This window comes from Ranitomeya imitator, chromosome 6 (assembly GCF_032444005.1).
Source record: "Ranitomeya imitator isolate aRanImi1 chromosome 6, aRanImi1.pri, whole genome shotgun sequence".
Lineage (NCBI taxonomy): Eukaryota > Metazoa > Chordata > Amphibia > Anura > Dendrobatidae > Ranitomeya > Ranitomeya imitator.
In genome coordinates, this window is record NC_091287.1 from 72,612,982 (window position 1) to 72,685,070 (window position 72,089).

General features: G+C 43.1%; 1 protein-coding gene across 1 annotated transcript; it reads left to right on the forward strand.

Annotated features, from left to right (window-relative positions):
* The first annotated feature begins 32,985 nt into the window (after positions 1 to 32,985).
* CRYGN (crystallin gamma N) lies at positions 32,986 to 39,626 on the forward strand. The gene is made up of 4 exons (XM_069729764.1): positions 32,986 to 33,129; positions 36,086 to 36,334; positions 37,542 to 37,687; positions 39,397 to 39,626. The coding sequence occupies exons 1-4, from the start codon at positions 33,109 to 33,111 to the stop codon at positions 39,530 to 39,532; spliced, it is 552 nt and encodes a 183-aa protein (XP_069585865.1). The 5' UTR covers positions 32,986 to 33,108; the 3' UTR covers positions 39,533 to 39,626.
* Positions 39,627 to 72,089: the final 32,463 nt, after the last annotated feature.

Sequence of the window (72,089 nt, forward strand, 5' to 3'; positions counted from 1 at the left end):
CATAGGTTGGCTGTCTACCTTACTATACCTACGAAGACATAGGGGGCAACATTGGGAGAGGGGCGTCTCTAGGGTCCCGGAAGACTTCCAAGCCTTCCCGTCATATGGGTGGCGTCCTAGCCATAACATACCTGGGGGACGTTAGAAACTAGTAACATCTGGAACCAAAGAACGAAAGAGAGCTGTAGAGAACGAACGAACGAGAACAGCAGTTGTGAGGACTATTCCGAATGCTCAGCAAGGTAGGACTACAACACACAGGCACTAGTGGTAGGCAACGATTTCCATCTGCGAAGGAAACTCTGGATGTGCGCATCGGACCGGCCGGTCACTGAGAGCCCTGTTAAACGTACTCTGGATTGAGGATCCTGAAGCCTTCAGTAAAGAGGTAAAGAGACTGCAACCTTGTGTCCTCATTATTGACTGTACCTCGCACCATCGCCACCTACACCACTGGGAAGCCCTGGGGACAAACTTCACCTGTGGGAAGGTTTACCATCCGGCTGCCATTCCATCACCCCAGCGGACCCCATAGCAGCGTCGGTCACCCTGACCGAACACCACAGGTGGCGTCACGAACCACTGACAGACTGTTTCACCACTTTCATTGGACGCCCCTTAGCAGGGTAACGGACCTGGTCTAGCCACCGTGACAGCCTCAGAACCGAACCAGAGAGGCCCGGTACCGAAACGCGTGGCCCTGTGTCTGGGGGCGCTCACGATCAAAGTTTGAAAACCTCAGTTTTGGGAGGAGTGAAAGTAATCCAATCAGTCAATGTGGAAATTAAAAAACAGCAGTGGAGCAGACTTAGTTAATATGGCCATGTCCATGCTGGCTGCTATTCAGGACTACTGTGGGTAGCAGATACTTTCTACTCTGTGAAGTAACAGGATCTGACACAGTCTTTCTATTTTTTTTACCTATTTGCCTATTGTTGAACAACGATATATGTCCGAAGCTGCAGCTGCTATACCTGCCTGATGGTGGCACTGCAGAGCCCTGTGATAGTTTCTGTCCTAAAACAGTGCCAGGAAAAGTGGAGCAGTGACCCATAGTGACCAGGATTTCGGACGTGATGTGTACCTGCACTTAACATAATTATATATAGTAATTGGTATTGCTGTACCTGTAGCAACCTGAATGTGATGACACATATTCTTAGTTATGGCAGACGTATTATTCAGTAGGTCAAGGGACATGAGCCATTGTTCATATGAGCCTGATAATTGACTCTAGTTGTATATTGAATTGTTGTTTGTCGATTTGTTCAATGCCTTCTGATTACCTATTGTATCAGCTCCTGCACTTTATTATTCTACTAACCTTGGAGGACAAAGATGCAGGTTAATTGAACAATCAATGTTTAAGTTGTTGAATGCCTGCTGATTACCTATTGTATCAATCCCTGCAGCTTATTCTACAAACGTTGGAGAACAAAATATGCAGGTTAATTGAACACTTGAACAATGAGGGTATTTTGACAACAATGCACGTATGTAAGATGTGTCTGAGGGATGTGAACATGGATCTCTGTACAAGCAATGGCAGATTATGTTACTCAGTAACCTCTCCTCCTATACTTTACCAACTGCATGTGGTACATCTGGGAAGGAAGATGCAGGGATGAATTTTAACAGGTTTTATTCACAATACCTTGATGAGATGAAATAAGATATCAGAGAAAATAAAGGGATAAAGATGAGGTAGAATATGGAGGATGATGGTAGAGGTAACAGGAGAATCCTCTCTTCAGTCTTCATACACATTCTGACACGATGGCTCTGACCAGCAGAAAGGATGTGAGGAAGAAGATAGGAGGAGTTGCAGGGAGTGAGGCATTGTGGGAATTATATATTCAGAACATGAAAACATATAATAACAATAGCCAGTAGATGGTAGCAAAGTACAAGAAACACTGTTACCATAATATTTATGATAATATGATAATAAATTACGTAAACCATATAACATTAGGCAAATGTCTCTGTAATGGCTGAAAGCCTTTGCAGATGATTAGCTGAGCAACACATAGGGATTACCTCCTCCCACCTCCCCCCAATCCTGTGGAAGAATGCTATGAATAAGAGCTGCAGAATATAAAAGGGGATCTGCCTCTGTTTCCAGTGAGACTGTACAGGACAGCAGCCAAGGAACCATGGCACCAACTGGTGGAATACAGATCTGCTCCACTGCCCATCACTGAACCCTCTGACCCTTGTTGGGACAATCAGGTCACCTGGCCACTTACCTCAATGTATTGTGTCAGCTTCCTGAGCTTGCTGCTACCTACTCACTGTGGGTGCTTAACAAAAGCGGGGTGCTACTGGTTGGGGTAGTTGGCCCTAGAAGCCTCAAAATCACAGATATTCTGGAATATCTGGCTAGAGGAAGGATAAGACTCTGTCATTTGCACCATTGTGTATATTTGCTGGGACTGTACAATATGTTACTGACTGTTAGTGATCCAATAAAGTATTACCACACTGTGTTACCCTCACCCTGCATTGTCTGAGTAGTATTCTGCCCACGGGAAAGGAGTGCGGGCCTTCAGTGGTATGAGCCCTGATCCATGTTGTCTTTCTAAAGCTTCACTCTGAACTATAAAATGTACACCTTATATTTCTCTTGTGCCCTCTCCCTCAAACCGCACATCCAAGCTCTCGCCACCTCCTGTCGCCTCCAGCTCAAAAATATTTCCAGAATCCGTCCTTTCCTCAACCCTTACTCCACCAAAATGCTTGTGCATGTCCTAATCATCTCCCGCCTTGACTACTGCAACATCTTCCGTTGTGGCCTACCTTCTAACACTCTCGCACCCCTCCAGTCCGTCCTTAACTCTGCTGCCGAACTAATTAATATATCTCCTCGCTACACTCCTGCTTCCTCTCTTTGCAAATCCCTTCACTGGCTCCCAATTTTCCAGCATATCCAGTTTAAACTACTAACACTGATCTACAAAGCCATCCATAACCTTTCTCCTTTGTATATTTTCAAACTAATCTCTCAATATCTTCCCTCACATAATTTCCGGTCCTCCCAACACCTCCTTCTCTCCTCCATGCTTATTCGCTCCTCACCCAATCGCCTCCAAGACTTCTCCTGCATATCCCCCATCCTCTGGAATTTTGTGCCCCAACACGTCCGGTTATCCACCACATTTGGATCCTTCAAAAGAAACCTGAAAACCCACCTCTTCAAGAAAGCTTACAACCTGTAATGACCATTCGGCCACTTCAACACAATCGGAGCTACTGCAACCCCCGACCTACTGTCTCCTTCCCCATAATCCTGTAGAATGTAAGCCTGCAAGGGCAGGGTCCTCTTCCCTCTGTACCGGTCTGTCATTGTTAGTTTGTTTACTGAAAGTGATATTTGTATTTTGATGTAACCCCTTCTCATGTACAGCTCTATGGAATTAGTGGAGCTGTATAAAGAAATAATAATAATAATACTGATTAAAATAATACCTTGGTTGATGAAATCCGTCTTGTGGTTGTTGTTTAATCTTTATTTGTAGTTTTCAGTTAATGAGACTCTCATGCTTTGGGGTGGTCTGTGGGGGGTCTTTCTGTGGTGCTCTGCTTACATATGCATGTTTATGGGCCTATGAGAGGTCATTGATCCCACCACAGGCCGCCCCGGAGCACGAGAATCTCATTAACTGAAAACTGCAAATTAAGCTTAAACAAAGACCACAAGACGGATTTCATCAACCAAGGTTTCATTAATGTGTTTTATTTTTTCACATAACAATTCTCTTTAAACAGTAAAATGTGTAATCATCCAGAATCCAAAACAGTATGCACCACCGATCTTGGAGGGCAAGTTCGTCTTCAGCTCCATACTCTCCAAACCGATATATTTTATGGCCGTGACTTTTCTCATCACACTAGAACACAGACAACCCTATCAATGGACCGACAACTCAAACAACCGTATAAAGGGAGGAAGTGAGGGAGGGAAGTTCAGTCAGCAGGTACTGGTAAAGAGGCAGAACAAACAAATATTTATTTATTATAGGACAGTGCCAAAATAAAAAATAACAAGGGGGGGAGGGGATAGCAAACAGCAAGATAAATTCCCTACACATGTCAGCTAGATCAGCATCACAGCGCCATTATGGCCATGACTTTACTTTATAGTGATTAATCCTGCTGATAGGTTCACTTTAAGGATAGGACATGGCTCTTTTCACATCTGTTTTTTTACAGACTGCTGGTATGCAAAAAGTTACAGACTCAAGATTTCTCCGATTTGCAGACCAAATCACATTTCAGTGAATAGGTCTGTAATTTAAATATCCAGACTAGACAGCTAAAAAATTTATTGGAGGGCCCTATGGATCTGGAGGTCCATTAAGGGGCCCTAATAAAATAGTGGGTATTGTTGGAGCCTTGAACCACCCTTGCATCCCTTCCATATGGACAGTATTATTCTATGAATTCTCTTTGTTTTCTAACAGGTGAAATATATTCCATTATACATCAATTTTTTGCAGACAATCGACCTACAAATCAAAATTGAGACAGGTCCGATTTTCATTCAATTTGTAGATAAAGATTCCCTATTGAGGTCTATGAGTCAGTTAAAAAAATGGACAGAACAACGATGTTGCTTCTACTTCCAGAGCCTAAAGGTAGGGGAACCACACTGAAGAGAAAAACTGATACAATTACCAAAATTGAATGAAAATTAGAAAGAAAACCAACTGATTAAAACCTGACATATGAACGGGGCTTTAGGCCTTAATCAGATGTCCGTCTCCTTTCGTGTATGCAATCAAATGTCCAATTTTGGTCAGTTTTTACCATCAGAGTTTCATGAGTTTTTCTCGTATGCAAAATAAATACTTAGAATAAAAAGTTATGATAGCAGTGTTTAAATCAGACAGCACACTGATGGCAATGTGTACTGTCAGTGGACCCATAGACTTGATTGGAGAATTTTGATCCACGACTAGGTTAAAAAATGGACACCATACGGTTATCAAAAAAATAAAACATGTGAATTGCCACACAGATTATATTGGGCATGTGTTGCATCTCTGAAAAATACTGATATGACACAAACATGAAAAACAGACGTCTGAATGAGGTGATATGTTTACACATTATTAAATCTATTTCAGATTTGCCAATTAGTCCATGGCAGAAGCTTCCAGATAATGGGAACCCTCTCAAAATAGGGTTAATCTGCAAGTTAATAGCATTACAATGCTGTTCCTGACTGAAAGTGCAGCTGCAAGAAGAAAATGAAGTTATTTCCTCCCAGGAGCCAACTTTCATTCACCTGCTTCGTGCACATGCCTCATAACGAAAAAAACAGAGACTCCCAGGAGAAATAAAGTTCATCTTGCAAGCAGCATTGGAACGCTGTTAGCCTGCAGATTTACCATATAGCTGCAGGTAAATAGCATTTTCCGAGGTTACAGGTTCCCCTTAACCCTTGGATTTCTGCAGCAGAGCTACAGCTTCATGTGTTATGGAATCTCATTCGATGTTTCACACAGAATCCGCCTCAATAAGTTACTGTACTTGGCGCATTCGTTTTCCTGTGACACAAAAAGATATCACATGCTTCAAATCAAACTCCATGCAGGTTCTCCATTTTTTTCATGGAAAATTGATAATCTTGTCTATTAGGCCAGTGTTATAGTACAGTGCTGAATATCTGCAGCAAATATGGAAAGTATGCATGTATCCAACGAATGCACATTTCTTTTTGAAATTATTAGAATCCTGATTTCACACAGTCTTATATATGAGAAACACTCACCCCGGTTTTTGGCTTTATACTTCTTCATCTAACTGCATTGACCTCCATATCATTCATTCCCTATGGGATTGCTGTGTACTCATATTGTGCATTTATGCATGTAGTAGGGCTTAAGGGAATTACTGTCCTTGCTACACATCAAATCTGTAGATGTGCTCACTAATTGGACTTGGATTAGGGCAATTTTAAAATATAATAATGATTACTTTCCAGGTTTCTGGAGAAAAGAGCAATGCCAGTCATTCAAGGGTTAATTCTTTGGAATACTGAGAGGGACTTTCTAGCCAATGAAGTATCAGAAATAAACACCTATTATAACTACGGCAACTGTGCTGATGTCATAAACACATACATCTATGATTTAAAAAAATATTCCAGAAGCACAGGTCATTCAGCCGTATGATGAGCCGTATTTGATGTCTCTGGAGACCTGGAGCTTCATCACTCCACAATGGGAGGAATGGGACATGGCCTAGCCAGCCAGATCAGCTATACCACCTAGCAAGCCAGATCAGCCTTACCGTCTAGCCAGCCAGATCAGCCATACCGCCTAGCCAGCCAGATCAGCCATACCGCCCAGCCAGCCAGATCAGCCATACCACCTAGCCAGCCAGATTAAATTAACCCTAGCGATCAATGGGGTGACAGATGTTGCAGCCAGATCTCCCTCACGTCCAGTACTAGCTGCCTTCACCGTTTTGTGTACGGCCTGGAGAAGTCGCATTAGACTTCTCCATTTGTTGCTCGCACAGGGCACCTGCTTTGACCTTCTCTATTAATGTCTGTTTTCTGCTGATGTAATGTGTAACCTGTGTGACTATGTGATGCCGCTGCTATCATATCTATAGTGGATGTGTATTATGTCTTATTGTAAATATGATACAATGTACAAATTCTGATATAATTTGCTGTTTCATGTTGGCATTAACCTTCTAAGTCCAAAGGAAGGACAGTCCTATAGCCATGGTTCCCTAGAGGTTTCCTCCACAGGGGGTTTTTCCTCTCATGAGTGCTGAAGGATGATTTTTCATGAGTCGGAGGATTGCCAATTTCAGTGTCTTTTTTTTTTTTTTAGCAATTGGCGGATTCTAGATTTCAGACACTGAATGAAATAATAATAATATGATTTGTAATAAAATTTGGTCTATTTAACATCCAATAAATGTGTTTTGTGGGTCTCTTTCATAACCTCGGGTTGATGAGATTTACTTTGGAGTCAGGATCCAGCATCTATGATAAAGCCATGAAGCCAGATATGGAGTCGGACATTTTTAATCCTGTGCGGGAAGACAGGACGGAGCAGAGATGACAAAGTGTTACTGCACAATTATCACAAGTTTACACTCTTCCTTAAAACTAGTTTTTTCCTGCTGTTGATTTATTCATGGAGACTGTGTACCGGGATGGACAAAGAACATGGCCAGACAGTTTGTCAAGGAACAATTCTTCACTGAAATGGTTTCAACACAATCTTATATTTCTATATAACAACCAATCCACCGGTCATTGTACAACACACACCCTCAAAGATATAAAATGAGGAAAAGGTGTTTAAATTGTATTTTTTAAAGGATTCTTAATTAATAATTAATTTTAAAAAATTGTTTTAAAAATTCAAGCTACAGCACCAAGAAAAAGGAGTGTGACAACACCAAAATATTTTATGTTAGGATGGTAATACTTTCTGCAAAAATATATATGGTCATACAGTAATATACATAATGTTACATTCAAAATGCCAAATATAACCATAGAGTGCATTTGGTCTCTGTCACAGTATATACATATGATAAATTGCTTAGTGCAAAAAAATATCCACAGTGTGGAACATGCATAGACTGAAGCAGAGACACAAAAATCACATTAACAGAATTGACATGTTAATCAATATTAAGGCAGTAAAGAAAAGATAGTCTGTAAGGAAGGCATGTAATGCTGAACCAAAGAGAAGATAAGTAACCTCAAGGAGCTCTAAATAAATACTCACAAAGTGACTAGTGCAGTGATATTCAGGTGCCACCAACTCCTATCCCGATAGCGCTCTTTCGCCTACGTGCTTCTTCCAAGGGACTTCCTCTAGATGTCTGGATTTGTCCAAAAGTGAGGAGACCAAAGCCAGCAATGATTGACCACAGGGATTGTGTGACATAACAATGTTACGCAATCCCCGGAAGAGCCAATGCTGACAACGCTGTAACTGCTCCCTGCCGCGGAGGTGGGTATAGGTGTTATTATTTTACAAGGGGAAACATGGGGATTGAGAAGGGGGTTAAACGTGCTTTTGAGCTATATAATTAGTGGGTGACTAATCAGGGGGTAATGATTTGCCTAGAATATTCCTCCTTCTCGATGAGAAAGCACAACCTTGTGGGAGTGGGTGATAATGTTTGGACCAAGCAGCAGGTGGAAAGATAGCTTGACCAAAGACTGGGAGCTCAATAATGCCTCAAGGAAGGAAGTGCAATGCCAGGGTTAAGTGTTATGGACCTAGTGGTTAGGAGCACCCGGAACGACCTGATGGTTAAACTAACACAGGACAAGCTCTGGGAAGTGGGAGCTCTGCTGACCGCAACCCCTAATCCTATCACACACATTAGAAATAGCCGTGGAGCGTACCTAACTCTGCCTAGACGCCTCTTCACAGCCTAAGAGCTAACTAGCCCTAGAGATAGAAAATAAAGCCTACCTTGCCTCAGAGAAATTCCCCAAAGGAAAAGGCAGCCCCCACATATATTGACTGTGAGTTAAGATGAAAGTCACAAACACAGAAATGAAACAGGTTTCAGCAAAGGAGGCCAGACTTACTAAACAGACTGAGGATAGGAAAGGTATCTTTGCGGTCAGCACAAAAACTACAAAAAGACCACGCAGAGTGTGCAAAAAGACCCCCGCACCGACTCACGGTGCGGAGGTGCCACTCTGCATCCCAGAGCTTCCAGCTAGCAAGGCAAAATCATGATAGCAAGCTGGACAAGAAAACAATGAACAAATAATTTAACTAGCAGGGACTTAGCTTCTGCTGGAGTAGACAGGTCACCAGAAAGATCCACGAACGAACTGAACCAGTACAAGAACATTGACAGCTAGCATGGAGTAACGATCTGAGTGGAGTTAAATAGAGCAGCCAGCCAAAGAATAAACTAAGTCACCTGTGGAAGGAACCTCAGAACCAGCAGCTCCACTCACAGCCACCAGAGGGAGTCCATGGACAGAACTCGCCGAAGTACCATTCATGACCACAGGATGGAGTTCGATAACAGAATTCACAACAGTTAAGTGTGGTGTTCAGAGATTACAGCATAGAGCCAATCAGGAACTCAGGGTGAAGACAATCAGGAACTCAGGGTAGAGAGACAATTAGGAACAAAACAGGTACTAGTGTCTGGGTTAGCAAGGAACTGTCCAGCGAGCTAAATAGCTCAGAAGGAAAAGACGCCACCTGGTACACAAGAGCTGCAGGGTTTGAGTCATGACACGGCCTCTTATATTGTCCACACTGCCAGTCCCTCATAATGTCCCCACAGCCAGCCCATCATAATGTGCCTACAGCCCACCTCTCTTATGTCCCCACAGCCAGCCCCACTTATGTCCACACAGCCAGACCCTCATAATATCCACACAGCCAGTTCCTCATAATGTCCACACAGCCAGTTTCTCATAATGTTCACACAGCAAACCATTCATAATGTTCCCAAAATCAGCCCCTCAATGTCCACACAGCCACACAAAAAGCCCTTCATATCTTCCCCACAGCTAGCCCCTCATAATGTCCACACAGCCAGCCCCTCATAATGTCCCCAGAGCCTGCCACTCTTATGACCTCACAGCCAGCTCCTGTTATGTCTACACAGGCAACCCCTCTTATGATCCCATAGCCAGACACTCTTATGTGCACACAGCCAGCCCCTCAATGTCCACACAGCCTGCCCCTCACAATGTCACCACAGCCTGCCCCTCACAATGTCACCACAGCCAGTCCCTCTTATGTCCACACAGACAGTCTCTGGAATGTCCCTACGGCCAGCCCCTTGTAAATCCCGAAAAACAGCACCTCTAATGACCCTACAGGCAGCTTCACATAATGTCTTACAGCCAGCCACCCATAATGTCACTACAGCCAGCCCTCAATGTCTTCACAGCCAGCCTCTTAATGTCCACACAGCCAGACCCTCAACGTACACATTGTGATAGCTCCTATTTATTGCAAAGTAAAATAAGAAAAGTTAAAAAAAGGCTTATACTCACCTAATTCAGGCACCCCACCCATTGCAGCCTCTGTCTCGCCTCTTGTCTGGTGCAGCAGTGGGCATTGGATGGCGAGGTTTACATAACCTCATCTCCATCCTGCTATATATGGCTACTATCACCTTCCTGTTATACATGGCCCCATCCCCATCCTGGTAGACATGGCCCCATCCACCATCCTCTATACATGGCCATCATCCCCATCCTGGTATACATGGCCCCCCATCCTGGTATACATGGCCCTCAGTCCCATTCTGGTTTATATGGCCACCATCCTCATCCTGCTATACATGGCCACCATCTCCGTCCTGGTATACATGGGCACCATCCCCATCCTGGTATACATGGCCCCCCATCCCCAGCCTGGTATATATGACCTCCCATCCCTGTCCTGGTATACATGGCCACCATCCCCATCCTAGTATACATGGCCACCATCCCCATCCTGGTATACATGGTCACCATCCCCATCCTGGTATACATGGCCACCATCTCAATCCTGGTATACTCGGGCACCATACCCATCCTGGTATACCTGGCCCTCCATCCCCAGCCTGGTATATATGACCTCCCATCCCCATCGTGGTATACATGGCCACCATCCCCATCCTAGTATACATGGCCATCATCTCCATCCTGGTATACATTAGCACCATCCCCATCCTGGTATACATGGCCCCCCATCCCCAGCTGGTATATATGACCTCCCATCCCCATCCTGGTATACATGGCCACCATCCCCATCCTGGTATACATGGTCACCATCCCCATCCTGGTATACATGGCCCCCATCCACCATCCTGGTATACATGGCCCCCATCCTGCTATATACGGCCACCATCCACCATCCTGGTGTACATGGCTCCTTTATCCCCATCCTGGTATACATGACCCTCCTATCTTTGTATACAATTAAACAATTCTACTTACCTTTCCTCCGCTCCCTCGCAGCGGCATCATATTCTTGTCACTGTCATGCGCCCTCACATGCTGAGGTCAGCTGCAGAAATACTACAGTAATTGCTCCCAATGCACGGGATTGTGGTCTTAGAGAGCAGTGAATGTTCATTTTCTTTAATAGCGGGCACAGTGTTATCCGCAGCTGCCTGCTGTCTGCAGCAACTAGGTGATCATGTGTGTCTGCTATTAAAGACAATGAATATTCACTGCTCTCCACTCCCATGGGCATTCATTCTCTTTAATAGCAGGAGAAAGGGCTTTCTTCTTTGCAGGCCAAACATTATCAACTCGCGGGCCAGATTTGGCGCACAGGCCAGAGTTTGACACATGTGGTATATAGCGTTTTGCATACAGGTAATACCATGATCACCAGTGACAATATACACAGGTGCTCTGTTTATAGTGTATAGTGTACAGGTGATACAGTGACCACCAGTGACATTATACCCAGGAGCTCTGTATATAGTGTCAGTGTACAGGTAATACAGTGATCACCAGTAACATTATACACAGGAGCTATGTATATAGTGTCATTGTACAGTAATACAGTGATCACCAGTGACATTATACCCAGGAGCACTGTATATAGTGGTATATAGTGTCAGTGTACAGGTAATACAAGGATAACCAGTGACTTTATACACAAAAGCTCTGTATATAGTGTCAGTGCACAGGTAATACAGGGATCACCATTGACATTATACACATGAGCTCTGCATATAGTGTCAGTGACAGGTAATACAGTGATCACCAGTGACATTATACACATGAGCTATGTATATAGTGTCAGTGTACAGGTAATACAGTGCTCACCGGTGACATTATACACAGGAGCTATGTATATAGTGTCAGTGTACAGGTAACACAGAGATCACCAGTGACATTATACACAGGAGCTATGTATATAATGTCAGTGTACAGGTAACACAGAGATCACCAGTGACATTATACACATGAGCTATGTATATAGTGTAAGTGTACAGGTAATACAGGGATCACTAGTGACATTATACACAGGAGCTCTGTTTATAGTGTATAGTGTACAGGTAATACAGTGATCACCAGTGACATTATACACATGAGTTCTGTATATAGTGTCAGTGTACAGATAATACAGAGATCACTAGTGACATTATACACCGAAGCTCTGTGTATAGTGTCAGTGTACAGTTAATGCAGAGATCACCAGTGACATTATACACAGGAGCTCTGTATAAAGTGTCAGTGTACAGATAATACAGAGATCACCAGTGACATTATACCCAGGAGTTCTGTATATAGTGTCAGTGTACAGATAATACAGTGATCACCAGTGACATTATACACAGGAGTTCTGTATATAGTTTCAGTGTACAGATAATACAGAGATCACTAGTGACATTATACACAGAAGCTCTGTATATAGTGTCAGTGTACAGGTAATGCAGAGATCACCAGTGACATTATACACAGGAGCTCTGTTTATAGTGTATAGTGTACAGATAATATAGTGATCACCAGTGACATTATACACAGGAGCTCTATATATAGTGTGCCATTTGCTGTTCTCCATCCCCCAGTCTCAATTCATCATCATTTGCTGTACCCCATCCCCCAGTCCCAATTCATAATCATTTGCTGTACCCCACCTCCAATCTCAAGTCATTGCGCAAGCGTGAGAACTGCTTGGAGATTGAGATGATGTCGGGAGCAGGGAAAGGAAGGAATTATAAAGCAATGGGCGTGGATAATTTGAAAAGGTATATGGGGCAATCATTAAAGTATAAAAAGTGATTTTTTTAGATAAATACTGGGACGTTTTCCTTGATATAAACATGTTAGTGATGCAATGTGCATCACTAACTATACATTGGGGGGGCAGTTTAATACCAAAAAAGGAAGTGACCCTTTAAGTTGAGGGTGCCAACAATTTTGTCTGGTCCATTTTTTAGGGTTTGGTGTGAAATTATGTTTAAAGGGAACCTGTCACCCCGTTTTTTGAGATTGAGCTATAAATACTGTTAAATAGGGCCTGCGCTGTGTGTTCCTATAGTGTATGTAGTGTACCCCGATTCCCTATGTATGCTGAGAAATAACTTACCAAAGTCGCCGTTTTCGCCTGTCAATCAGGCTGGTCAGGTCGGGAGGGCGTGGTGACATCGGTGGTTCTTCCTCAGCTTTACGTTGGTGGCGTAGTGGTGTAGTGGTGAAGACACAGCGCGCGATCTGCGCTGTAATCCCTTGCATCGGTGGGGGCGGCCATGTTCCTGGGGCCGCGCGTGCGCAGATCGAGTGCTCTGCTGCACGGGGCTTCAGGAAAATGGCTGCGGGATGCCGCGCGTGCGCATTAGAGATCGTGGCGGCCATTTTCCCAAAGCCGAGATGCAAACTCGGCTTTGGGAAAATGGCCGCCGCGATCTCTAAGGCGCACGCGCGGCATCCCGCGGCCATTTTCCTGAAGCCCCGTGCAGCAGAGCACTCGATCTGCGCACGCGCGGCCCCAGGAAGATGGCCGCCCCCACCGATGCAAGGGATTACAGCGCAGATCGCGCGCTGTGTCTTCACCACTACACCACTACGCCACCAACGTAAAGCTGAGGAAGAACCACCGATGTCACCCCGCCCTCCCGACCTGACCAGCCTGATTGACAGGCGAAAACGGCGACTTTGGTAAGTTATTTCTCAGCATACATAGGGAATCGGGGTACACTACATACACTATAGGAACACACAGCGCAGGCCCTATTTAACAGTATTTATAGCTCAATCTCAAAAAACGGGGTGACAGGTTCCCTTTAACTTGCCTTTTTTTCCTCTGCTTTTTTGTGTTGTTTCAATACACACAAAGGAAATAATCGTGTATAACAAAACATGTGTAATTGTAATAATTTTCTGGGAGACATACTTCATTTTCTGGAACAATATTAAGGGTGCCAGCATTTTCGGCCATGACTGTATATGTTAATCTTTTACATGGTAGATGCTGAAATTGTAATTCCATACATATATTTTAGTAACTTTACAGTAAACCTAAAGGAAAGAATGAACATTATAATTTATTATAGCAAACACATTGCTGTGTGTATTGTTCATTTATATAACAATTGTGCTATAGATTGCCATTATATGTCTGGTTTATTTAACCCCTTAGTAACAGAGCCAAATTTTTTAAATCTGACCAGTGTCACTTTATGTGGTAATAACTCTGCAACGCTTCAACAAATCCCAGTGATTTTGAGATTGTTTTTCGTGACACATTATACTTTATGATAATGGTAAATTTAGGTCAATATGTTTTGTGTTTATTTATAAAAAATATCAAAAATTTGAGAAAAATGTTAAAAAATTAGCAATTTTTAAACTTTGAATGATTATCCCTTTAATCCAGATAGTCATAATATAGCAAACCATTAATAAATAACATTCCCCACATGTCTGCTTTACATCAACACCATTTGTAAAATGTTATTTTATTTTTTTAGCATTTTAGGAGGATTAAAAATGTAGCAGCAATTTCTCATTTTTTCAAGGAAATTTACAAAAAATTTTTTTTTCAGGGACTTATCCATGTTTGAAGTGACTTTAGGAGTCTCGTATATTGGGAAACCCCCAAACGTGATACCATTTTAAAAACAGCACCTGCTGACATATTGAAAACTGCAGTCAGATAGTTTATTAACTCTTTAGGTGCTTTACAGGAATTAATAATAATAATAATAATAATTTTTATTTATATAGCGTCAACAAATTCCGCAGCACTTTACAATAAGCAGGGACATGTACAGACAATAAATTCAGTACAAGTTAAGACAATTTAAACAGTGACATTAGGGGTGAGGTCCCTGCTCGCAAGCTTACAATCTACAAGGAAATGGGGGGACACAATAGGTGAAAAGTGCTTGTTATTTCAGGTCTGGCAATTATAATAAATAGGGATTTTCATATAAAGCTGCATGATCTGGTCATCAGCCCGTGTGTTTAAGTGCAATAGTCAAGTATCAAGTGCAGTTATCATGTGCATGGAGGGTGTGGAGACAGATGAGTAGTAGGGTGCAGATTCACATGCAGATAATATTTGGAAGGAGGGAACAGGACAAAGTTTAGTTTACTGAGTAGTTGATTTGGTAGGCTTGTTTGAAGAGATGGGTTTTTAAAGCGCGCTTGAATAGGTCGGGGCTAGGTATCAGTCTGATCGTCTGGGGAAGTGCATTCCAGAGAGCTGGCGCAGCACGAGAGAAGTCTTGGAGACGGAGGTGCGAGGTTTGGATTACGGGGGATGTTAGTCTTAGGTCATTTGTAGAACGGATGGCACGTGTAGGGCGATAGACGGAGATGAGAGAGGAGATATAAGGCAGTGCAGAACTGTGGAGAGCTTTGTGGGTGAGAGAGATGAGTTTATACTGGACCCTGTAGCGAATGGGTAGCCAGTGTAATGACTGGCACAAGATGGAGGCATCGGTGAAGCGGCTGGACAGAAATATGACCCTGGCTGCCGCATTTAAGATGGATTGGAGAGGAGAAAGTTTGGAAAGAGGGAGACCGATCAGAAGAGAGTTGCAGTAGTCCAGACGAGAATGAATAAGAGCGACAGTAAGAGTCTTAGCAGTTTCAAAGGTGAGAAAAGGTCGGATTCTGGAGATGTTTTTAAGATGCAGGTGACAGGAGCGAGTGAGTGATTGGATATAGGGAGTAAAGGAAAGTTCGGTGTCGAATATGACCCCAAGACAGCGGGCATGCTGCTTGGGAGTTATGGTTGAACCCTCCAGGGTAATTTCGATGTTAGGTAGAGTGAGGTTAGTAGAGGGGAGAAACACAAGTAGTTCAGTTTTGGAGAGATTTAGTTTCAGATAGAGGGAGGACATGATGTTAGAGACAGCAGACAGACAATCCTTGGTATTTTGAATTAGGGTAGGGGTGATGTCGGGGGAAGAAGTGTATAATTGGGTGTCGTCAGCATAGAGATGGTACTGGAACCCAAATCTGCTGATTGTTTGTCCAATAGGGGCAGTGTATAGAGAGAAGAGGAGGGGGCTCAGGACTGAGCCCTGCGGAACCCTGATAGTAAGGGGACGAGGAGAGGAAGAGGAGCCAGCAAAAGATACAGTGAAGGAGCGGTCAGAGAGGTAGGAAGAGAACCAGGAGAGGGCTGTGTCCTTGAGGCCTATAGAGCGGAGCATAGTGAGAAGGAGCTAGTGATCCACAGTGTCCAATGCGGCAGAGAGATCCAGGAGAATCAGCAGAGAGCAATGACCTTTGGATTTAGCTGTGCTGTTATTAGATCATTAGAGACTTTAGTGAGGGCAGTTTCAGTGGAGTGTAAAGAGCGGAAACCAGATTGTAAGGGGTCGAGAAGAGAGTTATCCGAGAGATAGCGGATTAGACGGGAGTGGACCAAGCGTTCCAGGAGTTTAGAGATGAAGGAAAGGTTAGAGACAGGTCTGTAGTTAGCCGTGCAGTTCTGGTCCAGGGATGGCTTTTTAAGTAAAGGGGTAATGATGGCATGTTTAAATGAGGAGGGAAAGATGCCCGAGGAAAGAGAGAGGTTAAATATTTTAGTCAGGTGAGTGGTGACCACTGGTGAGAGAGACTGCAGGAGATGTGAAGGAATGGGGTCACTGTTGCAGGTTGTAGGCCGAGCAGAAGTGAGGAGCTTGGAAACTTCTTCTTCTGAAACAGGCTCAAAGATGTCTAATGAGCTTGAGGTGCGGCAGGGAAGGGGATCCAGGCACTGAGGAGATTGGGCTGAGATATCCTGATGGATGTGGTTGATTTTTTCTAGGAAATAAGTGGCCAGATCCTCACCACTGAGATTGGAGATGGGGGCCTGTACTTTAGGTTTCAGTAGGGAGTTTAAGGTTTCAAAAAGTCGTTTTGGGTTGTTGGATAGTGAGGTGATGAGGATGGTGAAGTAGGATTGTTTGGCCAGATGAAAAGCAGAGTTATAGGTTTTGAGCATGAACTTATAGTGGATGAAGTCTTCTGCTAAGAGAGATTTTCTCCACTGCCGCTCTGCACACCTTGAGCAGCGCGAATTAATGCAAAGTGGCATGATAGGAATGAAAATGTGTATTTTTACCACCTAAATGACTCCATCTTCTGAACAGATTACTACAGCCGTCAGACTCTAAGGCCACTATTTGGTCATGAATTGCCATGGCAAACATCAGGACAACACAATCAAGATCTGAGGGCACTAATTGGGATAAAGAGGAAGCCCCCACACTCTGTTAACCATTTATAATGATGTAGTCACTATTGGAAGCAGCATCTAAGGGGTTAAACAGAGTTGGACGGTGCAAACACTGATCGTGGCTGATGCAGCAAGTTGTCAGCTATAGTGTACAGCCGACAGCTGCTGGATTGTCACCTGTATGGGGAGACTATTCTCTTATATCTCAGGTCAGTTAAAAGACATATTAGCTGTCATTAAGGGGTTAAATAATGATAATAATGATGATTATGATAATTATTATAATTGCAACTAAAATCACTGATCCTCATTACCGGATAGTTCACTTTTATGTCAGCTCGGTGCACATCTCTTGATAACCTGAAGGTGTCAGCAGAGTGCAATGTAACAAACTAAAATCGCCGGCTTGCCCGTGTCAATCATTTCCTGATACCAGCAGTTTTATTTACTTTGTAAAAGTGCGAATTTGTCATGGGGTGAGTTTTTGATGTCAGTATTGTGTTTTGACATTATTTGCGCATAATTTATCAAATTGTCATAGGATGTTTGATAATGTGACACATCTTTAAAGGGACAGATTCGCCTTAAACAAAACAATTTGGGGTACCAAAGATTTTCCGCTTTTTACACTACCCTCTTATTTGCCTAATTTTCCCCATATTTAAAATAAACAAATCAAGTGACACATAATAGCAAATAATAACATACCAAGAGGTTATGAGAAAGTACTACAGTATGCCCCTCAAGAATCCTAAATATTAGAAATGGAGGATGGGATTCATCATAGCTAGCTGTGCTACACTGTTTCCGTAGCTCCTGTTTAATTTTTATGGTAGCGTTCAGTTATTTCCAGTGGTCATATTAAGAATGAATGGAGCGGCAGCGCACATGATCGACCACCACTCCAGTGCTATAGGAATCCTCCGAGACCCGGATCTCAGGATCACTGGGGCCCCGCCAGTCGGATCCCTAGTGATTGGAAGTTTTAAACTTTAAGCAATGAAGCCCCTGGTGAATAAATTCACCACTTGTTAATTTGATTGTGTGGCCTGGTCTTTCCACATTTTCCCTGAGTGGGAACCATATCATACCAATGGGCCTTTTTATCTTGATCATCTTTAAAAGTAACCTGTGAGGTCCCCTATGCCCTCCAACCCAGCAGCTTTCAGATAGTCATGACTAAATTCCCTGCATAACCAGCCCTGTATAATGTTATTCAGTTTAATTAATGTTTAAATAAAGCATTTATAACCTCCCCTTTTCCTATGCTACTTAGGGCTTCAGCTAATCGATGTGGCATTCATTTCCCCCACTAGTCAGCCGTCCCTTTGGGTATGATAACTGTTATGAACAGGTAATTCAGAACCACAATGGACCTTGAAGTTCAGAGCACACAAGGTGACCTGACATTTACCAAAAACATAGGACGAGCTCTGAGACGTGGAAACTCTGCTGACCGCAATCCCTAATCCTAACACACCACACTAGAGGTAGCCGTGGATTGCGCCTAACGCTCCCTATGCAACTCGGCACAGCCTGAGAAACTAACTAGCCCTGAAGATAGAAAAATAAGCCTACCTTGCCTCAGAGAAATTCCCCAAAGGAAAAGGCAGCCCCCCACATATAATGACTGTGAGTAAAGATGAAATACAAACACAGAGATGAAATAGATTTAGCAAAGTGAGGCCCGACTTACTGAATAGACCGAGGATAGGAAAGATAGCTTTGCGGTCAACACAAAAACCTACAAACAACCACGCAGAGGGGCAAAAAGACCCTCCGCACCAACTAACGGTACGGAGGTGCTCCCTCTGCGTCTCAGAGCTTCCAGCAAGCAAGAAAAACCAATATAGCAAGCTGGACAGAAAATATAGCAAACAAAATAACACAAGCAGAACTTAGCTTATGCAGGATAGAGAGGCCACAGGAACGATCCAGGAGGAAGCAAGACCAATACTAGAACATTGACTGGAGGCCAGGATCAAAGCACCAGGTGGAGTTAAATAGAGCAGCACCTAATGACTTAACCTCATCACCTGAGGAAGGAAACTCAGAAGCCGCAGTACCACTCTCATCCACCAAAGGAAGCTTATAGACAGAACCAGCCGCAGTACCACTCACGACCACAGGAGGGAGCTTGGCCACAGAATTCACAACAGTACCCCCCCTTGAGGAGGGGTCACCGAACCCTCACCAGAGCCCCCAGGCCGACCAGGATGAGCCACATGAAAGGCACGAACCAGATCGGCAGCATGGACATCAGAGGCAAAGACCCAGGAATTATCTTCCTGACCATAACCTTTCCACTTAACCAGATACTGGAGTTTCCGTCTCGAAACACGAGAGTCCAAAATCTTCTCCACAATATACTCCAATTCCCCTTCAACCAAAACCGGAGCAGGAGGATCAATAGATGGAACCACAGGTGCCACGTATCTCCGCAACAATGAGCTATGGAACACGTTATGGATGGAAAAAGAAGCCGGAAGAGTCAAACGAAAAGACACAGGATTAAGAACCTCAGAAATCCTATATGGACCAATGAAATGAGGCTTAAATTTAGGAGAGGAAACCTTCATAGGAATATAACGAGATGACAACCAAACCAAATCCCCAACACGAAGTCGGGGACCCACACAGCGCCTGCGGTTAGCGAAACGTTGAGCCTTCTCCTGGGACAAAGTCAGATTGTCCACTACATGAGTCCAAATCTGCTGCAACCTATCCACCACAGTATCCACACCAGGACAGTCCGAAGACTCAACCTGCCCTGAAGAGAAACGAGGGTGGAACCCAGAATTGCAGAAAAACGGCGAAACCAAAGTAGCCGAGCTGGCCCGATTATTAAGGGCGAACTCAGCCAAAGGTAAAAAGGACACCCAATCATCCTGATCAGCAGAAACAAAACATCTCAGATATGTTTCCAAGGTCTGATTGGTTCGTTCAGTCTGGCCATTTGTCTGAGGATGGAAAGCCGAGGAAAAAGACAAATCAATGCCCATCCTAGCACAAAAGGCTCGCGAAAACCTCGAAACAAACTGGGAACCTCTGTCAGAAACGATGTTCTCCGGAATGCCATGTAAACGAACCACATGCTGAAAAAACAATGGCACCAAATCAGAGGAGGAAGGCAATTTAGACAAGGGCACCAAATGGACCATCTTAGAGAAGCGATCACAAACCACCCAAATGACCGACATTCTTTGAGAGACGGGGAGATCCGAAATAAAATCCATAGAGATATGCGTCCAAGGCCTCTTCGGGACCGGCAAGGGCAAAAGAAACCCACTGGCACGAGAACAGCAGGGCTTAGCCCGAGCACAAATCCCACAGGACTGCACAAAAGAACGCACATCCCGCGACAGAGACGGCCACCAAAAGGATCTAGCCACCAAATCTCTAGTACCAAAGATTCCAGGATGACCAGCCAACACCGAACAATGAACCTCAGAGATAACTTTATTCATCCACCTATCAGGGACAAACAGTTTCTCCGCTGGGCAACGGTCAGGTCTATTAGCCTGAAATTTTTGCAGCACCCGCCGCAAATCAGGGGAGATGGCAGACAAAATTACCCCCTCTTTGAGAATACCCGCCGGCTCAGACAAACCCGGAGAATCGGGCACAAAACTCCTAGACAGGGCATCCGCCTTCACATTTTTAGAGCCCGGAAGGTACGAAACCACAAAGTCAAAACGGGAGAAAAACAGCGACCAACGAGCCTGTCTAGGATTCAACCGTTTGGCAGACTCGAGATAAGTCAAGTTTTTGTGATCAGTCAAGACCACCACGCGATGCTTAGCTCCTTCAAGCCAATGACGCCACTCCTCGAATGCCCACTTCATGGCTAGCAACTCTCGATTGCCAACATCATAATTTCGCTCAGCAGGCGAAAATTTTCTGGAAAAGAAGGTGCATGGTTTCATCACTGAGCAATCAGAACTTCTCTGCGACAAAACAGCCCCTGCTCCAATTTCGGAAGCATCAACCTCGACCTGGAACGGAAGCGAAACATCTGGTTGGCACAACACAGGGGCAGAAGAAAAACGACGCTTCAACTCCTGAAAAGCTTCCACAGAAGCAGAAGACCAATTGACCACATCAGCACCCTTCTTGGTTAAATCAGTCAACGGTTTAGCAATGCTAGAAAAATTAGCGATGAAGCGACGATAAAAATTAGCAAAGCCCAGGAACTTCTGCAGACTCTTCAGAGATGTTGGCTGAGTCCAATCATAAATGGCCTGAACTTTAACAGGGTCCATCTCGATAGTAGAAGGAGAAAAAATGAACCCCAAAAATGAAATCTTCTGAACACCAAAGAGACACTTTGACCCCTTCACAAACAAAGAATTAGCACGCAGGACCTGGAACACCATTCTGACCTGCTTCACATGAGACTCCCAATCATCCGAGAAGACCAAAATATCATCCAAGTATACAATCAGGAATTTATCCAGGTACTCTCGGAAGATGTCATGCATAAAGGACTGAAATACTGATGGAGCATTAGAAAGTCCGAATGGCATAACCAGGTACTCAAAATGGCCTTCGGGCGTATTAAATGCTGTTTTCCATTCATCGCCCCGTTTGATACGCACAAGATTATACGCACCACGAAGATCTATCTTGGTGAACCAACTAGCCCCCTTAATCCGAGCAAACAAATCAGACAGCAGCAGCAAGGGGTACTGAAATTTGACCGTAATTTTATTTAGAAGGCGGTAATCAATACAAGGTCTCAGCGAACCATCCTTCTTGGCCACAAAAAAGAAACCCGCTTCCAATGGCGACGATGACGGGCGAATATGACCCTTCTCCAAAGACTCCTTCATGTAACTCCGCATAGCGGCGTGCTCAGGTACAGATAAATTAAACAGTCGACCCTTAGGAAACTTACTACCAGGAATCAAATCGATAGCACAATCACAATCCCTATGCGGAGGTAGGGCATTGGACTTGGGCTCATCGAATACATCCCGGTAATCAGACAAGAACTCTGGGACCTCAGAAGGGGTGGATGATGAGATAGACAGAAATGGAACATCACCATGTACCCCCTGACAACCCCAGCTGGACACAGACATTGATTTCCAATCTAATACTGGGTTATGGACTTGTAGCCATGGCAACCCCAACACGACCACATCATGCAGATTATGCAACACCAGAAAGCGAATATCCTCCTGGTGCGCAGGAGCCATGCACATGGTCAGCTGGGTCCAATACTGAGGCTTATTCTTGGCCAAAGGCGTAGCATCAATTCCTCTCAATGGAATAGGACACTGCAAGGGCTCCAAGACAAACCCACAGCGCCTAGCAAACTCCAAGTCCATCAAATTCAGGGCAGCGCCTGAATCCACAAATGCCATGACAGAATAGGAAGACAAAGAGCAGATCAAAGTAACGGACAAAAGAAATTTCGACTGTACCGTACCAATGGTGGCAGACCTAGCGAACTGCTTAGTGCGCTTAGGACAATCGGAGATAGCATGAGTGGAATCACCACAGTAGAAACACAGCCCATTCTGACGTCTGTGTTCCTGCCTTTCAGCTCTGGTCAAAGTCCTATCGCGCTGCATAGGCTCAGGTTTATGCGCAGATAATACCGCCAAATGGTGCACAGATTTACGCTCGCGCAAGCGTCGACCGATCTGAATGGCCAAAGACATAGACTCATTCAGACCAGCAGGCATATGAAATCCCACCATGACATCCTTAAGGGCTTCAGAGAGACCCTTTCTGAAAATAGCTGCCAGCGCACATTCATTCCATTGAGTGAGCACGGACCACTTTCTAAACTTCTGACAATAAATCTCTATCTCATCCTGACCCTGACACAGAGCCAGCAAATTTTTCTCTGCCTGATCCACTGAATTAGGTTCGTCGTACAGCAATCCGAGCGCCAGAAAAAACGCATCAATATTACATAATGCAGGATCTCCTGGCGCAAGGGAAAATGCCCAGTCTTGAGGGTCGCCACGTAATAAAGAAATAATGATTTTAACTTGTTGAACTGGGTCACCAGAGGAGCGGGGTTTCAAAGCCAGAAACAGTTTACAATTATTTTTAAAATTCAAAATCTTAGCTCTATCTCCAGAAAATAACTCAGGAATAGGAATTTTAGGTTCTAACATAGGATTCTGAACCACTAAATCTTGAATGTTCTGTACTCTTATAGTGAGATTATCCATCAAAGAGGACAGACCCTGAATGTCCATGTCCACACCTGTGTTCTGAACCACCCTGATGTAAAGGGGAAAAGAAAGACAGAACACAGTGCAAAGAAAAAAAAATGGTCTCAGAACTTCTCTTTTCCTCTTTTCCCTCTATTGAGAAGCATTAGTACTTTGGGCCTCCAGTACTGTTATGAACAGGTAATTCAGAACCACAATGGACCTTGAAGTTCAGAGCACACAAGGTGACCTGACATTTACCAAAAACATAGGACGAGCTCTGAGACGTGGAAACTCTGCTGACCGCAATCCCTAATCCTAACACACCACACTAGAGGTAGCCGTGGATTGCGCCTAACGCTCCCTATGCAACTCGGCACAGCCTGAGAAACTAACTAGCCCTGAAGATAGAAAAATAAGCCTACCTTGCCTCAGAGAAATTCCCCAAAGGAAAAGGCAGCCCCCCACATATAATGACTGTGAGTAAAGATGAAATACAAACACAGAGATGAAATAGATTTAGCAAAGTGGGGCCCGACTTACTGAATACACCGAGGATAGGAAAGATAGCTTTGCGGTCAACACAAAAACCTACAAACAACCACGCAGAGGGGCAAAAAGACCCTCTGCACCGACTAACGGTACGGAGGTGCTCCCTCTGCGTCTCAGAGCTTCCAGCAAGCAAGAAAAACCAATATAGCAAGCTGGACAGAAAATATAGCAAACAAAAATAACACAAGCAGAACTTAGCTTATGCAGGATAGAGAGGCCACAGGAACGATCCAGGAGGAAGCAAGACCAATACTAGAACATTGACCGGAGGCAAGGATCAAAGCACCAGGTGGAGTTAAATAGAGCAGCACCTAACGACTTAATCTCATCACCTGAGGAAGGAAACTCAGAAGCCGCAGTACCACTCTCATCCACCAAAGGAAGCTTATAGACAGAACCAGCCGCAGTACCACTCACGACCACAGGAGGGAGCTTGGCCACAGAATTCACAACAGATAACATAATTTGCACAAACTGGAGTCATAGCCAGCTCATGCAAATCTTGCGCATGCACGCCACTCATTTAGGCAGCGTCATTGCGCCTCTGTAGCTCTGACGGCTCTTCTGAACTTCCGGTCATGGCAGTGCGCCTCTGAAGCTGGGAAGCGTACACCCGGCCACAGAGGCGCAGTGATGCTGCTGAAATGAGCGGTGCGCATGCGCGAGATTTGTATGAGATGGCAATGGCGCCGACTTGTGCACATTATGCTCGGGCGTGATAAAATGGAAACAGGGCCGACAAGTCCAGGGCAACAAACGCCCCATTGACTAGTCAAAGCCATTGTTAGCATAGGAAATGGAACCTTATACATGTTTTTTAAAAACATTAATTAAACATTATACAGGGCTGGTTAGGCAGGGAATTTAGTCATATGTTTGTGAATGTTGCTGGGTTGGTGGGCATGAGGGACCTGACAGGTTTCCTTCCAGGGCACACCTCACCACCCATGCAAACCCTAAAATGTGTATTGAGAAGTTTATTTGCTATTCTCATTTTTCTTCTCTTTTCCTTAATCAGATATCAAACCTGGAAATGTATTGAGCAAAAAAAAAAAGAATCGAAAACACAACATACTATATAGAAAACGGGCTCCCAGTTGTCAGCTGGAGGTTATCTTCAGGATTATACTGATATGGAGAGTGAGTGAAGTAACGCCATGCCAGGATATTACAATATGCTCATACCAAGAGTAAGATCAGATGTCGCAGAATTGCAACACAGCCCTGATGGTGATAATACAACCCACATTGACAATAAACACTGGAAGCAATTAAGTAAATATCCTCAGATTTAGGACTTTCTGCTATCATAATCTCCTGCAGGCATTGCTCTAAGGAGGCTGCTAACAGTGAGTTTCTGCAGAAATCAAAACAGATCATTCATGAAGGTCAATGTTTCTTCACTCGTCTTTACTCATGTCCGGTGCAAGACATTTATTAAGGAATTTTACAATTTAATGGTTTTAGCTTATTTCTTTTTTTATAATGGGGTAAAATGTTCATGTATTCAGTCTACTGGACCGCCATGAGTGCAGAGTTGCTGGGGTCTGAGCCCCGGGACTGGCACCAATCATGAGAATGTCAGCCATTTATTACCTCTCCTGCGTTATGCTAAATAAGTGAGGAGCGAACTTTGTAAAAGTTGAGCTACCTGGTCACTGCAGGAGAAATTTAGTTTCACCTCCTATTCAACTATACGAATTCAAGATCATGTTATATTCAGAGGTGCTTAAAAGTTTGTGAACTCCTCAGAATTTTCCAGATTTTTGCACACATTTAACCCAAGCTGCAATAAATTTTCACACAAGTCCGAAACAAGGATAAAGAGAACCAAATCAAACAAATGAGTCAAAATTATTGAACTTTAAAAAAAAAAATATATATATATATTATTGAAGAAAATGACCCGTTATTATGTGAGTAGCAACAGTGTGTGAAGCTGTAGAATTAACTGATAATCTCAATGTGAAATAGAGTTTGGTGTTTTAAATCAATGGGATGACAAACAGGTGTGAGTGGACGACATGTTTATTCTAACGAGCAGGAATCGATCAAAGTCTCATGTTCACAGCGCATGTTTCTGGAAGCATTATTGCAAGAACAAAGGAGATTTCTGATTTCAGAAGAAAAGATGTTGACGGCTTTGTCCAGTCTCTGTGTGTCTACAGACTTCTGAATTCTTACATCCTGCTCATGCTATTAGGATTAGCCAGTGTTGCCGACGAGAACGATTTGCATTCTTCTGGCCACATTCTGACTACACGTGCTCGGCCACACACAATTTACCTGTATTGAGCAAGGCCGAGCACGTCTAGTCAGCACTTGACCGCATGTATGCAAATACAGCACGTGACTGCCCGCTCTCACCAGAAACCCTGGAAAATCCTTATAGCGTGCAGCGCAGATGCTGTGAGGATTCAGAAGTCTGCAGTTGCATAGAGTGACAGCAGACTTTCATAGGCAAGCTCAGCTCAAGAGACAGGAGAGCATGTGGACAGCGCAGAGTAGATCCAGTGAATAGAAAGTCACAGTCCAAATGTTTAATTAAGCTACTGCCTAGTTCCAAGCAGTACGGTGATACCTATATGGTTCGCATGCCTAATGATGGTTGGTAACAGCAACTTTAAGCATCTCCTCACCATTGTTAAGCACATAGTGGGAGCTGTAGGTTAATGCCATACAATTGTATTTGGGGCTGACCTGAAACTACAATTAATTGCTGTACTAATTTTAGCAATGTATTCATGTACTGATAGAAGTTCTGGTGATGTATTGCTGTATTGACATTGATTCTGATCATGTTTTTCTGTACTGATTGTGGTTCTGGTGATGTATTACTGCACTGACATTGGTTCTTGTGATGTATTACTGCATTGGCTGAGATTCTGGTGATGTTTCCATGCACTGACAGTGGTTCTGGTGATGTATTACTGTATTGACAATGGTTCTGGTGTTGTTTTACTGTACTGATGGTGGTTGTGGTGAGGGTTCACTGTACATACAGTGTTTCTGGTGATTTATTACTGTACTGACAGTGGTTCTGGTGATGTGGTCATGTATATGTTTTAATCTTTAATTTATGAGACTCGATACTAAAACATTTTAAGATCAGTGTGCTGGACTAAACTACAACTGTCTGATTGTCTGTCAGCTGAAAAAGAAATTGAAATCTGGCATATGTTATCTACAATAGCTCTCGCTAAGCTTTAAAAAAAAAAATAAACTAAGAGATCTTAAAAACAAGTAAGTACAAAGAAAACCTTATCTGTGGTCAATGTATAAGGAAATGACTAACATTTTCTGACCCTGAGTCACCATGAAACATTTATTTTGATGGTAATTTTATTTTCAGACATCCAGTATTGCCAATAAAAAAGTGGCCACACATGATAACTGTCCATCATATGCACTGAACAGCCATAACAGTAAAACCACCTACCTTTTTTTAAGGGTCCATATTGGAAACATTATAATTCTGACCTGTTGAGGAATAGACATGTTCAATGTGTCAGCAAGATGTTACCAGATCCTTTAAAAGGTTATTACCAAAATCACAATATTGTCTCATAATAATGTACACATACTGTATATTTATTAATTTGCGCCAATATAAACCATTTTTAAATCTTCTTATTTTGCACATGTAAGGATATGGACCATGTTTCTCTCTTGAAGAAACAAGTCTATTATTGTAAAATGTTAGGTGATGCATTGTGAACTGTGATGTATACACCATGTTCCAAATTATTATGCAAATAATATTTATCTCGGATTTTCCTAAATGGTCGGTGCAAATGACAGTCAGTCTAATAAAAGTCATCACCCATTAGAGTATACATCGAATTTTATTGCAGAAACCTCCCAATGATAACAGTATAATATCCAAAATGAATAAAAACTCAAAATGCACTGTTCCAAATTATTAGGCATAGTAGAATTTCTAAACATTTGATATGTAACTAAAAGAGCCACCTTGTGCAGCACAAATGCTGCATTCTGACAATGTGGCTCTTTTAGTTATGATGCCTGCACACGCTGAAATAATCACTTATAAAATGTGCCCCCTCTAACCCCGAAATGCTCCCGGAGGCGGGTCTTTCCTTGCTAATCAGACACAGCACAGCCGTCACTCCAGGCGCTAAGGAGGCGGCGCCCGGCGTGCACAGGCCCGGAGTGACGGCTGTGCTGCGTCTGATTAGCAAGGAAAGACCCGCCTCCAGGAACATTTCAGGGTAAGAGGGGGCACATTTTATAAGTGATTATTTCAGCGTGTGCCGCCATCATAACTAAAAGAGCCACCTTGTCAGAAAGCAGCATTTGTGCTGCACAAAGTGGCTCTTTTAGTTACAAACGCCTGAGGGGGGTGACAGGTTCCCTTTAAAGAACTGAAAATGTTCATTTGTTGAATTTGCTGCATTAGGAGGTCACATTCACTGAACAAAAAAGCTATTTAACTCCAAAAGATCCTAACATGCCACGTTACATGTTAACATAGGAGCCCTTCTTTGATATCACCTTCACAATTCTTGCATCCATTGATCTTGTGAGTTTTTGGAGAGTTTCTGCTTGTATTTCTTTGCATGAAGTCAGAATAACCTCCCAGAGCTGCTGTTTTGATGTGAACTGCCTCCGACCCTCATAGATCTTTTGCTTGATGATACTCCAAAGGTTCTCTGTATGGTTGAGGTCAGGGGAAGATGGTGGCCGCACAATGAGTTTATCTCCTTTTATGCCCATAGCAGCCAATGACTCAGAGGTATTCTTTGCAGCATGAGATGGTGCATTGTCATGCATGAAGATGATTTTCCTCCTGAAGGCACGTTTCTGCTTTTTATACCATGGAAGAAAGTTGTCAGTCAAAAACTCTATATACTTTGCAGAGGACATTTTCACACCTTCAGGAACCTTAACCCCTTTCTGCCAGCTGACGGAATAGTACGTCAGCTGGCAGATCCCCCGCTTTGAGGTGGGCTCCGGCGGTGAGCCCACCTCAAAGCTGCAACATGTCAGCTGTTTTGTACAGCTGACATGTGCGCGCAATGAGCGCGAGCGGAATCGCGATCCGCTCGCGCCCATTAACTAGTTTAATGCCGCCATCAAGCGCTGACAGTGGCATTTAATTAGCGCTCCCGGCCACGTGGCTGGAAGTGCTCGCACCGCTGACCCCCGTCACATGATCGGGGGTCAGCGGTGCATTGCCATAACAACCAGAGACCTCTACCGTTGTTGATGGCCGATTGCTTTGATCGCCACCCTGTGGTCGGCGTTCAAAGTACACCTCTGCTTCATAGAGGTGATCTGTACTTCACCTCTATGTAGCAGACCCGATCGTGTAGTGCATGCTTCTAGCCTCCTATGGAGGCTATTGAAGCATGCCAAAATTTAAAAAAAAAGTGTTTAAAAATATAAAAAAAATTAAAAATATATAAAAGTTCAAATCACCCCCCTTTCGCCCCAATCAAAATAAAACAATAAAAAAAATCAAAAATACACATATTTGGTATCGCCGCATTCAGAATCTCCCGATCTATCAATATAAACAAAGGATTAACCTGATCGCTAAATGACGTAGCGAAAAAAAAATCAAAATGCCAACATTACGTTTTTTTGGTCGCCGCAACATTGCATTAAAATGCAATAACGGGCGATCAAAAGAACGTATCTGCACCAAAATGGTATCATTGAAAACGTCAGCTCGGCACGCAAAAAATAAGCCCTCACCTGACCCCAGATCACGAAAATTGGAGACGCTACAGGTATCAGAAAATCGCGCAATTTTTATTTATTTATTTTTTTAGCAAACTTTGGAATTTTTTGTCACCACTTACATAAAAAATAACCTAGACATGTTAGGTGTCTATGAACTCGAAATGACCTGGAGAATCATAATAGCAGGTCAGTTTTAGCATTTGGTGAACCTAGCAAAAAAGCCAAACAAAAAACAAGTGTGATATTGCACTTTTTTTGCAATTTCATCACACTTGGAATTTTTTTCCCGTTTTCTGTTACACGGCATGGTAAAACCAATGATGTCGTTCAAAAGTACATCTCGTCCCGCAAAAAATAAGCCCTTACATGGCCAATTGGCCATATTGACGGAAAAATAAAAAAGTTATGGCTCTGGGAAGGAGGGGAGCGAAAAACGAAAACGAAAAAACGGAAAAAGCTCCGGGGTGAAGGGGTTAAAAGGGCCCTACCAGCTGTTTCACCATGATTCCGGCCCAAAACATGACTCCTCCACTTCCTTGCTGGCGTTGCAGCCTTGTTGGGACTTGGTTGCCATCCACCAACCATCCACTACTCCACCCATCTGGACCATCCAGGGTTGCTCGACACTCATCAGTAAACAAGACTATTTGAAAATTAGTCTTCAAGTATGTCTGGGCCCCCTGCAACCGTTTCTGCTTGTGAACACTGTTTAGGGGTGGCCGAATAGTAGGTTTATGAACCACAGCAAGCTTTTGAAGGATCCTACATCTTGAGGTTCGAGGGACTCCGGAGGCACCAGCAGCTTCAAATATCTGTTTGCTGGTTTGTAATGGCTTTTTAGCAGCTGCTCTCTTAATCCAATGAACTTGCCTGGCAGAAACCTTCCTCATTATACCTTTATCAGCATGAACACGTCTGTGCTCAGATTCAGCCACAAATCTCTTAACAGAACGATGATCACGCTTAAGTTTTCGGGAAATATCTAATGTTTTCATCCCTTGACCAAGGCATTGCACTATATGATGCTTTTCGGCAGCAGAGATATCCATTTTCTTTCCCACGTTACTTGAAAACTGTGGCCTGCTTAATAATGTGGAACATCATTTTTAAGTAGTTTTCTTTTAATTAGAATCACCTGGAAAACTAAGTATCACATGTGTTTAAGATTGATTTTAGTGATCCATTGAGCCCTGAGACACAATACCATCCACGAGTTTATTTGAAAAACAAAACAATTAAATCTTTATGACACTTAAATCCAAATTGTATAATAATTTGTAACACGATGTAGTTTGACTTGTGATGTGTGTTAGCAATACTGATAGTGTATGTAGTTTTACAATAGGAATAGTAAGAGCTAATGTTTGGGACTAGCCCAGAGTGAGAGGTGCTGGGTTGCTTGGAAAGTGACAGTTTCCTGTCATAGGGTCAGATAAGGCCTTGAGTGCATAGCAAGTGAACCCAAAGGTGCAAGGTGAGCAGTGCCATATTCTGGGCTGTCCCTAACCGAAGTATAGGTATAACGAGACAGAGTGACCTTCTGGAGAGTGCTTTATCATGTGGGTATATTCTCTATTTTCATTGGCAATAAGTATTTATTACAATTGACACACTGAATCTATTCTATTTGATATTATGAACCATTAGTCCACTTCACACAGTTGTAATCTACCTCAATAATCCTATAGTTAGTGTTTCTGAGATCATTTACTGTACCTTTTTTTATACAGTACCTTTATTTGTTTATATATTGTGTCTAGTGGCTATTTTGAATTATCCTGCAACACTTCTTTTCCTGCTCGTGGTACTAGTTTTGTCACCTGCCTCTTTTCTATTGTGTTTTTTTTTATTGTATATTATTATTGTGTTTGAGAACTTTTTAGAGTAATTCTAATAAAATTTCTAATATTTTTAGCTCCAGTGTCCATTTCTTGTTTTGGTTCTTCTGTATACGTATATTACATACCAAGTTTCCGTTCAGTAAAAAGTTTATTTTTGAATGGTGGTCTCCTCATTGAACTATGAAACATCTGGTTTTGGCAAACCAGCAACGTCCATTACATGCGGCCTGTTTGGGAGGAGCGCCCCCACAGCACAAGTTCACACACATAGCCAAGACCCCACTTTCATATAGCATGCTGGGGCGTGACAAACAAAAGCCTCACTCATGGCTTCCTCCCAGTGCCACGTTACAAACCCACCATCCCAGTCTTAGGATGACTTTTCAGGGTCTAGTTATCCTCCATAATAAAACAAGCCCAAACTGAAAAATACAATTCCAGACTTCTCCACCATGCTCACAACCACAGTGGGGGAGCCTACTGAGGAGAAATATATCTCACTAATACGTATAGGACACTCCCACAATTGATTTCATAGAAAAAAAAACGGAGTACATATCCATAATAATATTACAAATTTATTAATTACAGAAATACAACAATCAACAATATCTTTACAATTATATTCCGCAAAAAGTTATTGCAAGCAAAGAGAAAGTGAAGGTAGCACAGATCAAAAACACAACGTGGAAAAACATGATGCCATTAATATCATTATAAAGTGCATAGTGCAACAAGTAAACATGCATAAGACCAGGGTATATAGGGACTGTATGGATAAATAGGGTCCATGTGGTAAGATCACTGAGCCCTGTACACAGGCTCCGAACGATCGCTATGTTAGCAGACAGAAAACGCCGTGGCCCCAACGCACGTTTCGCATCAGCTTCGGCTGTGACATCGCAGCGGATGAGTTTTGCAGGGTGGCTTTTGAGGTGAATGTGTCTCCGCCCGTGTGTACTAACAAAGTGGGCCTTTGCGCGTGGCGTGAGTGTGGCTATGGGTAGTGGGTGGGGCTATGTGGAGTGGGCATGGCTTGATACATACACATACATACAGTACACTCAGCTTTATATATATAGATTTATTACATTTTACATCTTATCAAAAATGAAGCACAGAATTGATAAAGTTGACACTGCAACATTAAAATTTCTATTTTTATGCTTTTTTCCCCATAATATTTTTCTTACAATTGGCTTTATAGTAATGTGCACAATAAATGTTGCACTGGCAGCAGGTCATGAACTTGGATTCCTGTTTCTGTGCCTCATTCCCAGGATTTTTTAGTAAGTTCATGTGTATTTCTATAAGTTATTCGCAGCATATGATAAACTTCTCTAAAGCTCCCGTGTTACACACTGAGCAGTTCTTCACTACATGCTTTATGCTCTATACATAAAAGGTGCAGTGAAACAGCCATTCTCATCAGCCAAATTCCTGCAGAGCAAATCTTTTGTCTGCATGTCTACAATATGTTGAAAGTCTGGGATCAGCAGTGTTAGATAGAGGGGATTGTGTCTACCAAGCAAAAATGTTAAACCTTCTATAGTTGCTGTATTGTTCTATGGGGCTCGCGATCTCAGCCTCTGTCTGAACTGTCATATATATTGGAGTGTCCAATTTTTCTGCCTGTCACATTTGTTGGCTCCTGTGTTCGTTTGGACACTGTCCAGTGGAAAGATGTCTCAGTATTCTGGAAAAGTAAGTAAACGGTTTAAGTTCTGCTATACACGGGTATATAAGTACAGGCACACGTACCCACATATATACACACAACAAGTATATAAGTACAAGCACACGTACACACACACATATACACACATATACAAACAACGAGTATATAAGTACAGGCACACGTACCCACATATATACACACAACAAGTATATAAGTACAGGCACATGTACACACACATATACACACATATACAAATAATGAGTATATAAGTACAGGCACACGTACACACACATATACACACATATACAAATAATGAGTATATAAGTACAGGCACACGTACACACACATATACACACATATACAAATAATGAGTATATAAGTACAGGCACACGTACACACACATATACACACATATACAAATAATGAGTATATAAGTACAGGCACACGTACACACACATATACACACATATACAAATAATGAGCATATAAGTACAGGCACATGTACACACACATATACACACATATACAAATAATGAGTATATAAGTACAGGCACACGTACACACACATATACACACATATACAAATAATGAGCATATAAGTACAGGCACATGTACACACACATATACACACATATACAAATAATGAGTATATAAGTACAGGCACACGTACACACACATATACACACATATACAAATAATGAGCATATAAGTACAGGCACATGTACACACACATATACACACATATACAAATAATGAGTATATAAGTACAGGCACACGTACACACACATATACACACATATACAAACATATACAAACACATTGACATAACTGCTATCAGGCAGACTTTACTAATAAGTCCTACTACTACTATTACTTAGCCAGTAGTTTATGGTTAGGTTGATAAAGCGGTAAAATGTAACATTTGGTGGAATAAAACCAAGATGCAAATTTTACAATTAGACAATTGTTGCTTGCCATATCACTTACTATGCTTTACAGGGAGGAATATATATCTGTGTAAATGGCATGTTGTATCATCCTTTTTTTTTTTTTTAGAAAAGCTACTTCAATACAGACTATATATATATATATATATATATATATATATATATATATATATATATATATATATAATGATTATATGTACAGAATACTATAGCTATATATAAAAAAGAAAATAATAATTGTATGGATGTATATTATAAATACTATAACTATATATACTATATACGGTAAATACAGTCAGTTTCATGCTCATCATTTTTTATGTATCACTACCATAAACGATATTGGAGAGGAAAGTCAATGAGAGCCTATCACATTGCAAACAATGAAAGATAGGATTCTGCCTGCAGCCAGCATGTATGCTTGCATATACTTCTAAGTATTAATGTCAGTATGCTGGCGCCGTGAGATGTAAGAATAATAAGAAACTTTCAGGATCATCGAGAAAGTCTCATTAGCTCCAATGCAAATGCTCCAAAAGGGCCCCCAACTATCAAAGGTCTTGAATAATATTGGTCCTTTCGTATGGTCTAATGAAACTTTTTGGGTATCCTAGGCTGTGGGAGAGGAAAGTCAATGAAAGCCTATAACATTGTAAACATCCCTAGATCTGTACACTCAGATACATCTAGGTATGTGTATATATATATACTTTACAGGAAATATTTGTTTTATTGATGTATGACATGTGAGAACATTGATTGACACTTGTAGGAAGATAGCCGTGTGCCTGCAACCAGCGTGCATGCCCGGATACACTTCTAAGTATTAATATCAGTATGTTTGCACTGCGAGAGGTAAGAGAAAGAGACTTTCAGGATCATAGAGAACATACAAATTCCATGCTGTCGTGAGTAAAATATAAACTAAAAAATGATAGTGTTGCCCCCTCAAAAATAGGCTGAGATCTCATCTCCCGAGATCTTGGTGCAGAGTTCTCCATCTGCGCATGCGCTGCCCCCTGGCAGCCATTTTTCCAGAGTACACCACATAGTAAACCATGTAAGTGCCGGGGATCTATTCTTTCACAAAATGTCAGCAGACCCCCTCACCACCGAACATCGGCAGCGGCGCACATCCAAACACCCCCTCATCCCAGCCTGCAGCAACGCTCCACTCTTGCCTCCTCCAGCATCCAACCTGGGACTCCGCTTCACCGCAGCCACCACCCCCGGTAAGCAATAGGACTCATGGATTATAAGAAGCAACACAATTTTATTAATAAAAAGTTTTTTTCCTATTTTTCTCCTCAAAATTTGTGGTGCATCTTACAATCCACAAAATAAGGTATATTGTATATGCTTTACAATATAAAAATACTAATCGAGAAAACATCAACCACTGAGATCCATACTATGATGTGGGAAGTTCCTAAGTCACTAGCTCTTGCTTCTCTTCGTCTACTTCCTTTGGTCATTCATACAACATGCATTACTCAGCAAACATTTCTCGGAATAGATGTCTTTATCCTTGATTTAAGGTTTATTTTACCATTGGTAATATGAGTTGTAACTGGAATTGTTTTTTATGCTTTGATGATGTTGTCCCAGGGGCTATTATGAAATATATATCAACACAAATGACTATATGACTAATAATGACCATTTTCTAAGACATTAAGTCTATTGAAATGTTGAAATACTCCTCCTAATGTCTTGGGGAGCTTCCCAACATGAGCTCATGCGCAATGATGGAGGTAGATATTAGTAATGCATTATCATTTTTTAAGATCTGAGTATATACGTTGATACATATTTAGGTTTGGGTCATTTCTTTGGTAAATCCTTCAGAGACATTAAACATTTTTATTTGACAGAAGCATCTGCAAGTCATTTCCTACAAAACAAATCTTCTTTGTTCACAGATTCGTTTTATATACCAATCGCATATATTACATTTCCACGAGACGAGGAGTCAGTGCCACCTATTTTATACTTGGCCGTATATGTAAGGAGATTTCCTCTCTTTTTGTGTTAGATCATTTTCTATGAGGGAAAATGTTTCACGGGAAGGAAACTGGAGGTCTTTGGAGACTGCGATAACTTTCAAGACAGGGGATTCATGAATCGTGTCAATTCCATCCGCGTAGAAAGTGGAGCCTGGATCTGTTATGACCATCCTGACTTTAAAGGACAGCAGTATATTCTGGAACGAGGAGAATATCCAGACTTCCATCGCTGGAATGGGCATAATGATCACATGGGATCCAGCAGACCCGTCAGAATGGTTTGTTACCTTATTTTTACTATTTACTGTCCATAGTCCAAGTCATATTCATCAGATAAGTAGTTCATATAGAGAAGTTATAAAGGGGATTAGTCATAAAAAAACCTCCCCAGTGTTCAACTGATCACTGTGGGTTCAGCAATGGAAATCCTAGATTTTCACCATACAAGTGAATGGCTGCCATGTAGTGAGTGTTCCCTGTCCATCCGAGTGGGGACTGCTCTTACTTGGAAGGTTTCTGCTCTAAGTCATACATCCCGAGTGAAGGAATCCCTTTTCCATACCCATATGTAGTATGTCTCAATAAGGCGTAAGACTTTACAGACACATTGGAAAATGACAATGAATCATTATGATTATCGGAGGTACATGTCCACAATTCTGATAAGTAGACATCAGCTGCATTCACTATGAACTCTGAGATTATAATAATGGTCAAAATAAGCTGTATATATTCCTTCAGCTTAAAAAAAATCACGGATACCTTAATGTGCCCTATTTTATGAGCTGTCCTGGAATTTCTGGACGGTTGGTAACCCAGATGTAAGGGTATGTGCACATCTGCATTAGGAATTACATTTTCGTGTTTTATCGTAGGGACAGAAGAATGGATATCATGCAATGGATGAATCCATCACATGTGGGCCTGTAGAAGTGCCAGACAGAATATCATTAAGATATCATGTGATCCACTGAATTTCCATCATGGCGGTCAACATTTTACTGGAAAAACATAGTAGAATACTGTTATCCCATCCACTAAAAGTGATTGGATCTACGATTGAGCCGCCGACAAATGTGGTAACAGATCCTAGTCCGACACTTGTATTGTGTTACTCACAGTGACCAATATTAATGACATTTATCTATGGCGGATAAATGTGGATGATGATAGCTGCAACTCATCCAGTTAGTTTAGTTTATTTGAAAATCATAATAATTGATGGCTACTAACTTGACAATTTTGAGAGGGTCTTCAGATAACCTTCCATCTACTGATGTAATGTTCAATATTAGTTATGAAAGATACGTCACGTCTATACCACACTGTACGGTTACACGTGTTTTTCTTAGATGAGGTCATGAAGCCATGAAATAGCTCACCAGAAACATTATATTTTAAAACTATATAACAAAGAAGGTTCTGCTGCGTTGGATAAAAGCTCTGCTGTATTTGCTCCTTCAGACTTTTCTCTGTATTTTGTAGCATGGAGAACATTACAGACTGGAGCTGTTTGAGGGAGGTAACTTCACTGGTCAATGCATGGAGTTCTGTGAGGATTGTCCTTTCCTCCAAGGACGGGGATGGAACAAGAACTGTGTAAATGCCATTAAGGTCTATGGAGATGGAGCGTGAGTATCACATTAAGAGGAGCGTAATGTAGACATCAGAGTCCTCCTAGAATGGAAGAAACATAAATGATGCAGAGAGCACAGTTGTGCTTCAACTATGTGCTTATTATGGAGTGTAAAATACACAATGCACAAGTTGCACCAATCACTGGGGAACACAATTTTTTAGGAGTTAGGTCAGACAACTATTCTTAACTAATTTTTGGATGCTGAATCCAGAAATGATCTCAGTTTTTCTCTATCACATCAAGTTTTTGAACTATAGGATTTTTGTCTTCTCAAAAATATGTAAACTACTGTACCTAAAAAGTGTTGTTTTTTTTAAATAGTACAAATAGGCATTTACGACGAGAGGAAGAAGGAGCAGACATGATCTGAAACAAAGGAAATATGTACATATGTAAATAAAACACTGAGATGGAAAGTTACAAGCTTTGAAAACTAACAAAGAAAAAAATCATAAAAGATATATAAATTACAACTAAGCGCCCAATGTAAAGAGAAAAGCTGTCACAAATCCTATTTATTCCTACTATGATACATTTTTTGTGTAAAGATATTGATAATTATGACGTATTGGGAGCTGCACACACCTCTCACCACACTGTCTCAGTTGAGACTACTCTTACAAGTTGCCACGTAGCTCTATATGAGTTGAATTGTAATCAGATAACAAGTCTTATTACAGATATCAGTGCAATTGTGCTTCTCTGGCAGGTAAGTTGTGGAGGAAAAACTTGACGTGCTAGAAAAAAACTGACTACATTTTTGGAATCAGCATGCCAATTTTAGTATAAATCAGCTCAAAAACCTAACTCAACAGAACATTTTTTTCAAATTGTTCATCAGTGTAATATGTCTACCCCTGTGCATGCATGGATACAGCAGGTTTTGTCCTGAATTTATTTTTTTTTCATGGAGTCCCACGAAGTGAAGAAATATGCCTTTGGCCTTTAGTAAAGAGTCAAAAGACCCCATATATGTCAAGTTAGAAATTAGAAAATGTCTTTGTGATAACTTGTTAATCAATGGGGTCCGACCACTGCTGCCCATACCAATCGGCAGAACAGGTGACCTTTATCCCCATTAGAATGAAGTGTAAGCTCCATTCTACATTCAATTGGTGCTGCCAAGTGCTGCACTCGACTTCCTCTCGGCAGCCCCATAGAGAATGAATGGAGCCTCGGTCGGGTGTCTGACCTGACTCATCATTTCGTAATGGGGATAAAAATTTTGATCTGTGCGGGTCCCAACCATAGGATGCCCAACCAGCAGCAAGCTATAATCTACCTGTTAATAGCATATACCTTATTTCAGTGGACAACACCTTTAAATTTTGCTTTGGGGTCCTATGGTTTATGTGTCCGTGACTCCCTGTGACTGCCATGCTTGCATTTGCTATAGAATTATTGGATGCCATTCTTGAGGGCAATGTTATTACAAAATCTGGTTACTAAATTACTAGATTGGCTATTGATCTACAGATTTATTCTGACAGCCATATTTAATGTCAGGAAGGGAATTTATTGGCTTTTGCCCCATGGTTTTTTTTTTTTGCCTACCTGGGGATCAACATTACAGGAGGGTAAGCTAAACTGAATTAAGTGGACAAACTTTTTCAGATATACAAACTACGGTACCATAAGTTTCTGCATGAGCAAATTTAATTAGTGCAAGTTAATATGTATTTTTTTATATGTATATTTTAGCTGGGTACTCTATGAAGAACCCAACTATCGTGGACGTATGTACATTGTGGAGAGAGGAGACTTCCGCACATTCAATGAATGGCAGGCCCAGAGTGCGAATATCCAGTCAATCAGACGGGTCGTAAACTACTTCTAAGTGCTGAATTTCAGCTCAGTGAAAGGGACAATCGAACTCTTAATAACATTTACCTCTTCTTTATGAAACATGCTCAATAAATTCCTAAATTGTGTGCGTGTGTCATCTTCATGATTTATTTCCTTTGAATTAATATGTTCTCTGCAGGATGTGTCGTTAGTAGTGATGAGCGAGTATACTCATTGCTCGGGTTATCCAGAGCACGCTCGGGTGATCTCCGAGTATTTGTTAGCGCTCGGAGGTTTAGTTTTTGTGCACGCAGCTGCATGATTTACAGCTGCTAGACAGGCTGAATACATGTGAGGAATGCCTGTTTGTTAGGGAACCCCCACATGTATTCAGCCTCTCTAGCAGCTGTAAATCATGCATCTGCGTGTCGACAAAAACTAAATCTCCGAGCACTAACAAATACTTGGAGACCACCCGAGCGTGCTCGGGGAGACCCGAGCAACAATGCTATTCGCTCATCACTAGTCGCCAGCAGATTTTGACGGTGGAAGGTGCGATATTTGCACATTTCCAGGATCGTCTTGTCGATTCTGAAGTGTTTCATGATGACTCACATTATAATTGTCAGTGTTCACGTAGCTGAGTGGTAAACATAGGTTATAGACTGATCCCTCTCACTGTAGCCAATTTTCATTTGTGCGCTTTCAATTTTTACTCCCTTTCTTCCAAGAGTCATAACTTATTCAAATTTCCATCGAACAAGAGCTTAATTTTTGTGGTATGAATTGCAGTTTTGATTGACACCATGAATTTTAATATACAAAGTATTAAAAAAAGGAAAACTGTGATAACAAACCTGTATAGGTTTTATTTTATTTTAGTGATATAAAACAGTCAGAAACTTGTAAAATGAAAAATGGTGTTGCTGTTTTCTGAGACATGTAATGTTTTTATTTTTCCATTGATGGAGCTCTGTGGGGGCTTAATTTTTTGTGCGGTAAGCTGCCATTTTTATTGATACAATTTAGCACATGCGATAATTTTATCTCGAGTAATTGCATTTTTAGCTGTAGTTATTGAGTCCTACAAATGAAAATTTGATTTTCAAATCAAGGGATAACGATGAAGGTCTGCCTTCAGCATTTCTCAAAAATATGGTAAATCATTTTTCGGCATCTCAATCCCTTTTTTGCTGGATTTTGCCACAATTTTTTTTGTTTACTGCAGGGTATTTGCTCATGGTTTTTATTATAGGTTTTGTCTGTTAAGGGCCACAGTGTGAACGAGCACCTACACAATGCACTTATACCAACAGGAGTGCCATTCCATTTTTTTGGGGTGGGTTTTCAGACAGAAAATAGAAGTTGAATGCTGGTAGGGTTTGCAGTGAGGAAAATTAGCTGCCTGGCTGGTGTAGAATAATGGGAAGATGAGGCTCACTCCTGCAAAAGACTGGTCTGCAAACATGTTTCACAGGATGTCAGTCAAGAAGGATAACTGTGTGCTTACTGTGTGCTAAGGGCTGACTGTTCACAGACCTCAGTGCCGCCCCAATGACTGGAAGACAGCAGCTGCAGGGAGAACATAATTGTATTTTCTCCCTGCAGATGTGCTTCCAATTTGACATCTGCACATTGTTAAAAAGGACCTGTCATTTGTTACCCCCCCCCCAAAAAAAAATAGCTAAATACCTTCTAAAAATCTATGAGCTCACCAATTTATGCCGCTCTTTTCCATTTTGCGCTGTGCCATTCCATTGCACAGATAGTGAAACTCTTTGCTCTTGGAGCTTAATAAGTGAAATCTGGCACTGCCAATCACAGGTCAGCAGCTGATCTAGCAGTCTCAGAGGATGGCAGTATCCTAGAAGGGAGGCTCTGGAGAAATGCTTAGTGAGTCTGCAGGGAAACATTTCATATGCTTCAAAAACAACAAAAGTGAATATCTGAAGTGAAGCGGCACAAAAAAAGGAAAAGAGAGGCAGAACCAGAGAAGCTCAGGGATTTTTATGGTTTTTACCTCATTTTTTAACAAGTGACAGGTCCACTTTAAAAAGACATGCACTATAGTTGCTGGTAAATACTGCTTCTTTTCCTGACAGGTTCCCTTTAAGGCTAAAATTGTATTGGTTTTTAATGGGTTAAACAGCACATTAGTTAGAAGTTATATGTATGAAAATAAGAAGTTGCCTTTTATTTTAGATGGGAAAAAAATGATTGGAACAAAGTGAAATATACTGTTTTACTACATTTTTATGTGATTTTCCCAACCACACTCAACATCACTGTGTAAACTTGGCCTAAGGGCTTCTTCATTCAGCTACAGCTTTGTCCACATACTTCTAGCCAAAAACCTGAATTAACCCCACTGGGAAGTAGGATAATGGTTTTCCTTGTTAACTCTCTGTATTTATATATATTTTCTTCCAAACAATGTAGTAAGGTTAAAAAAAGGATATCAATCCATCTAGTTCAACCTACTATTATGCAGTGTTGAGTCTGAGGAAACTAGAACAGCCCCTTTGACGTATTTGCTAATGACCATTAGTTAAGAGGTAAATTCGCAATTTCATAAACGCCCAGAAATAGGAGACTTACGGTAGCTATGAAGGTGTGAGAATGAAAATATACTGAAAATCTCAGAAAAAAGGAACCTCAGAGCATAATTCAGTGTTAGGGCTCGCTCCTACTTGTGATTAAATCAGACGAACGTAAAAATCAGATTGCATTTGTACCAATTTAATCCTATGCTTCTGTTCTCAATGGCAATTTTTTATCCTGCTCCGATCGGATCGCGATGCATGCAATTGCATGCAAAATTCGGATCTCACGCACCCATATAAATCTGTGGGTGCATGTGAATCATCGCACTGCACTCAGATATCACCAGAGTGCAGTGCGATTCACTCCGACGGCGGCGGCAGAGGAGATGGAGAAATTACTTTCTCCGTCTCCTCCGCAGCCGTGCACAGAGCACTGACACTCGGATCACGCTCGCAGCAGAGCAGGAGCTGAGGGTCATTAGTATATAGTATCCGATGCTCTCGCACTGGATGTGATGCGCTGATGTGACCCTGGCCTTACAAATGAAAAATCTGTCAGCTGACCCAATATATGGATAGCATCAGAGGGCAACCCTCGATATCCTCAGATTAGTCGTCTATAATCATGTACCATACTACATTATGACAAATATTACCATATAATCCTCTTCTTCCATGTCGCCACTTTTTCTATGTCAAGGAATACGCTTTCTCAGCGTCTCTGGATCCTGACCGGTCTCAACTTTTTCTTTTTGCACCAATAAATAAGCCAACTGCAAAATATTATAAATGGTATCTATAATGCTCTTCACTACATTTTTCATTCTTTTATATACTTTCAAATTGAAATTCTGATATAATTGCCCGATTGTCATGTTTGCCATATCTATTAATTAAAATGTATTTTTTTTTCATGGGGCAACCCCTATCAGTTATTTTATTTAAATAACATATGGAAATACATAGTACATTGATTGTGCAGCATAAACAGCTCTTCCCTATGTTTTGTTGTGTACAGGAAATGGCGATTAATCTTCAGCAGCCGCATAAACACAACTCAAAATTTGGGGACACTCAACTTTGGCTTGTTAACATTTGTGAAGCAGTGAAATAAGCCATGTACAGTTTACAGTTGTTTAATGGGATAAGCCAGTAATTGATGTAATAGCGCAGTGCGCTAAGTGTTCTTCAAGATTATTTACTCCAGACTGAAGTTATTTATCATACTTTGTCAAGCATATTTGCTTGTTTCAAACTTTCGTAATCAGTCTAATCCTTTAGGGATATTCACATCTGTTTACCGCAGTAATTCATAAATTCCTGTAATAAAGCTGTTTTATGTTAATTGTAAGCTCAATCTACAGCTCAGAGTTTATTAGGAATTAAAGACAACACTAGAGAAGTAGAGCGCAAAACATGAAAACTTTATGCCGTGCCGATAAAAATAATGACATATTGGGACATACAGTGGGTACGGAAAATATTCAGACCCTTTAAATTTTTTCACTCTTTGTTTCATTGCAGCCATTTGGTAAATTAAAAAAAAAGTTCATTTTTTCTCATTAATGTACACTCTGCACCCCATCTTGACTGAAAAAAACAAATGTAGATTTTTTTGCAAATTTATTAAAAAATAAAACCTGAAATATCACATGGACATAAATATTCAGACCCTTTGCTGAGGATTGAGTAGAAGCCCCCTTTTGAGCTAGTACAGCCATGAGTCTTCTTGGGAATGATGCAACAAGTTTTTCACACCTGGATTTGGGGATCTACTGCCATTCTTTCTTGCAGATCCTCTCCAGTTTCGTCAGGTTGGATGGTGAACGTTGGTGGACGGCCATTTTCAGGTCTCTCCAGAGATGCTCAATTGGGTTTAGGTCAAGGCTCTGGCTGGGTCTGTCAAGAATGGTCACAGAGTTGTTCTGAAGCCCCTCCTTTGTTATTTTAGCTGTGTGTTTAGGGTCATTGTCTTGTTGGAAGGTGAACCTTCATCCAGAATATCTCTGTACTTGGCCGCATTCATCCTTTTCCTGCAGCTGAAAAACACCCCCCATAGCATGATGCTGCCACCACCATGTTTCACTGTTGGGATTGTATTGGGCAGGTGATGAGCAGTGTCTGATTTTCTCCACACATACCGCTTAGAATTATCACCAAAAAGGTCTGTCTTCGTCTCATCAGACCAGAGAATCTTATTTCTCATAGTCTGGGAGTCCTCCATGTGTTTTTTAGCAAACTCTATGCATACTTTCATATGTCTTGCACTGAGGAGTGGCTTCCGTCGTGCCACTCTGCCATAAAGGCCCGACTGGTGGAAGGCTGCAGTGATAGTTGACTTTGTGGAACTTTCTCCCATCTCCCCACTGCATCTCTAGAGTTCAGCCACAGTGTTCTTGGGGTTCTTCTTTACCTGTCTCACCAAGGCTCTTCTCCCACAATTGCTCAGTTTGGCTGGATGGCCAGGTCAAAGAAGACTTCTGGTGGTCCCAAACTTCTTCCATTTAAGGATTATGGAGGCCACTGTGCTCTTAGGAAGTACTGCAGAAATTCTTTTGTAACCTTGGCCAGATCTGTTCCTTACCACAATTCTGTCTCTGAGCTCCTTGGCCAGTTCTTTTGACCTCATGATCTCATTTGGTCTGACATGCACTGTGAGCTCTTATATAGACAGGTGTGCCTTTCCAAATCAAGTCCTATCAGTTTAAAGGGAACCTGTCACCTGAATTTGGCAGGACAGGTTTGCGGTCATATGGGCGGGGTTTTGGGGTGTTTGATTCACCCTTTTCTTACCCGCTGGCTGCATGCTCGCTGCAATATTGGGTTGAAGTTCATGCTGTGTCCTCCGAAGTACACACCTGTGCAAGGCAATCTTGCCTTGCGCATGCACAGTATGCTTTGCCCAACTGTGGGCAAAGCCGAAAAGCATTAGTGCGCATGCGCCGGCGCACTATGTCCCGGAACACAGCTAAATATTTCCGGGACATAGTGCGCCGGTGCATGCGCACTAAGGCTTTTCGGCTTTGCCCACAGTTGGGCAAAGCATACTGCGCGTGCGCAAGGCAAGATTGCCTTGCGCAGGCGTGTACTTCGGAGGACACAGCATGAACTTCAACCCAATATTGCGGCCAGCATGCAGCGAGCGGGTAAGGAAAGGGTGAATCAAACACCAAATCCCCACCCATATATGACCGCAAACCTGTCCCGCCAAAATCAGGTGACAGGTTCCCTTTAATTAAACACAGCTGGACTCCAATGAAGGAGTAGAACCATCTCAAGGATTACAAGGAAATGGACAGCATGTGACTAAAATATGAGTGTCTGAGCAAAGGGTCTGAATACTTATGACAGTTAGGGCTGGCAGAACGCACCGAGTATATTTAGATATTATTATTGGTGCGTTCGCAGCCCGGGGTCCACCGTGCAGGAGACCAACCTGCTGCTAGCAAATGGTGGCACAATATGGCGGTAGAAGCGAACTCTGTTACTTCACAGAGTCGAACAGAAGGGAAAACGCTGTGCCCTGTTGGCGTCACAGGGGAACACAGCTGCCTAACAGAGCAAAAGCAATCAGTGGTCAGGAGTAGCAAGCACACAAATGCCTCCTCTCCGATGGAGCCAGAATTCTAATGGCTTTAAGCCAGCCCTGATTTCACCATACAAACTCCTCACCGGAGGTGCCGGTATTCTAGTGACTTATTTCAGCTGGACCCTGACCACAAGCAGACAAGACCACTGAGTAGCTAAAGCTCATAGCATAAGCTGATACTAGCGCATGGCCATGTGGCCATGCGATCCTTTTATAGCTGCAGGAACTTCAAGACTTTCCTAGAGGACCAATGGGAGCTGCTACAGTACCTGAGCAACTTCAGGACCTTCCTAGAGGACCAATGGGAGCTGCCACAGTACCTGAGCATGTGACCCCCGACCTTCAATGAGAGGTCTTACCCCGATTATGCTCAGAAGGGGAAAAGCAGGACTTAGTCCCAGAGACATCTGCTTGCCGCTGACCAGTACTGGCTACAATGGCTGAGCCTGGAAAGGCAGCAGTAAACATCTGCACCATATCAGGCTGAGTCAGACGCTGGGACTAACATCTCCACTGAGCTGGCTCCACTGCAGCTGGTGAAGAATGGGAGACCTCAGCAGAGAGAGTTCGAGATTCCCACTGTGCAGATGCGGGAACTCTACCCCTAACATTACCCCCCTCCTAGGGCCCCCCTCCTTTGGCCTCGCTACGCTGGAAAGCAGCAATGAGCTGCAGAGCTCGAATGTGCTCAGCAGGCTCTCCTTGGAGGCCCGAATGGCATCCTGAGTGCGGTCCCAAATATTCCGTGCCTCCACAGCCCAGTCTGCCACCCTGGAGTCGGCAGAAGACACGGGCATGGGCGCAGAGGCGCGGATGCTGGCTGTAATTTAAAAGGAATGGAGTCTGACCGGTGGAGTAGGCTACGGCGTTGTTAAGTGCAAACTCCGCCCACGGTAGCAAGGATGCTCAGTCATCCTGCCTGGCAGAAACAAAATGTCATAAATATGTGACCAGGGTCTGGTTGGCCCTCTCAACCAACCCATTCGTCTCGGGATGATATGCCGAGGAGAGATTCAACTCAATACTGAGTAGACGACAAAGCTCTCTCCAGAATCCAGACTCAAACTGGGGACCCCGGTCACTGACAATGTTGTCTGGCATACCGTGTAGGCAAAAGATATGCTTGATGAACAACTCTGCCAGAGCCCATGCAGAAGGTAGCCATGGAAGAGGCATCAAGTGCACCATTTTGGAAAAATGGTCGGTAATCACCCAGATAATGGTGCAGCTACGAGACTTGGGTAAGCCCACCACAAAATCCATCCCAACCATCTCCCAAGGCCTGTCCGTCACTGGCAGGGGGTAAAGCAGCCCAGCTGGCCGTTGCCAAGGAGACTTGTTTTTGGCGCAAGAGACACACGCCTGAACATAGTCTGCGATGTCACAAGCCATATGCGGCCACCAGTATGTCCTTGCCAGTAGCTCAGATGTCCTTTTGGACCCAGTAAATCACAGCCATCACAGCCTGTAGTTTGGCAGGATCCATAGCCAATCCCTGGGCGGAGATGATATAGCCCAGGAAAGGTAAGGACTCATGCTCAAACACACATTTCTCCAACTTTGCGTAGAAGGAATTTGCCTGTAAGAGGTCGAAGACTCTGCAAACATCTCTCTGGTGGAAGTCAATATCTGGAGAGTAGATGAGAATATCATCCAGATAGACTAAGACCGATGTGGAGAGCATATCCTGGAAGATGTCATTCACAAAGTCTTGGAAAACGGCTGGGGCATTACATACCTCGAAGGGCATCACCAGATATTCATAGTGCTCATCCCTGGTGTTAAAAGCCGTCTTTCATTCGTCCCCTCACGGATGCGAATCAGGTTGTAAGCACCCCGCAGATCTAATTTTGTAAATACCCTTGCTCCCCGAAGCCTATCAAAGAGCTCAGATATCAGGGGCAGAGAATACTTATTCTTAACGGTGATGGCGTTAAGACCCCTGTAATCTATGTATGGACGTAGTTCCCCGTTCTTCTGCATGAAGAAGAACCCAGCCCCTGCAGGTAACACTGACTTCCTAATGAATCCTCTTGCCAGATTTTCTTGGATGTACTGTGACATTGCCTCCATCTCTGGGAGAGATAACGGATAGACTCAACCCCAGAAAGGCTCAGCACCAAGCATGAGGTCAATAGGATAGGGGCGGAAGGGTCTCCGCAGCTCTTTTGGAGAACACGTCCGCATAGGGCCAATATAGCTTGGGAGAGAGGATAGATCTGCGGGTACCTCAGTAGTAGCAACCTGAACACATTCCCTCTGATTTCTACCCCCACAAGATTCACTCCATCCCAAAATTCTGCCTGTGGACCACTCAATATGAGGAGAGTGGTACCGTAGCCAAGGTATCCCTAACAGGACCTCATCAATTCCCTCAGGACTGTCGAGCAGAAATATAATTTCCTGATGAGATGGCGACATCGACAGAAAAAACAGGATGGTCTGGTGTGTTATCTGTGAGGGCAGTGTCGACGCATTTACCACTTGTACGGTTACTGGTTGAGCTAACATCACTAGGGGAATTGCGTGAGGTTGGGCGAAGGCAGAAGACATAAAATTGCCCTCCGCCCCAGAATCCATGCAGAGCTCTACCAAGTGGGTAAATGAGCCTGTAGTAACTGTCCCCTTAAAGGTCAATTTGGAGGCAAACGTCGCCGTGTCTAGTGTACCTCCACCTACTACCACTAGACGCTGACGTTTCCTCGACCGCTGGGGACATCTGGTGTCAAGATGTCCTGACTGCTGGCAAACATGACAAACTTGGAGTACACGAGCGGTCCGGGACTTAGATCCCGCTCGTGACACTACCATGGCCTCATGTGACTCAGGGGCCTGGACTGGAGATTCCAAAGGTTTGGTGAAGGTGGGAGCCAGCCGAAACCTCTGCCTACACTGGGCTCGCACTAACCTCAGCTCGTGAAAATGGAGGTCAATACGAGTGGACACAGCTATTAACTCTTCCAGTGTGGCGGGAATCTCCCTAGTGGCCAGAGCGTCCTTCACGTGGTCAGCCAGCCCCCTCCAAAATATCGGAATAAGGGCTTTATCCAGCCACTCCAGCTCAGATGCTAGGGTGCGAAAGTGGACGGCAAAATGGCTGACTAAGGACGAGCCCTGAGTCAATGCCAACAGTTGGAGCGCCATATCATGGGTGACACGAGGTCCTAAAAAGACCTTTTCAGAGTGCTCAGGAACAATGGAGCACTCTGTACCATATGATTGCCATGCTCCCACAGCGGCGAAGCCCACTCCAACGCCCTGTCTGACAGGAGAGACACAATATATCCCACCTTAGCCCGCTCTGTGGGGAAACATGCGGCCAGAAGCTCGAGATGTATAGAGCACTGGCTCACAAAACCCCTACAAGATTTACTATCACCAGAAAAATTTTCTGGCAGCGGGACGCGAGATAGATTCGGAACATGGGTGGCAGTGGACAAGGTTGCTGCAGCCATGCTAGCAGCCTGGACAGCATTATTGGTGCGTTCGCAGCCCGGGGTCCACCGTGCAGGAGACCAACCTGCTGCTAGCAAATGGTGGCACAATATGGAGGTAGAAGCGAACTGAGCAACTTCAGGACCTTCCTAGAGGACCAATGGGAGCTGCCACAGTAACTGAGCATGTGACCCCGACCTCCAATGAGAGGTCTTACCCCGGGCATACTCAGAAGGGGAAAAGCAGGACTTAGTCCCAGAGACGTCTGCTCGCCGCTGACCAGTACTGGCAACAATGACTGAGCCTGGAAAGGCAGCAGTAACCATCCGCACCGTATCAGGCTGAGCCAGACACTTGGACTGACGTCTCCACTGAGCAGGCTCCACTGCGGCTGGAGAAGAATGGGAGACCGCAGCGGAAATGGTTTGAGATTCCCCCTGTGCAGAGGTGGGAACTCAACCCCTAACAATGACCATGTGATGTTTCAGTTTTTCTTTTTTTAATAAATTTGCAAAAATTTCTACATTTCTGAGGGTTTTTATAGTCAAGATGGGGTGCAGAATGTACATTAATTTAGGTCCAGCCAGAGCCCTGACCTAAACCCAATTGAGCATCTCTGGAGAGACTTGAAAATGGCTGTCCACCAACATTCACCATCCAACCTGATGGAACTGGAGAGGAGCTGCAAGGAAGAATGGCAGAGGATCCCCAAATCCAGGTGTGAAAAATGTGTTGCATCATTACCAAGAAGACTCTGACCAGAAGACCAGACGTGTTTGGGCTTGGCTGCACCCCGAAAAATATAGTGCAAAAATGTATACAAAAATAGTGAGGTATTGGTTGATATTTTGGCCAAAATACGTAAAAATGCTTGTAACCCATGCCAAGGGTCCCCACACTTACGAGTCGTACACTATGCCCAAACACGTCTGGTCTCGCATGAGGGGTGATCGCACTGGGATGCATTGTGAGTGTGCTGGCCAGCCCGCCTAATCGAAAAGTAGGGGCGTGACTAATAGGCTGTGAACCAGACACTATGCAGTACCATTGTGTGAACAACGCCCTATGTGGGCCTTCATTGTGCAATTGTATACTGGGCAGTCACCCCCTCCAGGAGTGGGTAGGTGGAGAATGGCTGTTGATCTGGTATTTTGCACCAGTGTTGCTAACATCTTGCTTCATGGGCTGGCTGCACCCTGGAGTGCATTTGTTCCAAGATCTGGGCAGGTAAGTGTTGCTGCCTTTTTTTTGCTTTTGTAAATTACATTTTTGGAGACCTTGAGTCTTTAGTGGCTTTGCTATTTAGTATCATTTTATTCAGCTTCCTGTGACCTACATGCCTGTCTAGACTAGACGGCCTAGGAGGGTTGATCCTACTGACCAATGCCCTTTAATTATTTTTTTATACAAATATTTTTATATTATAGAAAAAATAAAAATGTATGAACCAGAACCTGAGGAAACAAGGAACATGGAGTGTATATAACAATAACAAGATTTTTATTATTAAACATCAATTAAAAGACAAATAGTAAAAAAGATGCCTCCTGCATCTAAGTGCATGTGTAAATCGCAAATACTGCTGTAAACATTTTCACTGGCAAGCATATTGTAGTCAATGCCCCCGGAAACGCGCACCCTCAGACTCACAGCCTATGTACAGTCCATTGCTCTTAGCATTACTTTAATGTGGTACTAATTTATATGCTGCAATACTTTGCCAGTGGAAGTGTTTACAATGGCAACTGCAATCTACTTATGCATGTATAATTCACTGCCCTAAGCATCACTGTAATGTGGTACTACTGTTATGCTACAATACACTTGCCAGTGGAAATGTTTACACTTTAGTATTTTTGCTTGTATATGAACGTTTTGTCATACAGTATAATACATAGGTCTCTGTTGAATAATTTTCATTGGTGATTGAACTGTATAGCAAGCTACAGTGGGTACAGAAAGTATGCAGACCACTTTACATTTTTCACTCTTTGTTTCATTTGTTAAATTTAAAAAAGTTCATTTTTTTCCACATTAATGTACACTCTACACTAGGGTTGGGCGAAACGGATCGGACAAATTCAAAAATCGCCGACTTTCGGCAAAGTCGGGTTTCATGAAACCCGACCTGATCCTTGTGTGGGAACGGCCATGAGGTCGTCGATCTTCGCGCCAAAGTCGCATTTCGTATGACGCGTTCAGCGCCATTTTTCAGCCAATGAAGGAGGACGCAGAGTGTGGGCAGCGTGATGACATAGGTCTCGGTCCCCACCATCTTAGAGAAGGGCATGACAGTGATTGGCTAGCTTTCTGCAGCGTCACAGGGGCTATAAAGGGGCGTGCACACTGACCGCCATCTTACTTCTGCCGATGTTAGCATAGGGAGAGGTTGCTGCAGCTTCATCAGAAGAAGGGAGGAAAGATTAACCCCTAAACTGCTTGTGCTGTAGCGATTTCCACTGTCCAACACCACCATTGTTTTGCAGGGACAGTGGAGGCTATATTTTTGTGCATCAGCTCTGTAGCTTATTAGGCTGCCTTATAAGGCTCCCTGATACTGTAGTTGCATTGCTGTTTGTACGCTGCTGTGCAAACCAACTGCTTTTTTAAAAGCAAAAATCCTGTTGCTCCATTCTGCACAGTTTTCTTGTTTATTTGTCCACACTTTTGTGTGCAGCAGTCCTTTTTATTGCTGCCATACTTGTCCTGAGATCATTGTAGAGAGATTGAAATTTTACTACAGTCCTTATATTTTTTCATATATCTTCCAGCCACTTTCTTCCACTTACATAGTGTTGTTTTATGCACAGGGCCTGAGTTTTGGTTCAGTCTCCCCCAAAAAAGGGAGATTTAAATTCTCAGAAAAAACAGCAAAACGAGGCAGACATGCTTACCTGCCTAGGCCTCTAAACAAATGCACTATCAGGATGCAGTGGACCCATGTGGTTAAGATGGAGACTACACAGGTGCAGCATAACCGATGAGGCAGCCACTCTCAACCTACCAAACTAATGGAGGGGGTGGCTGCTTGGCACATTGCTGCACATAAAAGACTTGCATGTGGCGCTGTTCACACAATGGAGATGCACAGCATCCAGGCAGGCCTAGTAGTGACACCCTTCTATTAGATTAGGCGGGCCTGCCCAGCGCTATCCAAATGCACCCCATGTGAACAGACACCACTGTTTACAAGACAAAAATGGGCCCAACTGCACCCCGAAAAAAAGTGCAAAAAGCACAAAAAAAAAATATATAAAAAAAGTCTTTTATGTGCAGCAATGTGCCAAGCAGCCACCCCTCTCCATTAGTTTGGTAGGTTGAGAGTGGCTGCCTCATCGGTTATGCTGCACCTGTGTAGTCTCCATCTTAACCACATGGGTCCACTGCATTTGTTTAGAGGCCTAGGCAGGTAAGCATGTCTGCCTCGTTTTGCTGTTTTTTTCTAATTTTTGGAGGATCTTTGAATCCTCTTCTTGTGCTCTTGCTGTTTAGATTTAAATTCTCACAAAGTGGATATACCTCAGTCCTGTTAGTTTGTGGTATATCAGCCAGCCACTTTCTGCCACTTACATAGTGTTGTTTTATACACAGGGCCTGAGTTTTGGTTCAGTCTCCAAAAAAAAAGGGAGATTTAAATTCTCACAAAGTGGACTCCCAAAAAAAGGGAGATTTAAGTTCTCACAAAGTGGATATACCTCAGTAGTGTTAGTTTGTGGTATATCAGCCAGCCACTTTCTGCCACTTACATAGTGTTGTTTTATACACAGGGCTTGAGTTTTGGTTCAGTCTCCCAAAAAAAAGGGAGATTTAAATTCTCAACAAGTTTATATACACCTTCTACCTTGTTTTACAGTACCATATAAGGGTTGTTATTTTGGTTAGATTTTCAAAAAAATGAGGAAGTCAGGTGGAAGAGGCCGTGGGCGGAGGTTGCCAGCTGGTACTGATGGTGGTGGTGTTGGTGGTGCATCTGGTGGTAGTGCCAAAAGCACAATAGCACCAAAGGCTGGACGTGTTGAGCCAGCGTCATCGTCTGGCTACACAAGGCCTCGAAGGCTCTCTTATCTGGGAGTAGGAAAACAGCTTTTAAAGCTGGAGCAGCAGGAAAAAGTTTTGGCTTTCCTTGCTGACTCAGCCTCTAGCTCTTTCGCCTCCTCTTCAGAACGTTTCAAATATAAAAGCAGCGAGTCGTCAGTGGATGCTCCCGGTCAGGAACAAGACGTTTCCTTGTGTCCTTCACCCAAACCAAAAGTCAAGGATGCGTCAGGCGACACTACAGGTTACTCCATGGAGCTCTTTACTCATACCATGCCTAGGTTAGAAAGGGAAATTGTTAACTCCCCATTACAAGATGAATTGGACATGGAGTGCACTGATGCACAGCCACAGCTAGATTATTATGCTGTTCCATTGACTCAGATCACTACATTGCCCTCGCAGTGTACTGAGCCAGAATCTGACCCTGATGAGACTATGGTGCCCCGTCCCGAACGCTATAGCACCTTACACGGTGAAACAGAGGAAGGTGCACATGACATTGAAGAGGAGGTGATAGATGACCCAGTTGTTGACCCAGATTGGCAGCCATTGGGAGAAGAGGGTGCCACTGCCAGTAGCTCAGAAGCGGAGGAGGATGATCCACAGCAGCCATCTACATCGCAACAGCTGTCATCTGGCAGGCCCGTATCAGGCCAAAAACGTTTGTCAAAAACAAAAACAGTTTTAGGATAGCGTGGCCATCCGGTGAAAGTAGCACAGCGAGCAATGCCTGAAAAGGTATTCCATAGTAGGAAGAGTGCAGTGTGGCAATTTTTTAACCAAGATCCGAATGATCAGTCAAAAGTTATCTGTAAGAAATGCTCAAAGACCTTAAGCAGAGGGAAGAATCTTCAAAATTTAAATACAACGTGCATGCTTAGACATTTAACCAGCATGCACTTGCAAGCCTGGACTAACTACCAAACGTCCCGTACCATTGGTGCACCTGCTCAGAATGAAGGTAGTCAGCACCCTACATTTCTTCCCTCATTGTAAGCCCACCGGTAAGGACACCACCAGCAGCAAATGTGGAGGTATCGTTGCAAGGCCAAAGCTGTCAGGGAATCACAAGGTTCTTGGTAGGAAACACTGTATGTAGGCCAACATCAAGAATACCATCACCAACCCTCTCTCAATCCGCCATGTCCACCATCACCCCCGCTAGTTCCATCATATGCAGTTCTCCAGTCCAGCTCACCCTACAAGAGACTCTCGTTAGGAAAAGAAAGTACTCATCCTCTCATCCGCATACACAGGGTTTGAACGCCAACATTGCTAGACTAATCTCGTTAGAGATGATGCCCTACCGATTGGTTGAAAGCGAAGCTTTCAAATACCTGATGGTCTACGCAGTACCACGCTATGACCTACACAGTCGGCACTTCTTTGCGAGAAAAGCCATCCCAGCCCTCCACCAGCATGTCAAAGACCGCATTGTCCATGCACTGAGGCAATCAGTCAGTGGAATGGTGCACCTCACAACAGATGCATGGACCAGTAGGTATGGCCAGGGACGTTACGTGTCCATCACAGCACACTGGGTTAATCTGGTGGATGCAGGGTCCACAGGGGACAGCCAAAGTGGGACAGTTCTGCCTAGCCCACGGTCTAGGAAACAGTTGGCTATAGGCGTTGGCCACCCCTCCTCCTCCTCCAGAAGTGAAAGCTCATCCACAGAGCGCAGTCGCATGACCACTACATCCGCAGCTGCCAGTGTTGCACACGAGGTGTCCCATTATCGAACAGCTAGTGGTAAGCGTCAGCAGGCTGTGTTACAAATGAAGTGGTTGGGCGACAACAGACACACCGTGGAAGTACTGGATGAGTACTTGCAGCAACAAAGTCAGTCATGGCTGGGCAGTGTACATCTTGAGGCAGGCAAGGTAGTCAGTGATAATGGAAGGAATTTTATGGCTGCCATAGCCCTTTCAGAACTTAAACACATACCTTGGAGGAGGATGATGGGGATGAATATTTATGGGAGGATGCTTCTCAGAGGGCAATAGAAACTGGTGGCGTTGCAAGGTCAGGTACAGGGTTTTTGCGGGACACAAGTGATGTTGATTTGCAAGAAAGTGCTCCTCAACCCAGCACAAGCAGTGAATTGACACCTGGAACATTGGCCCACATGGCTGAGTATTGGCCCACATGGCTGAGTATATTAAATTAGCTTGAGGCTAATTTGCATATTCCAGGTGCCTTCTGGGAAAAGCGAAGTCTCCCTAAGCTAGAAGATCGTTGGGTACAGCCGGGACCAGCTGCTTAGAAAGCATCACCAAACCAGGGATTCAAGCTTGAGGCTAATTTGCATATTCCAGGTGCCTTTTGGGAAAAGCGAAGTCTCCCTAAGCTAGAAGATCGTTGGGTACAGCCGGGACCAGCTGCTTAGAAAGCATCACCAAACCGCGCGCCGTAATTTTTGCCTGTAGGACATTATTGCATGAGAGCTTGGCTGAGTAGATTACACAAGAAGGAAAACACACAGCAAGTCAGCAGGATCTAGGAGCAACATGGCAGATGTGACAACCTACATGGTCAGCTGCAGCCTGTGCTACATGTTCGCAGATCGACCAGAAGAAGAATCCAATTTCACCTGTCAGAAGTGTAGACTAGTGGCCCTTTTAGAAGAAAAGGTGCGGGGTCTGGAAGAAAGAATAGCAACTTTGAAACTCATCAAAGAGAATGAAGACTTTCTAGACAGAACAGAAGCATCTCTACTGGTCACAGAAGGTGAAAAAAGTGTCAGAGAACCTCCAAAAGCAGATGAGTGGAAGCATGTGACCAAAAGAAGCAAGAAGACCATGGAGAAATCACCAACCACACAACTGAAGAACCGATATCAAATCTTTCTAGAGGATGAAGATGGCACACCTAAGGATGAAGCAATACCAGCAAGCAAAAAAGAAAAGGGCACACAGCAACAAGTGACAGCAAAAAGTACAGCCAAGAAGCAACGAAGAGTGGTGGTGGTGGGAGACTCACTACTGAGAGGCACAGAAGCAGCCATCTGCAGACTGGACATAACTGCAAGAGAAGTATGCTGCCTTCCAGGTGCGATGATCAAGGATGTGACCGATAGGATACCAAAGCTCTTCAGCTCCAAGGACGTCCACCCATTTCTTCTGATACATGTTGGCACCAATGACACGGCAAGGAAGGACCTACCGACAATCTGCAAAGACTTTGAAGAGTTGGGGAAGAAAGTAAAGGAACTGGATGCACAGGTAGTTTTTTCTTCTATCCTTCCAGTAGACGGGCATGGCACCAGGAGATGGAACAGGATCCTTGATGCAAACAACTGGCTAAGACGATGGTGCAGACAACAAGGATTCGGATTCCTGGACCACGGTGTGAATTACTGGTACGATGGACTCCTCGCCAGAGACGGACTACACCTCAACAAACCTGGGAAACACACATTCGCCAGAAGACTCGCTACACTCATCAGGAGGGCGTTAAACTAGAAGAAGAGGGGACGGGAAGAAAAACATTAGACTCAACCAAAGAAGACCCAGGAAAACATACTCAGAAGGGAGGTAAGAACATTTCTAAAACAATCCACAGCAAGGAGATTGGAACAAAACAAAATCCTTTAAACTGCATGCTCGCAAACGCCAGAAGCCTGACAAACAAGATGGAAGAACTAGAAGCAGAAATATCTACAGGTAACTTTGACATAGTGGGAATAACCGAGACATGGTTGGATGAAAGCTATGACTGGGCAGTTAACTTACAGGGTTACAGTCTGTTTAGAAAGGATCGTAAAAATCGGAGAGGAGGAGGGGTTTGTCTCTATGTAAAGTCTTGTCTAAAGTCCACTTTAAGGGAGGATATTAGCGAAGGAAATGAGGATGTCGAGTCCATATGGGTCGAAATTCATGGAGGGAAAAATGGTAACAAAATTCTCATTGGGGTCTGTTACAAACCCCCAAATATAACAGAAATCATGGAAAGTCTACTTCTAAAGCAGATAGATGAAGCTGCAACCCATAATGAGGTCCTGGTTATGGGGGACTTTAACTACCCGGATATTAACTGGGAAACAGAAACCTGTGAAACCCATAAAGGCAACAGGTTTCTGCTAATAACCAAGAAAAATTATCTTTCACAATTGGTGCAGAATCCAACCAGAGGAGCAGCACTTTTAGACCTAATACTATCTAATAGACCTGACAGAATAACAAATCTGCAGGTGGTCGGGCATCTAGGAAATAGCGACCACAATATTGTGCAGTTTCACCTGTCTTTCACTAGGGGGACTTGTCAGGGAGTCACAAAAACACTGAACTTTAGGAAGGCAAAGTTTGACCAGCTTAGAGATGCCCTTAATCTGGTAGACTGGGACAATATCCTCAGAAATAAGAATACAGATAATAAATGGAAAATGTTTAAGAACATCCTAAATAGGCACTGTAAGCGGTTTATACCTTGTGGGAATAAAAGGACTAGAAATAGGAAAAACCCAATGTGGCTAAACAAAGAAGTAAGACAGGCAATTAACAGTAAAAAGAAAGCATTTGCACTACTAAAGCAGGATGGCACCATTGAAGCTCTAAAAAACTATAGGGAGAAAAATACTTTATCTAAAAAACTAATTAAAGCTGCCAAAAAGGAAACAGAGAAGCACATTGCTAAGGAGAGTAAAACTAATCCCAAACTGTTCTTCAACTATATCAATAGTAAAAGAATAAAAACTGAAAATGTAGGCCCCTTAAAAAATAGTGAGGAAAGAATGGTTGTAGATGACGAGGAAAAAGCTAACATATTAAACACCTTCTTCTCCACGGTATTCACGGTGGAAAATGAAATGCTAGGTGAAATCCCAAGAAACAATGAAAACCCTATATTAAGGGTCACCAATCTAACCCAAGAAGAGGTGCGAAACCGGCTAAATAAGATTAAAATAGATAAATCTCCGGGTCCGGATGGCATACACCCACGAGTACTAAGAGAACTAAGTAATGTAATAGATAAACCATTATTTCTTATTTTTAGGGACTCTATAGCGACAGGGTCTGTTCCGCAGGACTGGCGCATAGCAAATGTGGTGCCAATATTCAAAAAGGGCTCTAAAAGTGAACCTGGAAATTATAGGCCAGTAAGTCTAACCTCTATTGTTGGTAAAATATTTGAAGGGTTTCTGAGGGATGTTATTCTGGATTATCTCAATGAGAATAACTGTTTAACTCCATATCAGCATGGGTTTATGAGAAATCGCTCCTGTCAAACCAATCTAATCAGTTTTTATGAAGAGGTAAGCTATAGACTGGACCACGGTGAGTCATTGGACGTGGTATATCTCGATTTTTCCAAAGCGTTTGATACCGTGCCGCACAAGAGGTTGGTACACAAAATGAGAATGCTTGGTCTGGGGGAAAATGTGTGTAAATGGGTTAGTAACTGGCTTAGTGATAGAAAGCAGAGGGTGGTTATAAATGGTATAGTCTCTAACTGGGTCGCTGTGACCAGTGGGGTACCGCAGGGGTCAGTATTGGGACCTGTTCTCTTCAACATATTCATTAATGATCTGGTAGAAGGTTTACACAGTAAAATATCGATATTTGCAGATGATACAAAACTATGTAAAGCAGTTAATACAAGAGAAGATAGTATTCTGCTACAGATGGATCTGGATAAGTTGGAAACTTGGGCTGAAAGGTGGCAGATGAGGTTTAACAATGATAAATGTAAGGTTATACACATGGGAAGAAGGAATCAATATCACCATTACACACTGAATGGGAAACCACTGGGTAAATCTGACAGGGAGAAGGACTTGGGGATCCTAGTTAATGATAAACTTACCTGGAGCAGCCAGTGCCAGGCAGCAGCTGCCAAGGCAAACAGAATCATGGGGTGCATTAAAAGAGGTCTGGATACACATGATGAGAGCATTATACTGCCTCTGTACAAATCCCTAGTTAGACCGCACATGGAGTACTGTGTCCAGTTTTGGGCACCGGTGCTCAGGAAGGATATAATGGAACTAGAGAGAGTACAAAGGAGGGCAACAACATTAATAAAGGGGATGGGAGAACTACAATACCCAGATAGATTAGCGAAATTAGGATTATTTAGTCTAGAAAAAAGACGACTGAGGGGCGATCTAATAACCATGTATAAGTATATAAGGGGACAATACAAATATCTCGCTGAGGATCTGTTTATACCAAGGAAGGTGACGAGCACAAGGGGGCATTCTTTGCGTCTGGAGGAGAGAAGGTTTTTCCACCAACATAGAAGAGGATTCTTTACTGTTAGGGCAGTGAGAATCTGGAATTGCTTGCCTGAGGAGGTGGTGATGGCGAACTCAGTCGAGGGGTTCAAGAGAGGCCTGGATGTCTTCCTGGAGCAGAACAATATTGTATCATACAATTATTAGGTTCTGTAGAAGGACGTAGATCTGGGGATTTATTATGATGGAATATAGGCTGAACTGGATGGACAAATGTCTTTTTTCGGCCTAACTATGTTACTATGTTACTATGTTACTATGTATGCCTTGTGTATCCTAAAAAGGGACCCCCGCATTATAAAAATGATGGCCGATGACGATTACTGGTTGGCCTGCCTCCTGGATCCACGATATAAAGGAAAATTACAAAATATCATGCCACATGAGAACCTTGAGCAAATATTGGCTACCAAACAAGCAACTCTTGTAGACCGTTTGGTTCAGGCATTCCCAGCACACAGCGGCTGTGATGGTTCTCACACGAGCCGTAGGGGGCAACATGCCAGAGGTGTTAGAGGTGCACAAATCCGAAGTGGCATTGGACAGAGGGTTTTTTTGGCCAGGTTATGGAGTGATTTCGCAATGACCGCTGACACGACAGGTACTGCTGCATCGATTCAAAGTGACAGGAGACAGCATTTGTCCAGTATGGTTACGAACTACTTTTCCTCCCTTATCGATGTTCTCCCTCACAGGTCATTCCCCTTTGATTACTGGGCATCTAAAATAGACACCTGTCCTGAATTGGCAGAATATGCATTACAGGAGCTTGCTTGCCCTGCTGCTAGTGTGCTATCAGAAAGAGTCTTCAGTGCTGCTGGTTCAATACTGACCGAAAAAAGGACATGTCTGGCTACCCAGAATGTTGATGATCTATCCTTCATAAAAATGAACCAATCATGGATTTCAAATTATTTTGCCTCACCTTCCCCTGCTGACACGTAGCTTGCCTGAAAAATGTCTTGCTTTTTGTTTACTAACTTCTCCAATTCCTCCATTTGCAGCTGCTGAATGTCTACCATAGGCCATTTTTATACCTCCCTTAGTGGGCTGACTCCCCCACAGGGCCGTGGTCACCAACTGGCGCAAGCACCCGTGCGAGTGCCGTTTGCCTGGACAGGTGGGTGTGCCCACTCTTGGGCGACGGCACTGGCACATGGTCCCTCATAGTACAATGAAGTGTCTCTGACGGTGGTGGTGCACAACCAACGTCAGACACACCGTCGTAATATGAGGGGCCCTGTGCCAGTACCACCGCCCACGAGAGAGTGTTCCCCTCCCAGCTCGAACAGTGCTCTACCACTTGCAATACTTACCTCTCCCTGCTCCACCACTGTGTAGTCTGTGCTGTTAAATCCTTCAATGGCACTGCCAATACAAATTTGTTGAAATGATAGATGATAGTTAAAAAAAGGCGCCCTGGCCTCCATTTAGACCTGTTAATACTTTGCGCCTACTACCAGTCTGCTACTCAGCAGAGGAGCCCACCCCTGTAACTAGCTATGCCATCTGTTTATTTATGAACAATATTTTGGCAGACATTTAGCCCACTTTCTTATTTGGGCCTACTAACTGTGTCTGCCAGTCATTACTGTGGTCCTCCACTGAACAAAGCAATGCCGCCTGTTTAGTCCTGCTACCAGTTTTGAACTGCATTTAGCCCACTTTCTTATTTGGGCCTAGTTACTGTGTCTGCCAATCATTACAGTTGTCCTCCACTGAACAAAGCAATGCCGCCTGTTTAGTCCTGTTACCAGTTTTAAACTGCATTTAGCCTACTTTCTTATTTGGGCCTAGTAACGGTGTCTGCCAGTCATTACAGTTGTCCTCCACTGAACAAAGCAATGCGCCTGTTTAGTCCTGTTACCAGTTGTGAACTGCATTTAGCCTAGTTTCTTATTTGGGCCTAGTAACTGTATCTGCCAGTCATTACAGTTGTCCTCCACTGAACAAAGCAATGCCGCCTGTTTAGTCCTGTTGCCAGTTTTGAACTGCATTTAGCCCACTTTCTTATTTGGGCCTAGTAACTGTGTCTGCCAGTCATTACAGTTGTCCTCCACTGAACAAAGCAATGCTGCCTGTTTAGTCCTGTTACCAGTTTTGAACTGCATTTAGCCTACTTTCTTATTTGGGCCTAGTAACTGTGTCAGCCACTCATTACAGTGTTCCTCCACTGAACAAAGCAATGCCGCCTGTTTAGTCCTGTTACCAATTTTGAACAACATTTAGCCTACTTTAGAATTTGGGCCTCCTAACTGTGTCAGCCACTCATTACAGTGTTCCTCCACTGAACAAAGCAATGCCACCTGTTTAGTCCTGTTACCGATTTTGGACTGCATGTAGCCTACTTTATTATTTAGGCCTATATCTGTGTTTCCTCCTCATCCCGCCAATTGTCCAGCCACTGCTAGATGAGTCTGCTGGTGCATTGACCCAGACCACTACATTCCCCTTGCACTCTACAGAGCCAGAATCTGACCCTGCTGAAAGTCAGGTTCCCCTTCCCGCATACTATACCACCTAACACGGGGACAAAGAGGAAGGTGCAGATGAAAGTGCAGGTTCCTTCATCAGGTGGGGAGGGGGCATACTCGTTGGTGACGTCACTGCCACAGGGCCCCTCATAGTACGCAAAAGTGTCTCTGGCAGTGGGAGGTGCCACCCGCCATCAAACACACTGCCGTACTATAAGAGGCCCTGTGCCAGTGCCAATGCCAACGAGTGGGCCCCCCCTGCTTGATCAGGATCACAGCACTTGCAAAGTTGAAATACTTACCTCTCCCTGCTCCACCGCCATGACGTTTTCCGTGCTTCCTGGGCCCACAAAAATCTTGAGCCAGCCCTACCCCCCCACAACTTTAGCCAAATTACCCCCAGTTTTCAATGCCTAACTATTATTATAAAGTAAATTAAGGTTGACAAGCTTAAGTAATTTGAATTGATGTTTTTGGCATTAAAATGGGCACTGTAGGTGTTTTCCTGTCCTCCACTCACTGCCGACTTTGCTTCCCCATTGACTTGCATTGGGTTTCGTGTTTCAGTCGGCCCCTGGCTTTTCGCAATAATCGGCCGATTTCACCCGACCCGACTTTTGACAAAGTCGGGTTTCGCGAAACCCGACTTGATCCTAAAAAAGTAAAAGTCGCTCAACTCTACTCTGCACCACATCTTGACTGAAAAAAACAGAAATGTAGACATTTTTGCAAATTTAATAAAAAAGAAAAACTGAAATATCACATGGTCATAAGTATTCAGACCCTTTGTTCAGACACTCTTATTTAAGTCACATGCTGTCCATTTCCTTGTGATCCTCCTTGTGATGGTTGTACTCCTTCATTGGAGTCCAACTGTGTTTAATTAAACCGATAGGACTTGATTTGAAAAAGCACACACCTGTCTGTATAAGACCTCATAGCTCACAGAGCATGTCAGACCAAATGAGAATCATGAGGTCAAAGGAACTGGCCAAGGAGCTCAGAGACAGAATTGTGGCAAAGCACAGATCTGGCTGAGGTTACCACACAATTTCTGCAGTACTCAATGTTCCTAAGAGCACAGTAGCCTCCATAATACTTAAATGAAACAAGTTTGGGACCACCAGAAGTCTTCCTAGACCTGGCTGTCTAGCCAAACTGAGCAATCGTGGAAGAAGAGCCTTAGTGAGAGAGGTAAAGAAGAACCCAAAGATCACTGAGACTGAGCTCAATAGATGCAGCAGGGAGAAGGGAGAAAGTTCCACAAAGTCAACTATCACTGCAGCCCTGCAACAGTCGAGCCTTTATGGCAGAGTGGCCGGACGGAAGCCTCTCCTCAGTGCAAGACATATGAAAGCCTGCATAGAGTTTGCTAAAAAACACATGAATTACTCCCAGACTATGAGAAATAAGATTCTCTGGTCTGATGAAATGAAGATAGACCTTAATTCTAAGAGGTATGTTTGGAGAAAACCTGCACTGCTCATCACATGCCCAATACAATCCCAACAGTGAAACGTGGTGGCAGCATCATGCTATGGGGGAGTTTTCAGCTGCAGGGACAAGACGTCTGATTGTCATTGAAGGAAACATGAATGCAGACAAGTACAGAGATATCTTGGATGAAAACCTCTTCCAGAGTGCTCTGGACTTCAGACTTGGCTGAAGGTTCACCTTCCAACAAGACAATGACCCTAAGCACACAGCTAAAATAACAAAGGAGTGGCTTCAGAACAACTCTGTGACCATTCTTGACTGGCCCAGCCAGAGCCTTGACCTAAATCGAATTGAGCATTTCTGGAGAGACCCAAAAACGGCTGTCCACCAACGTTCACCATCCAACCTGACGGAACTGGAGAGGATCTGCAAGAAAGAATGGCAGAAGATCCCCAAATCCAGGTGTGAAAAATTTCCCAAGAAAACTCATGGCTGTACTAGCTCAAAACGGTGCTTCTACTCAATACTGAGCAAAGGATCTGAATATTTATGACCATGTGATATTTCAGTTTTTATTTTTTAATAAATTTGCAAAAATTACTACATTTCAGTTTTTTCAGTCATGATGGGGTGCAGAGTGTACACTAATAAGAAAAAATGAACTTTTTTGAATTTACCAAATGGCTGCAATAAAAACAAAGAGTGAAAAATTTCAAGAAGTCTGAATACTTTTTGTACCCACTGTATATTTAAAGGACCACACAGCTTAAAGTAAATATTGTATGCAACTTCAGAAGGGCTGTCTGTTTTGTTGTTGTGCCTTAGTCTGACATGAGGCATCTTTTTTTACTATTTGTCTTTTAATTGATGTTTAATAATAGAAATCTAATTGTTATATACACTCCATGCTCCTTGTTTCCTCGGGTTCTGGTTAATACATTGTGATACGGAGTGTAACCTTGCAGTATAGGTTATTTATGGACTAATATGTTTACTCAAAAAATGAAAATGGCGGCTCCCAAAAAATCATAACTTTAGTAGAGGGCATACTGAAGTGATGGATGATCCCATATCGAGAAATGCATTTAACCACTTTGCTACTTGAGCAACTTCTGAGAACAATAAATGAAAGTAATACATCTATAACAATGCAGAAAAAAGATGATCGGTTTACAAGCGGCTTGGCTTGAAACCTCAATGATGAGTCAGGAAGATTTAAGCCAGATGGATCTCGCTTTGACCCCTTGCATCCTTTAGTGTACATTTTTCCCAGTGGTTTGGCTAAGAACTCTGTAAATAAAGCCAGATCGCTCTCATTCTGACTGCAGTGCAACCCTCACATTTCTTAGTGAGCGGGGGTATTACAGAAAAAAAACATCCGCACTTCACCACAGCAGAAAGCCTTGCATACAGTGTCGCTAAGGTGCAGGTTTAACCTGAGGGTGAATCCTAAACAGTAGAAAAGTGTGAAGGAAAGACTTTTATATATATTTTTTTTAATCCAGTTTCAGTTTTGGCCAAATCAAAAACTGAACTATGGGTAGAAAGGGTTAAGTCTGAGGTTTCTGCTGGTTATGCATAAAGGGTTTTCCCAGGCTTTTATTAGGGTAGGTCATCGGTGGTATCCAAGGGCAGAAAAAAGACAGAAAGGCTTGGAAACAGACAATATACGCCATTCGAAGTGCTCATGCACTCAACCGTAGAAATTGGAGGAATGCTACCTGTTGTTTTGACAATAGAACAATGTTATTCTTTGGGGCCGTGCACATGTCGGCTTACTCGGACCGAGTCGGTCCGAAGAAATAAATCGCAGCATGCATGAGTTGCATCCAATCGGATCGCACTCGGCCATTCATGTCTATGGGTTTGTGGAAAACATTGGACCGCAGTCAGATGACATTCTCGTGCAGTCAAATTTTGATAGACTGACATATTGTAGAAGATGGAGAATGTATTTTTTTTTAGGCCACGTTCACACATTCAGTATTTGGTCAGTATTTCACATCAGAATTTGTAAGCCAAAATCAGGAGAGGTTGAAAAATGTTCCCATTATACTTTTCATCTGATTGTTCGACTTCTGATTTTGGCTTACAAATACTGATGTGAAATACTGACCACGTGTAAACAGGTTGCGGGATGCAGTGACAGACAGAAGGCAGAGCAATGGTTAACAAATATAACAATTTTCATTTAACAGGGGGTTAACTCCTCACAGGGAGGTGCAGGGCTAAATGGGGAGAATAACAGTCCAATTGTAAAGGATAGGCAGAGTTAAAGAACAATGAATTAGATAACGGCAGCTCTTGTGAATGCTGCGGGGGAGTCAATAGCGCCAACAACGGCTGACGCCGTGCTGATACAAGAAGGTTTAGCTGGTAACGGTGGTCCATCTTCTGGTGGCAGCGGTCGGTACCTTCCGCTGAGCCCCTAGTCAGCATGAACATATGCGGCCGGAGCAAGCAAGGCCATAGCTCGATCAGAGTCCCCCATGGGCGGGAAGGTATATGCTGGTAAGGTGGGCTGCAAACGTCTGTCCAGTACCCGGTTCTCTTTTTTTTCGGCACGTGCGCTGTACTCACGGTCACGAAGCACACGGCACCTCGCACTTTGTCAGCTACCAGGTGCACTGCACTTCTCTCTCTATGCTGCGACCTGCCTGTTCCCACCAAGACTGAAGCGCTGGTGCGATGTTTCTCCAATGAGGTTCTGCAGACCATGGTCAGACGACGAGGGCAGCAGCAAAGTCCTGTACTCTGCCCTGGCTCATAGGCTGGCGTGCGGCGCTTAGCTGAACAGGGCTCCCGGCTCTTTCCTTATTACTGCGGTGTGCTCCGGCAGTGTCATGGCAACAGATTGGCCATGTGTCATGCGGCCTGGCAGCGCACCCATCGGAGCTCGCTGCGCACGCACCTTGCCTCTGTCACCGCCAGTGGGAAACTGCCTGACGCTGCGCGCGCTTTTACTTATAACCGTGCCCCTAACTTCCGGGTCAGGGAACCTGTCCAGGCCTTTTTGCCTTCCCCTGGACAAAATGGGATGCAGCCTCAGCAGTTCCGGACCTGGTCTGGCACACGTACCCACAGTCCGGTCTTCCTCCTTACACACGTACTGAACGTGTGAACACGGCCTTACTATCCACATCTGAGAAAATCAGACCACATTGTGATCACACTCTGATCAAACTCCGATCAGTGTGTGATTTGCATAATCAGACCGATTTTCTTGGATGAGAGAAAATATGGTTGTGTGGCCCTAACCTAAATTTCAGGGCATGAGGGAGTCCAAGAGGTTTCTGCTCCATATGAGGATTCTTGGGAAATAAACAAAATGTGCAGAGGCACAGCTATATGGGGCAATGAGATAGCTGTTGTACACCCCATCCTATATATCTGAGGGAGCTCAAAAGCCCACTTCCATGTAAGAACACAATAGTAGAATCATAGAATGGTAGAGTTGGAAAGGACCTCCTGGATCATCTGGTCCAACCCCCTGCTCAAAGCAGGATTCACTAAATCATCCCAGACAGATGTCTGTCCAGCCTCTGTTTGAAAGCTTCCATGGAAGGAGAACTCACCACCTCTCGTGGCAGCCTGTTCCACTCATTGATCACCCTAACTGTCAAAAAGTGTTTTCTAATATCTAATCTGTGTCTCCTCTCATTCAGTTTCATCCCATTGCTTCTGTCTTTCCTTGTGCAAATGAGAATAAAGATGATCCTTCTACAATGTGACAGCCCTTGAAATATTTGTAGACAGCTATTAAGTCTCCTCTCAGTTTTCTTTTTTGCAAGCTAAACATTCCCAAATCAAGTAAACGTTCCTCATAGGACATGGTTTGCAGACCGGTTACCATTCTGGTCGCTCTTCTCTGAACTTGCTCCAGTTTGTTGATGTCTTTTTTTTTAAATAATAATAATAATAATCTTTATTTTTATATAGCGCTAACATATTCCGCAGCGCTTTACAGTTTGCACACATTATCATCACTGTCCCCGATTGGGCTCACAATCTAAATTCCCTATCAGTATGTCTTTGGAATGTGGGAGGAAACCGGAGTGCCCGGAGGAAACCCACGCAAACGTTGTCCTGGGTGGGATTAGAACCCAGGACCCCAGCGCTGCAAGGCTGTAGTGCTAACCACTGCGCCACCGTGCTGCCCATAAATGTGGTGCCTAAAGCTAGACACAGTATTCCAGATGAGGTCTGACCAAAGAGGAGTAGAGGGCAATAATGACTTCGAGTGATGTAGACCGTATGCTTCTGTTAATACATCTCAGAATTGCATTTGCTTTTTTGCTGCTGCATCACACTGTTGACTCATGTTCAGTTTATGATCTGTTAGTATACCCAAATTTTTTTCACATGTGCTGTTGCTTAGCCTCATTCCTCCCATTTCCCAGATGTAGTACTTTGCATTTTTCCCTGTTAAAAACCATTCTGTTAGTGCTGCCCACTGCTCCAGTTTATTTTTATCTTTTTGAATCCTCTCTCTCTTCTCTAGTATTAGCTATCCCTCCTAGCTTTGTGTCATCAGCAAATTTAATTAGTGTACCCTCAATTCCTTCATCTAACTCATTGATAAAGATGTTGAACAATACAGGGCCCAGGACAGAACCCCGTGGTACCCCACTTGAGACATTCTTCCAACTGGATGTGCAGCCATTTACGACCACTCTCTGGGTCCGATCACTAAGCCAGTTATGAATCCACCTAACAGTTTCCTTGTCCATTCCATACTAAGTCATTTTTTCAATAAGGATGGTGTGAGATACTTTGTCAAATGCTTTGCTGAAGTCAAGATATACAGTACTATATCTACAGCATTTTCCTGATCCACCCAGTCAGTGATTCTGTCATAGAAGGAAATTAAGTTTGTCTGACATGACTTATTAGTTACAAACCCATGCTGACTCTGGTTAATCACTTCATTCTTATCCAGGTACTTACATAGATGTTGTTTAATAATTTGTTCACATATCTTTCCTTCTTCCCCTTTTTGAAGATAGGAACAACATTTGCTCTTCTCCAGTCTTCTGGGACGTCTCCTGTTCCCCAAGAATTTTCAAAGACTATGGAGAGTGGTTAAAAAATTTCTTCTGCTATCTCCTTTAGTACTCTGGGGTGTAATTCATCTGGACCTGGTGACTTGAATTCATTTATGTTAGCTAAGCGTTTCCTCACTATCTTTCTGTTTAAAGATAGCCTGGAGTCTTCTATTCCTTTAATAGGACAGTGAAGATCAGTTATTAGAAATGGCCCATTAAACCACTGTCCAGACTACAGGAATGTAGTCTGGCTACAAGGCTATTTTCCCATGTGGTGTAAATATTGTGTTTTTCCACAAATCTACTGCATTTAACTGTTAAGTGCATGTGATTTCAGAAAATTATACCCACTATGTATTCAAAGATGCTGCTGAATTGTGCATTTTTTCTTTATAAGGAAGTTTGAAAAGAAAACCACAGTTTAAAAAATGCTGTTGTATTTTTAAGGGTAGAATCAAAGCTTTTCTGTACAAAAAAAGAGCTGCTAAAAATCGGCATCAAATAAAGCAGAAAATATTGCTGATTAATTGCAACATTTAAGCTATGTGTGAACGCTGCCTAATATGTAAATTAACATGCTCTTAGCTCTCCCATGTATTTTTTAATAATAAACTATGTGTATACATGCATTAATGTAGTGTGAGTGTATTAATATATTCACCTACCACTGTTCTCTGTGGGATCCGGCGCCGTTCTTCTTCACCTCTCAGTGATGTCACCGCTCTGCGGAGTCTCCAGATCACACCGCGTTCTGTGTTACTCAGAAGATGAGCAAAATGGCACTGGATATCGGAGCACAGTGGTAGGAGAGTATATTAATAGACTTACACTACATGACAGACACATTTAATTAAAAAAATATACACAGGAGGGTTTCTTTAACATGAAGATTCACTTTGGAATCTTTTTAAACTTTTAAGGACCAGTCTATTCGTAGCTTTGATGACCAAGAAAAATTATCTTAATTGCTTTGCATTTAACTAATTTTTTTTTCCGCTGATTTTGTGGTGATCAGATTATCAGTCATGCAATTATCGGGATCAGTAGAGGCATGGTGGCAGGAAGCCACATATGGGCTTCTTTAAAGCAGCTCCTGACCTTTCTTCCTCATGACAACCATATGTCCATGATTCTTTTTAGACTGTCCTGGATTTCTGGCGCTTTACTGGAATGTCACACATCATGATAGGAGAAATAAATCATAGATTGCTTTGCCAAATATTATTCTCACTGTATAGAGCGGAAGAGTAAAAGATGACTGTATTCTAGTGAGTACTGACTCAGCACTTCAGAAAAGTAATTAGCTGTGTAGACCCATGAAGAAAAATAAAATAGTGTATTTGATACATGTGGATCGATGGATGTTGTTATATACTCTGTGGTCAGGATTGGGTAGCTCAGCAGAGTCCTGACTGGAAACATTTTAACAAAATTTTATTAGAACTCTTCCATAAATTCTCCACCTTGACCTTTTCTGCACCACTCCCAGTCACTCTCAATGGTGGCTACATTCTCACTCTTTCATGACCAGGACACGGAAACAAGCCATCAGCAACATGCCTGTCCCCCACCTGCCCATCGTGGCCTACCTGAAGTTGCCTTCACCCACCTGCTACTCAAACCTTCTACAACTGACCCTAGACTGTGGTAATCACACTGCTGTATGCTCTCAGTCACACTGAGAGTGTTCTGACACTTCCCCAATCTCACACCCCACACAAATCAGTCATGTGCCTACCTAGCTACCAACTCAATGTATCTTTTTGCCACTCGGCCATCTTGTACCCCATCTCCCATGTCTGCTAATTGTGTCATCTTTGGATCTCCAACACACCAACAGTCTACTGAACCGCCGCACAACCAGCTCTACCCTCTCCTAGTGTATCCTCACCCATCCTCTGTAGACTGTGAGCCCTCGCGGGCAGGGTCCTCTCTCCTTCTTTACTTGTGTGTGCCTTGTATTGCTCATGTTGATTGTACTTGTCTATGTATGCCGCTTTTTTCACATGTAAATCACCATAGAATAAATGGCGCTATAAAAATGAATAATAATAATATAGGAATAAAGCCAGGTACCATCCATGCATATCTTTCACTTATCCCACTCTCCCAGTGTATATTTCCAAAGTTTAGCACAATCAGAAAATGTTAGTGTTATACATCATGAAAATATATTGAATACCATCAATGAGCCATACACCAAGCAAGAACATTGGTTGGCTTTAAAACAATTTTGTTTGCACCAAAATTTTGACAAAATGTGCCAAAATTTTAAAAATACAGTTTCTCCTTTATGTCATGCCCTCTTGTCTTTTGAGAAACAAAGGGTCTAAAACACCTAATAAATGTTGTGCCACACGTTGTGCTTTTTGCTCTTCAGGAGACAAAAAGCTTGGCTAAGGCCTCTTCCACACATCAGTTTTTAGCCGTCAGGCACAATCCGGCTAATTTTGGAAAAAATGGATCCGTTGCAAATTGTGAAAAACTGATGTGACGGATACGTTTTTCCACTGGATCCGACTTTTTTTCTTTTTTTTTTTACCCGGGGATAGAGTTTGGACTTCCTGTTCCGGGGAAGGAAGAGAGAGAGACCAGAATGGAAAATGCATGATTTCTTTAAGAAAAACAGAATCGGTCACCAGATTCCATAATTTCACCTCACGTTTTATCCATTTTTCACCGAATCCGTAGCTGGGCATTTTTTCACCCAACAGAAAAAACGTTTCTCTGTACATTTTCTCCAGCCGCTGGAAAACTAGTTTTCAACAGATCCGGCAAAAAACGGATGAAACGTGAGGCCATCTGGCGCAATTCGGCTCTAATACAAGTCTATGAGAAAAAAACAGATCCTGCAGCAACTTTTGACGGATCCGTTCAGAGGCGTAGCTAGAGCTTTTGCCGCCCGGGGCTGTTCCCGAGTTTGGCTCCCCCCCCCCCCCCAGCTCAATACACACAAAGGTTACCAAAAATGGTTTTCCTGTTTTGTAGAACTTAAACTGGGCCTAATGGTGTCACCCCCACATGCCACACCTGTGACTTAATACCACCACACCATGACCAGGCCACATAGTGACCGAATAATACTACATACAAGGGACAAATACCACCGCACCATTTCCAGACCACATATTACCACCACATAGTGACTGAATACTACAATACTGATCAGTAATAAAAAAAAAAACCACAATACTATCACCATAAGTGCCAGTATTCACAGGAGATCTGTACTTAGTATGCAGTGTCTGTGTAGAGGTAATACAGAGATCACTGGTGACATTATACACAGGACCTCTATATAGTATACAGTGTATAGTGTCAGTGTATAGGTAACACTGACTCACCAGTGACGTCTCTAGGTGAAGTCCTTCATCTTTTATCCAGCACAGACCGCCATCATTCCTTCCAGCCAGGACTCGTTTCTGCAGGAAATAACACAGTTATCTCGAGCTCCGCTTGCAGAACACATTACTTAATTTTTCACAACTTCTACATTACACCACATGAAGAAAAAAAGGTGATATAGTGTCACTCTGCACAGTAACAGGACCGCCCCCCCATTTAAAACAGTATACTCAAAAAATAAAATAAATACATCACTGCAGTAACAATATCCCTTAATTATCCCCTATGGTAATAATATTCCCCACCCTGGCCCCGTTTATCTCATTCCTGGCTCCAGCCATATGTTGTCGTATCCTGCCCTCATGAGTATCCATTCTACCCCATATGATCTCCCCATCCTGCCCCACCAGCCTCCATCGTATCCGTCCTGCCCCATGATCCAATCCTGCCCCGTGTCTCCAATCATGC

Coding starts and splice junctions, on each gene's coding strand:
- CRYGN (XM_069729764.1), top strand. CDS start 33,109: ATGTCTCAGTATTCTGGAAAA. Junction 33,130..36,085: donor TGTCTCAGTATTCTGGAAAA/GTAAGTAAACGG, acceptor TTTTTGTGTTAG/ATCATTTTCTATGAGGGAAA. Junction 37,688..39,396: donor AAGGTCTATGGAGATGGAGC/GTGAGTATCACA, acceptor TGTATATTTTAG/CTGGGTACTCTATGAAGAAC.